This window comes from Elephantulus edwardii, unplaced genomic scaffold, assembly GCF_000299155.1.
Source record: "Elephantulus edwardii isolate Elephantulus edwardi_28Jun2011 unplaced genomic scaffold, EleEdw1.0 scaffold00206, whole genome shotgun sequence".
In the NCBI taxonomy this organism is placed as follows: Eukaryota; Metazoa; Chordata; class Mammalia; order Macroscelidea; family Macroscelididae; genus Elephantulus; species Elephantulus edwardii.
This window is the reverse complement of record NW_006399956.1, coordinates 3,848,084-3,920,172: the sequence shown is the minus strand read 5'-3', so window position 1 is coordinate 3,920,172 and position 72,089 is coordinate 3,848,084.

Below are 72,089 nucleotides of genomic sequence, written 5' to 3'. Positions count from 1 at the left end.
CGACAACACATAACAACAACAACAACAACAACAACAACAATGCCTCAGGACTCCTGAATAATAACATTATAGTGATTCTTATGTGCCAATGAGTTGAGTATGCTCAATAGTGATATGAATGACAGATCTAAACCCTGCCCTATTCTGTGCCAGCCTCATCATCTCTGACTTTCTGCAGCCCATTGCAGCAGTCTCTGTGTCAGTCTAATTAGTTGAATCTTCCTTCCTCTCTTTCACCAGATTTCCACCTTTCCAAGCATGATGTCCCTCTGCAAGGAATACTCCTAATGACAAGTGCAAAGTATGTGAGGCAAAGCTTTGCCATCTGTGCCTTCAAGGAGCATACTGGCTGCACTCTATCAAAAACATATCTGATATTTTGGCAATGCGTAGGATATTTAGTACTCTAACACACATCAATTCTTCTGTCATTCTTATTTATTGGCCAGATCTCAAATGCACAGGAAGTGATTGAAATGACAATAGCCTGAATCAAACATACCCTGTTCTTCAAACTGATGTCATTGCTCCTCAGTAATTTGGAGAGTTTCCTGACTGTACTTTGCCAGTGCAATACATCTCCTGATCGCCTGCTTGTTCAAAGAGTGTTGATGGTGGATCCAGCAAAGAAGAATAAGTTGACAGTTTCAGTCTTTTTCACTGTCATGATGTTGTCTATTGGTCTGATGGTGAGATTCCCCCCCCCTTTGATGTTGAAATGTAATTAATATTGAAGACTGTAGCCATTGATCTTCTGTGGCAAGCACCCTAAGTCCTCCTGCCTTCTAGCAAGCTAGGTTGTGTCATCTGAATAAAGTAGGTTGTTGATGAGTCATCCTTGATGCCATATTTTTTCTGGTTTTCTTCATAGAGTCCAGTTTATCAAATGATTTGCTTGGTATACAGATTGAATAGGTGTAAGGAGAGGATACAACCCTGACATCATCATCATTATTATTATTCCATTATTTTTTATTATTACTATTTCATTATTTTAAACCATTTTAAACCCATACTCTGTGCAACAGATGTTTGATCTAGATATAGGTTTTGCTTAAGCACAATGAAGCCTTCTGGGATTCCGTTCTTCTGAATGTAAGCCATGATTTATTATGATCCACATACTCGGGTGCTTTTGCATGGCCAATAAAGCATGAATAGACATTTTTCTGGTAATCTCTGCTTTCAGTCAGAATCCATTTTACATCAAACATGATCCCTAGTGCTACCTCTAGGTTTCTTCTATACCAAGCCTGAACTTTTGGTGATTCTAGTCAATATACTGTTTTAGTTGTTTTTGGATGATGTTCAGCAATATTTTGCTTGCACTTGGTATTAATGATATTGTTTGATAATTTTCACATTCTATTGCATCACCTTTCTTGGGAATGGAAGCAAATATGAGTCTCTTGAAGTCAGTTGACTACGTAACTTTCTTCCACTGGCACAGACTGGTGAGCATATCCAGGGTTGCATCTATTATTTAAACCTGTCAATTGGTATCTCATTGATTCTTGGGACCTTATTTTTTCCCAGTGCCTTCATTGCAGCTTGAATTTCTTCACTACAACTTGTCTTTGATCATATGGAACTTCTGGAATTATTTCTTTGTTGGTCAGTTCTTTTTGGATAGCTACTCGGTGTAGTCCTTCTATCTTCTTTTAATGCTCCCTGGATCACTCAAGATATTGTCCGTAGCATCTCTAAGTATTGCAGCTTGAGCCTTAAATTTGTATTTCACTTCTTGCAGCTTTGAAATTCCAAACAAGTTCTTCCCTTTTATTCTCTGACTCCAGCTCTCTGCACATTTCTTTATATTACATCTGCTTTGTCTTTTCAAGCTGGCCTCTGAAATCTTCTGTTCAACTCACTTCAGCATCTCTTTGTTTTGACTTCTCGGCATCATAGTGCAATTTTCAGTCTCTTCTGAAATCCATTTTTTTTCTTTCTTTCTCCTCTGGCTTGTAATGACCTTTTACTCTCTTCGTCGATGACATCCTTGATGTCATTACAGAACCCATCTGTTCTTTGATAATTTTTATTCAATGCCTTAAACTTGTTTTTAAGACAATTTTTAAATTCAAGTGGGATAGAATTCAAGTCATATTTTGTTTCTACTGGACTTGTTTGACTTTTCTTACACCTCAGTTGGAACTTGCACAGTCAGCTCTAGACTGGTTTTGACTGCTCTTATTGACCTTCTCCAGTGATTCCTCCCACAGATATAGTCAATCTGATTCCTGTGCAGTCCATCACAAGGTCCAGGTGTAAAGTTGCCAAGTATAATTTTTTTTTAAGAAAGGTGTTTGCTATGAATAAATCATTGCACATACAAAATATAAGCACTCATTTCTGGCCTCATTTCTGTCACCAATCCTACTCTTTCTGACTGTCATTCCTTCTTTATGGTTTCCAAGTTTTGCATCACAGTTACCATTAATGCATCTCTACTGCTTGTTTGGTCAATTTTGGATTGCAAAGTTTGGCAAAAATCATCAATTTCCTCCTGTTTGGCTTTGGTTATTGGTGTGTGTATTTAAATAATATTTTTATTAATCTGTCTTCCTTGTATGTGTATGGATAGTATCCTATCACTCACAACATTATATTTCATGAGAGAACTTTGAATTGTCCTTTTGATGAATGAAATAGAATTATTCTTTTGTTTTTATTCCCTATCATAGTATATTGTGTGATTATCTGATTCAAAGTGGCCAGTGCTAGTCTGTCTCATCTCACTAATGTCTAGAATGTCAGCGTTCATTCATTCCATTTCATTTTTGATATCTCCTAGTTTTCCTACATTCATAATATATACATTCCACATTCCAGTTATTAAAGGATGTTTGCAGCTATTTCTCTTTATTTGATCATAGCTACCAGTTATTGAGTATTCACTGTGTGCCAACCCTTTTCTAAAGGCTTTAAATAGATTAACCTTTTTAACCCTCCTAACAATCCTGTAATATGAAAGCTGAGCCAATAGGAGGAGAATTCATTTACCTAAGGTTGCACAGATTTATTAGTGAAAATCAGATTTCCATCTTCACACAACTCAGTTGCAAACTCTAGCTTCCTTCTGAGTCACCCTTTATCCTCCATGTTCCTTTTCACAAGTCAACTCCAGATCCTGGCTGATGCTAGATGGTTGACTTGGAACAAAAAGGTTAGAGGTTCCAATGCACTCGGAAGTGCCTCAGAAGAGAGATTTGGTAGTATTTTTTCAACAAAAATTATCAGTAATTCAAAACTCTGTGGAGTTTTCTACTCCTTTCTACTGACACAGCTTACTTTTTGTTACCCTTTACACATTCTGCCACCTACCAACCCGGTACCCAAACTACCCTAATTTATTCTCTATGTCAGTGAGGCAGATCTTAATTACTTATGTTTCTTATACATGTTTATTATTTCCACTTTGTGTCTTTGCATTTGTAATTCTGTATAGAATTATTTTCCATTATTCCTTCCATAATTTCAATATGATTTCCATCTATCTATATATTATCTATTTTTCAAAGCCATATTCAGCATCTTTTTTAAAAAACATAAAGTACATGCAAAATATAATTCTGCATTGCTTGTGCATTGATTTTATGCAATTTTGGAATCTCCGATATTCAGTATAATTTCAGACAGTTTTTAAGGCTAGTTCATCCTCTCAATCATTAATAAAAATGTCTTCTGTGTCATTTTCTTTTAGATTATCCTCCAACTTTAATGGTTTAATGGTTTTTGGTGGTTGAGAGCTTATTACTTAATTAATCAACCTGATTTTTCTTCTGTGACTGCCATTGAGTCAGAACTGAGTCCTAACTGACTTTCCAGAGGGTTTCCAAGTTTATATATAAATCGGGTGGGAAGAATTTTCCATTTTACTCCCTTGGAGCTGCTGGTTTATTGAAACCACTGGAGAAGTTTGCATTAACAGTGCAACCCTCAACTATGTCACCAGAGTTCCTTGATTCTTGTTAGATAACTCTAATACTTAGAATGCTTTGCTTTCATAAGTCTTCATTTTTCTCCCTGTAACTTTCAGTCATTTATTTCAACTCTTTCCTTTAACCAGTTCTGTTGATTATAGTTCTATTAAGTGGTATATCACTCATCTGTCAATTTGCTCTACAGAGGTAACTCATAGTTGCTGTGATGCTAAACACTGTACACTGGTGTGTCAAATGGGTTAATGGTTACCCATGGCAGAGAGTGTTCGGTGGAGCTCCCAGAGAAACAGGAGTGGCATCCACTTCCGAAATAACTTGCCTCCAGAAACTATGAATGTGGAGAAACTATGAAAGGTATATAAATGTTCATCTACGACTCAATGGCACGTAACAACGACAGCATTATTTAGTACTGTACTAATTGTATAAATCTCAAAATTTTGTATATTCAGTCAATCTGAAAATCTTGTGTAGTTAAGTGTCATTGTTTATACATATTTATTTCACTTAAGGCTGAGTACAACCCTTAGCACAGATTAAGTATACAGTAACTGATGAACAAGCACTCCATAGCATCATATTAGCAGAAATACATAAAAAATGTAACATATGACCCGTATATATGTAAAATGCCTTCCATTACCCTAACCTTTACGTGCGATAAACATAATACCCACTGGCAGGTGGGATGTGACCATTGAACATTGCAAAGCTCATTTGTGCATTTACCTGTTTCTCTTTCTATACCCACCCCTGTACCCTCCTTCTGCCCTCTCCACACACCTCTAATATATTAAGCGCCACGTTCTTAAGATGCTTAGTACATTGTTTTTATAGTGTTTCCTGACAGGTATTTCAGATACATGGCATTAGATTGTAGTTCATAAAATACATTTTTTAAAAATTTTATTTTATTGTATTATTTTGTGTGTGACTGGTACAGGAGGAGATTGCCCCTCCTTCTCCAGCAGAGCATCTGGTGGATTTGAACCGCATACCTCTGAGATTGCAGTGCAGCTTCTTGCCAATACATTTATTTTTTATTCTCTCATTCCTAGAGTTTGTGGAGGAGTGCACAAGGGTAGGGACTTTGGACTCCATGCCAGGCATCCTGTCTTGACTGCTCATTGTCTGTTTGATCTTAGATAACTTCTTTAGCTACTTAGGACTCTGTTCCCTCTACTCAGAAATGTATGTAATAGTGCCTATTTCATAGAAGCTTGAACATTAATGCAGTAATATATATATATAGAACATATATATCTAGAGTTTAATAAATGTTATTATTTCTAAAAAGCACTCACCTAGTATCTGAAAATTTTGGTAGCCAAGATAATGTTGTAAATAGCTCTAATGATCACCAGAGATAAAATTTACTTTAGCTTATTTTCCCAACTCTAGGGACCTTAACTTTTTTTTCCAAGGGAAATTCTCATGCTTCTTCTTTTTAGTGGAACAGCTAAATCAAGAAGCTTATTATATGAGTGGTTTAAACAAAGAATACTATTTTGACATTGTTATTAACAGTGTTATTATTAGAAAATGGCTAAGTAGACATCATTCTCAACTTGACTTATTTGTAATTACTGAAGAAATTAAAGCTACAAATAATTTTAACACTGTCAAAGAGTTTAACTGTATAAGCCCGTGGTGCTAATATATGACATTTCTTGACACTTAATAATATTTTAAATGCTTTCTTATGCTTTATGTCATTAAAAAAGATAATGTAGAATCTCACATCTAGAATTACTACTGCGTTAAACCATACTGGCTATCAGTTAAGAGTGGTTAAATGCATAAACTTTTGGAAAATATAAAAAATATATTCAGAGTCAGTGTTGTTCAGTGCTGTTGGGCAGTCTCTGACTTGTAGTAACCCGACGTCCAACAGAGTGAGACGCTGTCAGGTCCTGCACCATTGTCACAATCTCGGTCTTCACCAGTTGTATGATACAGGGCACTGTCAACCAACTACTGTAGCAAGTCTGGGGAAAGGGCGAAGTAAAAAGTGGGACTTCATTCTTGTCACTTTAAAAATTTGAATTGTAATGGTAGTTTAACAGAAATAGCAAGTCACTTGGAAGAACTTTATGCTTAAATCACATACAATGACTTAACTCATTACCGTTGAGTCAGAACTAAGTAATAGCTGACTGCCTAGCAGATTTTTAGAGGCTACAAATGGGGTGGAAAAAGATGGCCAATATTTATCTGTTTTTGTTGTTGCTGTTGTGTACCAGAGGTGGAATTGATCCCTTGCTGACCCTCAGGTGGGTTTTCAGAGGCTGTTAATCGCACAGGAGGAGATTGCCCATCCTGCTCCTGTAGAGCGGCAGGTGGCCTTGAACTGCATGCCTTCGGGATTGCATCCCAGCTTCGGCCACCAGAGCTCCCTCATTTTTTTCTACTATATACAAAAGCATGGACTAATGTAAGAATGCATTATAGATGGAAACATTTGGCTTTAGTAAAATGCAAAGCCATAATGTCATACTAGAGAAATTGTAAATGGTCAGTCTAGCAAGTTTGGATATTTTGTTTCTCCAGAGAACTGTCTTGAAATTTTCAGACAACTTAAGCACCTTTTCTGTGCATGAATGAAGCATGGTCCCACTTACTAGGTAGCAGGCCATGACTTTACAGGCAGACAAAGCAAAGCAGACCACTGAAGCCTATGAAAGCACTTCTGCTTCCTTTCACACATCCAAGGGTTAACTCCAAAGTGCTCTATTGTATTCTTGATGGTTGTCTCCACAGAAAGCCCAGTGGGCTCTTTCAAGGGACTCTAAACAATGAGCTCAGCTAGGCTGTTCTGTCTAATTACTCAAAGACAGGGATGCTAAAGAGGAATTAATGACAGTTGACAAGTGCAATTAATAATTATAGCAAAGCCGGGAGTCATGCAGCAGGCAGATGACAATAATGGGGTAACTGTACATGGCAGCTTTCATCAGTTTGTGCTCTGTGCGTGTGTTTAAAGTGAGAGGCTTTGAGCAGGCTTGGCCTCACTTCATGCTGACAGAGGAGAAACTCTAATTCAGTGGCTGTAATGGACAGTCCGTCTTCCTCTCACCCTCCTACCTCCACTTCCCATGGCTTATTACTCTTTCCAACTGGTGGGAGAAAACTCTAGTGTAACTTAAAACTTAACAGGAAAGAGCTACAGTGAGCTTTCGCTATCAGCTGATGACAAAGCTACTTAAAATTCCTGTTGGGCAACTGGAAGGAGAAGGGGCCTGGAAAAGGCAGTCACAGAGTGGGATTTCCATATCAAAGGGCAAGTCTTTGGCTCTGAATGGTAATTAAAATACCCGGATTTCATCTTCATGGTCAAGTCATGAAAGGGGTAAAAATTAGAGAGAAGATTTTTCCCCCCACTCCCTTCAGACTACAGAATGGAAAGAGGTAAATTAAATGAAAGTTGGGCTAAAAGGTGTCTAACACTTCAATCTTTGCATCTAATAGAATCTATGATATTTCTCAAGCATTTATGCAATTCACATCTTTCTTCTGCCCTGATTATGAAGGATATAATGTCTGCTTACATTTATTAGGCACACATCTTGGGCTTCCTGAGTTTGTAAAAGATATCAGTTTTCATTACATCGCCTTGGCGGCTCAGTCATTAGGGAAGCGTTTATACACTTTGAGCAAATACTAACTTCCTTTAAAAATTATGTCTACAGGTAACCAAGAACACATAAATTGACTTATTTAATTCTAGGTATGTGTAGGCATAATTTAACAAAAACTTGCATCTTAAAATGTCACAGATAAGGCTTTTTAAAATTTAGACTCTCTCTTCTTCCCTTGGTTTGCTGGAGGCATTTTACTGTCTCTTCTCCAGTGCATCCATTTCCAAGGTCATTGCGTTGTGGCCTAGTTGCTTTAAATAAAAGTACAGTATTGTCTAGTATTGTACAAAGTCATTACAGGCAGCAAGTAAAAACTGACTCATAGCTGACTTTCCAGCAGATTTACAGAGGCTATAATCCAGCGGGAAGAGATTATAAATTTTTTTCCAACTTGCAATATGTACAGAGTGTTTGGAATTTGTTAAAGAATGATACCTTTTGAGTTTGAGCAAAGGAGGCTGAGATATCTTATCCTCATTTTTAAGTGAGATGTTAAACTTGGACATACCTCTCTATTCATAAAATGCACAGAATTTTTTTTTTTAATTCCCTGAAAGAGGAGGGAACACTAGCCACATTCCAATATAGATAATCACATCCCACCTACCTAATCTTCTGGCTGCTTTAATTGGAAACAGTTCTGTCCTGCTCTCCATCCTACTCCTTCTCATCCTTAAACGGGTTTGTAGCTTCTCTAGCATCTTTTACAAGCTCCTATAGCTCTTCAACTTTCAAGGTTTTCCATTTTGGATTGGAGGTGAAATAAATTATAAGGCCAGGTAAAAGTCAAGTGTTGTAAAAAACAAGACAAAAACACACAAGTGTAGTACTGAATCTCTGGCGGCTTAGGGGTTAGGAGCTGCACTGCCAAACCAATGGCATGTGGTTCAGATCCCCCAGCTGCTCCACGGGTGAAAGGTGGGGAGTCCTACCATGTGATTTACAGCTCCCGAAACCTCGCTGGAGGGTCAGCTATGAATTCATTCTGACTTGACTACATGTAACAGCATCAACCACCACGACAAGATGTAGGCAGCTCTGGTGGCCTAGTCTACAGGGAGTGGTGATGCCAACACAAAGGCCTGCAGCTGTGATGGTATAAGAGGGGCTTTCACCTCCACTACACCTTATAGCCTCCGAAATCCCGCTGGAGGGTCAGCTCTGAGTCAGTTCTGACTGGAGGGCTAGGAGTGAGTGACTGAGTGATTCTCAAATTAGGATGGACCCCATATACTAAGTGGAAAGCTGCTTTATTTTATAAAACAGTTTTATTTTAACATGAGTCAGCTCATGCATTCTCATTTGATAGCTTTTCTATTAGCCTCTCAAAAATTGGGACTTAGGAAGCAAAAAATCTTCTATCTTTTATGCTGTGTATATATTAAAGCCAACCTAAAACAATGCTGGCGACTCTCCATCATGTTTCTGAGGCTGAAATATTTACAAACAGAAGCTGCTCTTGTTTCTTCAGTTGAGAAGCTGACCTTTTGGCAGCTACCTCACCAGAGCTCCTGTAAATATAGGAAACTGTACATAAATCTAGAGTTGTACATAGGAAACTACACATAGATTTAGGACTGTACAGTTTATTGGCTGTATTAAAATTTCAGGAGGTGATTAGAGAAAATATTTAAAAAGATTGACTAGATGAAGAGGTAAATTGAGAAAGATTCACTCGGACTTGCAGTCACCCTTGTTTCCTGGTGGTGCAAGAGTTAGAATGGCAGCTGTCAGAGGACTGTTCTAAGGGGTAAAAGAAGTAACCCAGATGCAGACATTCTATGAAGACATTGACAGAACAATGTCAAGACAGACCAGTCATTCCGGAGTGAGGGAAACCATCAGCATGGTGCTGAAAGTGTTCAAGTGATTCATGGCCAAGGTCATGTGTCAGTTATGCGAGTCAGAAAAGGTGGAACTACAGACCTTTAGCCCATGGTTGGTATATGCACCTAATTTTACATTAGTAAATTCATAAGATTACTTTGGGGATTCTTGCCACCTAGATGTATGGTGGTGGTGGTAGCTATGACATGAGAATAAGCACATGATCAGGCAAAGTTTTTGGCTCTCTCATGGTGAGTGTTTGGTGGAATTCTCAGATTGATTCAGGTTTGGAAGCAGGAGTGGCATCCACTTCCTGAACCATGTGCCTCTGGAAACTCTATGATAGAGAAACATAACAGAGAAATGATGATAGTTATAGAACAAGATTCAGGTCTTTTGTTCATCGGGTCGTTCTGAGTTGTACTCAACTCAGTGGCACTTAACAACAACAACAACATGCAAGTAGAAAGATCCAAAAGTGACTGTTCCCTACTTGAGTCTGCTGGATGGCATAGCATGTGACACGTTGGACTGCTAACCAAAAGGTTGGTCGTTCAAGTCCACAAGGCACGGCACAGAAAGGTTGACAGTCTCTTCCCAGAAACATTAACAGTTTAATAAACCAGATTTGGAGGAGGAGTGTCCACTGTGGGTTTAAATGATCTTGAGGGCAGTGAAGCATTTTTTGGTTTGTTTTGGGCCTGCCTGGGGGTAGTATGTCATCCGCTTTGAGCTGTACACTTTCACAGGGCAGAGCTATTTACTGATGAAATAGAAACTCAAATGGTGTCTGAATCTGTGTAAAGAATAAAACACACACACACACAAAAAATACTGTTGAATATGCCACAGACTGCTAAAACACTGAAACCTGTGGTTCAAAACATGCAACTAGGGTACAGGTTAGAGGCATGGATGCTGAAATTTCATCCTGCATACTTTGAGAATATTGCCAGGAGGTGCCTTCAAAACAAAAACAAAAACAAACAACATTATGCTTGAAAAGATCATGCAAAAAAGAGGAAGACTCTCAATGAGACGGACCGATGCAGTGACTATAACAGTGGACGTGAGCATGAAGATTCAGGATAGGGAATGGCTTAGATCTCTTATTTATGTGGTATCTGTGAGTTGTAGGCTGCTCAACCACACCTTATAACAACAACAAAACAAGAACCAAAATGAAAGAAATTCAAGGTCTGCTACAGATTTCAGCTTCCCATCAGCCAAGTCCTTAACTCTCAATACTTGATACAAGACTCTCTGCTGTTCATTTTTTAAAATTATTTTTAAAAATTATTATTAGTTTTTGTGTGTACCATCAAATCAGATATGATTGGCACAGGAGGAGATTGCCCCTCCTTCTCCAGCAGAACATCTGGTGGATTTGAACCCCATACCTCTGGGACTGCAGTGCAGCTTCTTGCCACCAGGTCACCAGAGCTCCCTTCTACTGTTCATTTTGCCATGCTTTGTTTTATATTTCTCTTTATTACAAAAGCCTGAGATACAGATGAAGAACCAATATGGTTTTCTCCCTTACTTACCTATTCTTAAGTGGGACAGTTATGAATGATGGAGGCCTGCATGGGAATCCTATGACTACTCTTTACCAGGAAATTTGAGTGTTTCCAAGATTTTACGACTTGTCTTTTTTCTTTCTCCTTTGAAAGACAAAATGTCTTGAAATCTTTACTTACAAATAAGTCAGAAGCACATCACTTTTTTTTTTTTTTTACATCGTAGTCCCTTTTGTTTTCTGAGGACTTATAAAATCAGTTCCTCTTAAAATTATTTATATGTTCATTTTCATCATTTTTATGAATTGTGACTATTCTGGGTCCCTCTTTTGTTTGTCCTGTCTTTGCTGTAAAGATGATGAAAATCACAGTTTACTTGAGGAGACTTGAGGAGATGAATAAGAATCAATGGTACCTTTTCCACCCGTTCTAGTTCTCAGCCTCCTAGTTCCATTTTCATGTGTAGATCCTATGCTGATATCAATAATTAATCAATCAAACAGAAAGGAGATCTTAAATCCTTTTCCAATTATTCACGGCCTTACCGAATAAAGAAATAAAGATGCTGCACACATGTTTCTCTGAACATTTCTCTGAGGAGCCTGAACAAGAATTTAAATGGTAATCTCACTCCCAAACAAAAGTTTGTCAGAACTGCTTGCTTCCTTTTTCTTAGCTATGTCTTTGTTCCTTTGTCTCTCTTTTTCTCTTTCTTCTTGTCTTCCCCCCGCCCCTTACCTCAGTGTCTCCATGTATCTTTCTTGTTTCCCAACTCAAGTGCATCATTTTCTGCTATTGTGCTTAAAAAACTTGGCTGCAGGGGCTCTGAAATGAATAAAAATGTAATCCTCACTGTGCCCATTGTGCGCTCTCATTTGTTTTTGCTGTATCGATTTATCAGCGGAGGGAAATTACTTGCTGGAAGAGAGGATGCCAGTCAGAATGACATTTATTTCATAGTACAAGGAGGCTCTCCAGCGTGTTTCCATGTAACCCAGATATTGGAGCTGTAAAAGGGCTTGTAACAAGGTTTAGTGCTATGATTAGATCGTGTGGAGCACCTTGCTTTCATAACAACAGGCACTCTGCAGGAGCTGGGGCCTCGGGTTATGGTCAACCCTTTTCTTTTTTTCCTAAAAACATAGATACAGAATTCAACAATTCCCTCCCCACCTAAACTGTTTCTCTTCCAAAAGCCAAATCTTCAGGCTTATGAGAAAAATAGAGGTATATTTCCCGTAGCCTGGGGCTTTCATAATATCAAATTAAATGCAAAAATAAGATGAAACATTTGCTTATTAATCCCTTTAACTTTTTTGGCTTTTAAACTTTATTTTTGAGAAATTTTTTTCATTTTAATTCACCAAAACGAATCTTGTCATTCAGTGATTGTAAGTTACACTTGCTCAAGGCTAACAATTACCTGTGAAACCAAATACATTCTCCATGTAAAAACTAAGGCAAGTGTGGCAAATTGTAACAGCAACTGCTTTTGACTTCCCTACTAGGGGTAAAATTTCACAGGTCTTTGCAGTTGTTCTTATGAAGCCTACCACTTAAGAAATTAATGTGTTGCATTGTCGCTAATTTTCCAAATGGCTAATATAATTGGATATTTTTCAAAACCATTTTTTTCTTTACAATGAATTAATCTTTTTTCTTTATTTTCTAGGAATAGAAATGTCTTAATTTTTACAAGAGTATATAGGAGATATTTCATCTCCTATCCGTTACTCAGTGTTCAGATTTATGTTAATTTTATAATATTGGCAACAGTGGAAATTTTTGAGATTTGCAGAGTGAAAAACACCAAAGTGTTAAGTGATCATCTCTTATAAAGGAAATTCTACACTTCTTGTCTTAGCAATAATTCTTTTAATAACTGTGTTTGTTATAATGAGGTGCATTGGGCTATGATTCAATATAATGCCTTATTAATTCCTTTTTTAATAACTGAAAATCCCTGTTCACTAAGAAAAAGTTAGAGGATCAGAACTGTTTCTTATTTTTACATTTAAATGTAAAATATACTTTCAGAACCTAGCAGATATGACACTAATTGATTGCTGTTTTAGTTAGTGTAGAAAGTACTTTTAGGAAGCTAATTATCCTATTACTGATTTTTTGTTTTTTGTTCTGTTAGAATTCCACTTTTTTAACTAAGAAAAAAATCCAAATGCTGAATCAGTGACTAAAGGATCTTCCTGCCATTCTCAGTCATACATCTGACATACGTTTAAAGAATACTTCAGGCTTAGGGATTGAATCTTAGTGTTCAATCTTAGGGAATCGAGCTGCTAGCTCCAAGTCTACACATTTCCAGCAGTCCGTCCACAACCAGAGGCTCTCGAGGAAAATAAGTACAGTCCTCTCCTCTTTCGATTTATACTCATAAAAGCCTAATGGAAGGTTGCTGCGAGTCTGAACCAATTACGTGCCAGTGACTTTGTGTTTATTTTCTACTTTTGTTCAATCTTACCATACTTAAGAGAATTAATTAGTCATTTGTTATTGCTGTTGTGTACTGTCGAGTTGGAACCTACCCATAGCTGACCCTCCTTCGGGTTTTCCGAGACTGTAAATTGCATAGGAGGAGCTGTCGTCCAGCCTCCTCCTATGGAGCAGCTGGTGGATTCAAACCATGTTCCTTTGGGCTTGCAGCACGGTTTCTTACCAGTAGGCTGCCATAATTGTGTTACATCTATGAAAATTTAGCTTGCAAATGAGTTTAATTCCCCCACCACCATGTTTTTAAGACTAATAGGAACGACCTATTATTTATTTAGAGAAGTGCTTTGCCCATAATTCTGAAAATCTTAGTAGAAATACATTTTTGGTGAGTCTGTCTCCGCTGTCTCAGGCTGGACCCCACATGACATACAGTTCCCTCCTGAGTGTTCCAACACAGAGTGCTGGCACCACCAAATCCAGGAAATGTAGTCCTGTGTATTGGTTTTCTCTATAGTACTCAGATGTTAAGTTTAACTAAAAGAGATTACAGGAATTAAAGGACAAGTGCCCTAGAATCTGATTTTAAACATTCTGCATGGAAAGGGCCTTCAATGTGAGAGCTAGTGCAAGGTACTCAGAATTGAAGCCTTGCCTGTTAAGTGCCTTTCAATTACAGTTGTTGGGAATGCCCAGAGGAAAGGTAGAGCGTTTAAATTAAACTTATTAGACCTTGGCATATATTCTCTGAATTGGAAATCTATTTGTGTACCATCAATGATAATGCTTAATGAACTCTACTTTGTACCTTTGAATGAGATGGCACCCTAAATTGCTAGGCATAACATTTTAAAAGCTAAACAAAAAAATGGAGTTTTGAAAAACCTAATTGTCCCTGTTATTCTTTGTTGAGCTGTTTGAATTCCAAGATGTTTCAGAACTTCAAAGGGAAATGCTGCTGCCTTTAGATTTTTAACAGAATTCTACAAAGGCTGAACCTTTCAGCAAATCTGTCAGCTTCTCTGTTCCAAGGACAACTGCAGTGTCATTTTCTGTCCCTGCTGGTATTAATGGAAAACCAACCTTTTGACATGTTTAGGCTGTGTCTCAAAGTTCTCTACCTCTCGCTGGGGTAATAAATGTTGAAATCACTACCTGCAAATAATTTTTTGCCCTAACTAAAATTCCTCCAAAAGACCTGCATGGAACAGGTAGCCATAAATTCCAAAACGGTGGCATTTGTAAAATGACATCATGTGCTAGGCCAATAAATTATGCTGGGAAGGATTCTGCTTTCTGAGTTTATATTTTAATGTCTTTTTTTTAACAAAGCAAACTTTACCACCTCAGAAATTAAATTTGTAATACTTGAAGCAACTCTGGGGTTGTTGTTGTTGTTGTTGCTGTTGACTCATAGCAACCCTGTGAACAAAAGGCTTGAAACCCCTCTACAACTACTGGCAATTACCAAAGTTCACAGGATTTCTGGAGGCATGTTATTTACGAAGTGGATGCCATTCCTGCTTCCAAAACTCTGGGGAATTCAGAAGTGGTTTTGAGAATGTTATTGTTGTATGTACTCTCAAGCCAACTACAACTCATGACAAACCTATGAACAACAGCGCTGAACCTTTTCCTGTCCTGAGCCAACGTTGCCATCTCTGACAAATTGGAGCCTTTTGTAATACTGTGTGTCAATCCATCTAGTTGAGGGTCTTTATCTCTTTTGCTGACCCTACATCTTTCCAAGTATGGTGTCCCTTCCCCAAGGGCTGACAACATCCCTAAAATATGTGAGGTGGCGTTTCACCATCTTCACCTCCTGGGAGCACTCGGGTTTGATATTCTCCGGGTTTTTGGAATAGGCCATATTAATAAAATTCTGAGATGGGTGCAGTTCTGTGATTAAATTGTTGTTTCTGAACTTAATGTAGTAGTCTATTATTCACTAAATTTCAAGGTAATGCTTGGTCACGTTAAAGTAGGGATATACCAGCTTCACTATCTTAAGGAGCGGGTTTGAAATACTGCTAAAGCATTTCCTTCCCTTCTGTTTGATATCAACTTGAATAGAAAGGATAGAAAACCGATCAATAATGTTAAGTATAATGGGCCGATACATATTTGCAAGCATTTTCTGTGAAAAGAATCAGAGATACCAGAAGAAAGGTATGTAGCTGGTAAAAAAGATGGGACAGTGGAACATGGTGGCAGTTTCTTAAATCACAGGGATCTTAGATTAAAGTCGCTGGGCATGGGTCCTGCTCTGTTTCAGTGAAGTGGTTTACAGCTGCAATGGTTTCTTGCTGGCTGATCAATGGCAGGTTGGCCTGGGATCTCAGTCTACACTTTGCGATGCCATGTGATTGTGAAGCAACGTATGTGAACTTGCCTGGTTGACAGCTGTCAACTGTAAATGGCCATATGTAATGATGAGTAAAGTTGTTGTCAACTGTCAATAGGCCATATGTAATGATGAGTAAAGTTACAGGGTGCTGTCTCGTTAGATGTAAGATGAAAAGACAGAAACAACACCAAAACTAGTCCCTGAAAGGTCTAAAATAGGTAGAATATTTTTTATGAAATGGAGATTGTACCCATATTTCTATTTCTGTATAGATGTGCAAGCTAAATCCTTCTTATTAACAATATGCACCAAGCCAATAAAAAGTCTTGTTAGCCTTACAAATCAGAGACTAGGCCTGTGTTTATTCAGGGCAACATTCAAGTGGGACAAAATTCAAGACCGTTTTGTCAGCTCTGGTGGCCTAGTGGGCATGGAGTTATGTTGTTAACTAAAGACACCCCCTCTGGTAGTTCAGATCTACCAGCGGCTCTGCCGGAGAAAGATGCTTCTGAATTAATGGCCGTAAGGTTCCTTCCTTCTCTCACGAAGACAGAAATAATTTGTAAGAATAATCATTTATTATCACTGAGACAGTGTGAGAGAGAAGACCTTCAATGAGTTGGATTGACACAATGATAGCAAAAATGGGTTCGAGTGTGGCCAAGAGTGTAGCACAGGATAAGATTCAGATTGTTGTTCATAGGGTCTCAACTTGACAGCTCCTGACAACAATAACTCTGTGCCGGGTAAATTGAGCAACAATTAGGAGGTTCCTGCGTCATGACAAATGCTACAGTCATAACAATGATCTGATCAGTAACATAAGTATGATAGACTGATACATATATTACCAGCCATTCTCTGGCACCTTTTTCACTAAAAGGACGTGTTTTAACCCCTAGCTCCATTAATGATCACTTGTGCATGGTCTCATAGCCTATATCTGAGCTGTCTTTTCTTCTGCCATTTTAACAAAATGATCATCAACACTTCTTTTGTGACTGTCAAATGTTCACCGTGAATACAACATTCTGAGGAACATAAGCAGTCTCTATAAAGTGAGAAGGATGTAAAGACTGAGGAGAACCACAGAGCAGCTTGGCAGAGACAGGAAAGCAAGAGGGTGAGGCTGTGGACCTAAGGGGGCTAAAGATTAAAAAAGAAAAGAAATAGAAAGGAAGCTGCTTTCTTTACCATCCTCCCAATACAGTACAAATTCAGTCTCAACTGTATTTTCTCGGCACTCTAAAGGCTGCAGAAATATCAGCTTGATGAGAGCAGTGGTGTGGGGAAGCCACCCCTGGAGCTTGCTCTCAAAAGACTCTTTCCTTACCTTCTAGTTGGCTCTGATTTATAGCTGACCTGCCATTGCGTGTCCAGCACTGTATGTAAATGAGGTGGGAGGAGATTGTCCATCTTCCCTGCTCAGAGTTGTTGATGAATTTGAACTGCCAGAGGTGCATGGCCTTTGGGTTAGCACAGCTCTCTAGGGAAAGTGCCACCCGATGTGCCTTTAAAGACAAGTTACCACATCCCAAAGAAAGTTCTTCTCTGTCAGCTTCCTGTTCACGTCTAAAATGTAGCTTCTAGAAAGTTCTATTCTTGCTATTCTTTGTTGCCTGAACAGTGAGGTGCAGCACAAATCCTTTTTAGTTCTTTTTTGTGAACAAATTCTTCAGCTCTTCCCGTTGAGGGAATGCTAGAAAGACTTCTACCCCCTTTTTAGGAGACAGTATGAGAAGTGGTTTTACAGAAAATATTGGTCTGTAGTGGTTTTTTCTAACAACAAAACAACAACAACAAAAAACCAAACAGAAACCTGCTATTGGGAAATCTTTATTGCTGTTGTGTCCTAATATGCCCAGTAGACTCCCTTCAACCCCTGTAGCTCTTCCTCAGCATTAGTTTACAGTGCTCTGTGCTTGAGTTACTTTATTGTTTGTTGTTTTTTTGTGCTGTTGTATAGACTCCATTTCATAGCAACCCTAAGTGCAACAGCTCTGAACCCTGCTCTTTCCTGAGCCAATTTGATTGTCTCTGACACAACTACACTCATCACCCCAGCACTGAATCAATCATCTCATTGATGGTCTTCCTCTCTTGAGCTGTCCCTCCACCCTTCCAAGCATGAAAACCTTCTCCAAGGACTGGTTCCTCCTTGAAACATGCCCAAAGTATGCCATATGAATCTTCAAAATCCTCGTTTCCAAGGAGCAGCCTGGTTTTACCCTTTCCAGGACAAACTGGTTTGTTCTCCTAGCAGCTGATGATATTTTCAATACTCTTCTCCAACACCACAGCTCAAAGGCATCAATTCTTCCTCTGTCATCGTTAGTCATTGTTCAGCATAGGAAGTAATTGCGAAAACTGTGGCCTGTATCACGTGCACCTTAGTCTGTAGACTGATGTGACTTCGGTACTTTGGAGAGGTCTCTGACAGTAGTTTTCCCAGTGCAATTTGTCTTTTAATTTCCTGGCTGCTGTTTCGAAAGTGGTGATTATAGAGCCAACCAAGCTGAACCTGTTTAACGATCTCACTCTTTTCTCCATCTATCATGAGGCTGCTGCTAATTGGCCCAGTGGTGAGAACCTTTGTTTTCTTGATGTTGAGCTTCAAATACATATTGAAGGCTGCAGTCCTTGACCTTTTGCTGCAAATGTCTCAGTTCCTCTGTTTTGGCAATCAAAGTTGCCTAACGCTCTTTGTTGATGAGTGTTCTGTCAATCCTGATGCCACATTCTTCTTGGCCATTCTTTATAAGCCTACTACAGTTCAAGCTCTCTCCTGCTTCTGTACCGCAACACACACCCTTCTCTTTGTCTAGAATACTTTCTAACCAATCACACCTCTTGGGAGATTAACTCCTTTCCTGGAATAGATTTCATATAGAGCATAACTTCTTCATGAAATCCATTTCTTCTACCAGTCTAGATATTTTCTTTATTATCCGTTCTCATACTGTGCATCCTTTATTGTCAACTTTTTCTTACTCTTTACTTATACACCTTTGTTTTGTGATTGTTGTTGGTGTTATGGGCCATCGAGTAGGAAACTATCCCTGGCATACATACCCTCCAGTGGATTTTCAGAAGCAGATAATCATTTGGGAAGAAATTGCCCATCCTTCTTGTATGAAACAGATAGTGGATTTGAACACTGTGCCTTCAGGATTGCAGCACAGCTCCTTACCATTTGTTGCATAAATGAGTCCTGCCCTGTCAATGACATCTGCAATGATAGATAACTCTATTACTTGAGGGCTGGTGGATTTTTATTGTTGTTGTTTTCTTTTGTTTCCCTCCTAATACACAGGATCCTCTTTGTCCTCCATTCTGGGGTTTTTTTCTTTTTTTCCTTTGCTAATGAGTGATAGGGATTTAATATTTCTAATTCCTATTTACAACTATATCCTTGCTGTTTATGCATTATAATTGCACAAGATCCTCTTCATTTATCATTTACTTTTAGGTTATGGGTTTTTGGTTTGTTTGGGGTTTTTTTTTTGTTTTATTTTTTAACTTCTAGATAATGCAAAGAGTTATGGCACTTATTTGTTAACTTAAGGAATGGGGGTTGGAGTTTACCCTCAGAAGCCTTGGAAGAAAGGCGTGGAGGTCTATTTCTGAAAGAACAGTTAGTGAAATCCCTCTGGGTATAGTTCTGCTTTGACACTCAGGAGAACCCTATTCGTCAAAACTGGCTCTTGAAAATCTGCTTATGGCCTTTTTACTGTCACTTTATATTTCATATATTCTGTATCACCATCTCTTTGGTAGTATTTGAGGTACAATAATAAATAAATGAAATCAATAAACATCAAACAAGCCTTTACAATAATAATAGTGGTGTTGGGTAATTTAGTCAGCATGTGAAAATGGCTCAAGAGGAATTTGATGAATATTTTTTCTCAATTTATGAGAAATATTTTAAAAATTCCTTTGCCTTTACACCTGTATACTGCTTCTCTTCCAAGAATATTTAAACTTTAAGCATTTTCCAATCATTACTTAATTAGCTGCCAGCATGCCAGTGTTTATAATATGGAGGAACTGAGGCAAAATGAGCCAAAATTTAAGAATTTAAAAAAAAAAAAAAGGAATGTTGATAACATGAGAATGTATTCCTGGGTCTTATTTCCTTATAGTCTCACTCAGGTCGTATGCTGCTAGGTCGATTATCATTGGTGGGAAAGAATGACTTTTGTTTCTTTGAGCACATTTTATAGTTTGAAATATTGAAATTTATTTGACTGAAAATGGCTGATATGACCATCATAAAATATTTTACTTCAAATGCCATTTTATTAATATTTCTGTAAATCATTTGAGAAAGCAATCAGTTATAAATTAATAGGCAAAAGTCCCATCTTTAAGAAAAAAATAGCACTAAAGTTAATAGGGTAACAAAAGATACATGAGAAAACATTATTAATATACAAAGTCAAATAAGATTAAAATCCTAATTTTTAATATATGCACATTATCTCTTCTCTCTCTCTCTCTCTCTCTCTCTCTCTATATATATATATATATATATATATATGATCCTTGATTAAATTTAGCCCAGAATTTGGATAACCATTTAAGCTTAGCTTATGACATCAGTGCTTAGCAGATACACTAATAAACAACCCTCCCCTTCTAATGCGGCAAACAACAACCACACTCACTGCTGTATGTTTCGAAGGCTGTAAGTCTTTCTACGAGATGACTACCTAATTTTTCCTTAATGAAACAGCTGATAGATTTTAACCTTTAGTTTCTGTTAGCAACACTACATATAATGTTCTATGCCACTAGATGTGCTTGGTATGTATACAATTTTACACTGAAGCAAAATTCTGTCTTTCATTAGTAGTGTTTTTCATTGATTAAAAACCAAATAGTTAAAGTGGGTATTTCCTCCTTCATGTGCTTATTCATTAGGTTTGAGTTACATAGTCACACAGATTTTTTTTAATGCCCTATATTATGTGTGTCTTACATTTTTCTCATTTAGTTATCACTTAGCCAATTTTTTTGGTGGTTGTTAGTGCTGGCTAACCTTTGTTGGACCCAACTCATAATTGACCCTCCAGAAGGTTCTCAGAGATGGTAAATCACATGGGAGGAGCCTGCCATCTTTCTCCTATGGAGCCACTGTTGGATTTAAATTGCAGGTCACTGCATTGACAGTGCAACCCTTTACCGCTAGGGCACCAGAGCTTCCTAGTTAGATTTTAGGTCCTTTTAAAATTGAGCTAATTTTTACATTAACAAATTCTAGGTAGAGCCATATAACAGACACATATGAGCATGTGCATATGCACACTCACAGCCCTTCCCACATACCCTTCAAGCTGTTGAAGACTCAGATTTCATTTTCTCATGTGTGTTAAACCATCTTCTATTTGTGGTGACTGTTGTTGTCGTCCTTAGAGTTAGAACCAACCCACAGCTGACCTTCCAGTGGATTTTCAGAGGCAGCAAATCACCTGGGAGATTGCTCTTCCTTCTTCCAGAATAGTTGGTGGATTTGAACCATGTGCCTTAGAGCATAATCTAAGGCCAAGTTAAGGATAGATTGAATTTACATAAGTTTCTTCAGCTCTATGTCAAATAAATAAATTTGTCCAGGTTCTGTCCAGTTTGTGTTACATTTCTTAAACACATTGCCCAGGAAAGATGGGCAGTCTCCTCCCATTATAACTGATTTACAGCATCAGAAGCCCAATAGAAGGTTGCTTTGAGGATCCAGCTCAACAGTAGTGAGTTACATTACACAAGAGTTTTTGAAGTTCAGGAACTAGAGTTACTGATCTGTCGTGGCCTAGTGGATAGGGAGTTGCACTGCCAGCTCAAAGGCACATGGTTCAAAGCCACCGCCTGCTGTACAGGAAAAAAATTAGCAATCTCCTCCTATGTGATTTACAGCTTCCAAAAACTTGACATGAGAAAAACCAGTGTGATTTTTAACTTTCCCTCAAATCACAATAAAACCTAGATACAGAGTAATAACCACAAGGGTGAGTGCTTAACTAGGAGGATTTGACCTAATTAGGATATTTAGGAAAGATATCATGGAAACATGAGTCAAACTCATTATAATAACCCTTCCTAATTATGTAAGTTCTGGTGGTGCAATGGTTGAATGCTATGCTGCTAACTGAAAAGGTAGAAGTGGTTATGGGACACCCCACAGAAAAAGAAGGCAGCTTGCATCTTCAGAAATATGCAAGGCAGCTTCACTCTGTGTTCCAGGTTTAATTAGAGTCAGAAATGTCTTGGTAACAGTGGGTTTGGTTCGGTTTGGTTTATTGATCGCTTACTCTGTCACCAACAGATAAATAAATGTTGTGCATACATCAATGTATCTAATATTCTTGAATATCCTTGGATGATGGCACTGTTATTTGCCTTGCTTTGCAGAAGGAAGGGAGCTTTGGAGGTAAAGTCTATAGGAGCTGCCCATTTGTCCTAAAGGTAGTGCTTCTCTGATGGTTCAACTCCACTAGAGGCTCCAAGGGAGAAAGATGAGCATTCTCATTTGGTGCAATGTACAGGCTCCAGAAACCTGCTGGAGGATCAACCTGAAGTTGGTTCTGACTCAACTGCCATGAGTTCAGTTATTTGAATTGCAGTGGGTCACTAAACAGTGGTAAGATTACATTACAACCCTGGCAGTCAGCTGCAGTGTGGAAATGTTTAGCCCTTCTCTTCCATCCAGCCTTCTTAAAGAGTGACAGGACAGAAGGTCTGTGCAAAGTATGTAGCTTGTACATAACACTAGGGACAACCAGAGGGCGTGCAGTCACAAAGAGAGACTGAAAGGAGGCATGCAGCTAGACAGTGAGAGACATAGCTGCTGCTGCCTCCTCCATTTTTCTAAGCATGCATCTCTAGTCACAATTTTATAACAGTACCATCCCCCAGCTGTCTCTGGACAACAAACCATAGAAACCTACCTCCTGCCATGTAATCTGTTTTGAATCATGGCAAACTTACATTAGGTTCAACGGGCCGTAAATCTTTACGGATAGTTGTTCTTCTTTCTTCTTAGACCTTTCAGTTAGCCCAACCACTAACACACTGTTATGCTTACAGTACTCTTTCACCCTTAAATTGTAGTAGTGGTGTTGTGCCCTATCTAGTCAGAACCAACACATACATCTGGACTTTACCAGATCTACTTTGACTTGTGGCGCCAGGCAGAGGCTGTTTTGTGGAAGCAAAGACAAGGATATGTACAGAAACATATAGGAGGGAGGTTAAAAACATTCAGTATAAGTAATGGGGCAATCTCTTCTTTTCCCTCCTCATCCTCACCCCACTTACAGATGTGGAAAATCACAGTTTGGTATAAAACCAGGCATCTTTATACCAACTTGCCTAAATTTAGATTTTAAATTTTCCAAGCATGATAAAGAGAACTCTGATGGCATCATTTGTAGGGATTTGCACTGTTAACCCAAAGGTGGTGCCTCTTTGGTGGTGTGGGTTCACTGGCAACTTCTAGGGAGAAAAATGGTCACTCTCCTTCTGTGCAATTTACAGCCTCCAAAAACCCACTGAAGGGGCAACTATGGCGCTGTTCTGACTTGTTGACAGAGAAAAGTGACTTTTGAACATAATAGATAGCTAGTCCATTTGCAAATTGGTAAGTAAAGAATGGCTTAGACTTAGATTAAATTTAGACTCATTATGTAAGAGATAATTAGTTCATGTCAAGGGGTATCATGATTATTTTTGTTTAATTAAAAATTAGTATTTCTAGGCTATTGGACATTGGAAGTGCAGTTTGTTAAAGAAATCATTAAATTTACCCTCAGACTTGACTCTGCGGTTGTGTTGAGGGGCTTTAAGTATTATATATATATATATATATATATAACTTCTAAATCTAATTTAAAAGTCTGTAATACCAATATGTGTAGTTAATGAATGCCAAATTCCATTGCTCTTTTGATAAGTTATTAATTAATTAAGCAAGTCTGTAATAGTGCTAGTCTATTAGGCAATATAGGGGTTTAGCCCTCTTTCATGTAGATATTTCTAAACAATACCTAAAGATCAACTCTATTTGGATTGGTTTGTGAAAATAAAGATATTAACCTAGATAATGAAACATTATAGTTAACAAACACAGGATTTGTTAAAAATAATATGCTTCATATTTTACAGTAATTGTTTCAGTGTTTCCTTTTTTCTTCCTTCAATTATTGAAAGAAACAAACTAAACTTGTTATTGAGCATTTCCTACTTTAAACAACTTGGTTTAGTTGAAACAAAGATAAAATAGAAATTACTGTTATTATGGTAATTTGGAATATTATTTATGAATTTGTAATATTAAAATATTTCATACAGGAAACACTATAAATACTATAAAGCAAAGGGAATATTAGACATTCATAAAATGGAACTAGAAAAATACCGGTTTGTTAAAACCTTATAACATGCCTCTAGTAAATGATATATTTATCTAAATAATACAAGTGCATTCTAAAAAGTAGATGAGCTGAAGTTCTGAATTCCCATGTTCTTTATTTTTGCTGTGCTTTTATTGCAGAAGAAAATCTTGCCAGAAATATTCAAGGTAATAAAATTGCAAAGCAAAACAAGTCTCCATAATCATTTTCCCAGAGATAACTACTTCTACAACTTAAAAATATCTTCTTTTTATTCTATGAAATGAGTCATACTCTTACTAATTCCTTATTGATAAATATTGGGTTTGTTTCCTTTATTTGCTTTGGCAAAATGATGCTATAAATGTCTTTTTTCTTTTGTGCATGTGTCTTAGTGTACTTAAGGAATTATTTAGATAGAATATATTATTAGAAGTGAATTTTCTGGGTTAAAATGCATGCACATTTTCAACTTTTACATGTATTGTGAAATTAATCTCAGCAAGTGAACAAATTTACACTGTCACTAACTGTGTGTGAGTCTGAATTTCACCATCCCCCCAGTAATTAGCATTAAGTATGATCTTTTCAAATTGTACCAGTTGTAGAGATGAAACGTAATAACTCATTGCAGCTTTAATTTGAATTACTTTGATTATTAATATAGATACCTGTTTGGAAGAGGACCAGATGACATGAGGAGGAAACAAAATATATTGGTATAGCTCAGTGGGAATAAAGATCAGTTTGTGGTAGAAAGCTGAAAGTGAGTCTTTGATATTAGTTCACTTTTTGTCTTGTGTGTTTTCAAAATGTACTCCTTTTTTTTTTAACTACTTTGCATATCATGACACATACATTGAACTGTGGGCTTCCGTGAGGAATGAGCAGAACTGTAGCAAAACCTTCTTCATAATGAAATTATTTTAATACCTTTCAGGCAAGAAATTAGTTTCATCAAGAAAATTGATTTAATTTAGGAGAGATGCAGCATTTATAACCATAACCAGGTTAGATATATTTCTCCACCCTTATATCAGAAAATAGCTTTGAACCAATATATAGTTCTAAATCAATTAGTTCAGTTTAAGGTTTTCAAATTTTAATGATACTCCTCCCATCTTTATGACATTTTTCTTTGCAAATCTTTGAGGTTTTTCACATAACTTTGTAAAAATACAGAAAGTAACTTTTGGTGTCCCGCTGACTAAGTACAAAGAGAAAGTAGGAGCCTTGAAAGTACTAAATTCTTTCCATTCACAGAGCTGGCTCGTGATAGCGATTTAAATTAATCTTCTAGTTTTGTTTTGTGTTTTTGTGGTTTGTTTTTTTTTTTCCTATTTTCCAAATGCCGAACATGCATAAAACTATGTATAGTAAGAAAACTTATTTTACCCTCGTGGCTTTAATTTCATTTTGGTAGCTGATTAATTGAAATGAATCATCGAGTTCTTACTATATTTTAGAAGACTTAATTGAAGGGAAATCCAGAATATTGCAAATGGTAACTTTGCTGTTTGCCAGACCTGCATGTTTTAGACCCTGACTGTACAATCTTGACTGTCAGCTTAATGAGCTAGAATAATCTGTTGAGAATGAAAGTGAAGTGACTTCTTCCCAGTGTCTTCTCAGAGGTTCCTTTGTTCCTTTAGACACTAAACAAGAAACGAAACTTTGAGCCACGCTGCACAACTTGTGCAGCGGAAGGGGAAATAGTGGATGGTTTTTATTCTTCCTTCAGTTTTATTTTAGATGTTCTGTGCAGGTGTATCTCTGCTCTGATTTAAGAGATCCTTCTAAATTATGACTAGTAACAGAGTGAGAAGTTGTTTTGAATTTTCTCCGAATTTGTTTTTATTTTAAACCAAACATTTTTATATAAATACGTGTTAAAAATGTAATTGGTAGGATATGAACATAGAATTGTTTTTTTTTTAAATCAAATCTGTCAAAGCTTCTTGTGTGTTGAGTGTCTCATTTCTTGAATCCAAACTCTTTTACTCATGTGAGTTTGGATAGACCCAGTGGTATTGGGTTTGATTTTCTTCTATGCTCTTTGTGCACAAAGTGAGACATTATGTTAATGAGGAGAATACTATTTTGGGGTATTTTTATATGCATTTATATATTCTGGTAATTTTGCTTGCATTAAATTGCAAAGTAAATTGGCCTTGTTATAAATAAGGGACATTATGACTCTAAACCTGAAGTTTGTTCCAGTGGCGTCCAGGTATTTTTAGGCGTTCTCCACTTTTCCAATTTTATAGGAACTGAGGGAGAGAATTGAATGCTCGTCTAGTCAGTGTTTCCATTTGGTGGTACCACACATAAACCATTACACTTAGATGAAATCCTACCCTTAAAGGAGAGATTTAGTATCTAACTCAGAGGATTCTTGAGTCACACCACTTGTTTTTAAATCATGTCATTAAGGGGGAAAAAAAGCTTTGCAGTAATACATATTTCAAAGTGAAAATTTACATTGCATATTAATTTTTATGGAGAAAAGGAATGACTCAATAAAAAAGTAGTGCGGTCACCCTAGATAATGCTCAGAGGTGACAGTCACTTGGTGACACAGCATCACTTTACATGGAATTTCCTCTGCTTGCTGGTCAGAGTAAGTGTCCTGAGCTGATACTCAGCTTTGCCATTTATTGTTAGACGTAGTTGGGGATAGAGAGTCCCCCTCCCTGCTGATTTTATGGAAAAAAAAAAGAAAATTTTTTTTAGTTGCCATTGAATCAATTCCGGATAGGAATAGGAATATGGCCAATAAAACAGTAATGTGCAAGATGAGGAATTTTGAAGACTTGCACATGTTTAAGGATTTAATTCTGACATCTAGAAATCTTGGCATTTGACTCTGAGAGGCAGCGTTGCTGAATCCCCATACATCGCGTCTTCTTTCAGAGTAGTGGTTGTTCTTTTAGAAAATGAGCTTTGAGAGGTTTTCTTTTCTTTTTCCCCTCCAGACTGATGCAGTGGATTTTCAACATTGATACTGACGATTGAAGACTGACTAGCAAGATTCTAGCTTAGAACTCAAGATCAGTGTCTTAGGCCAGCCACTAAATAGCAGTGGCCTTGTACTACTATCAGAATTTTCTTTTCTGTCTTATGATTGGCTTATAGCTTGATTATGAAATAAAAAAGATAGCACATTAGATAAAATCAAAGTAAAAGGAATTTTGCCAACAGTTAAATATCGATACAACCATTCCTTGCCGTTTCTATTTTTCAAAATAAATAGGCAGTATATAGGATTTCAGTGTATGTCACAATAAGGGTATCTTTATGGAGTGCCATAACTGTATGTATATAAAAAGATACATACATTTTGCTAAAATTAGCATAAAGCTTCATATCTGGAGCTGCGTATTCCCTCTGAGGCAATGCAGTTTTATTCCTTATGTCGTCTTTGCCCTCATCAGGCATATATACTTGGGATATTGGCTGGTCAAGTTAAATCTGCATTTTAAATAAAAGTGAAGAGATGGCGTAAAAATGAATTGTAGATGTTCCCACCATATATTGGTCCTAGGATAAAACTTTTTCTAGTAGAAGACTTTGTTTTCTTTTCCTTAACACACTGGCTCCCATTTTCTCTTATGGGACTACGTTGGCAGATTAGACATTTCCAAGGGCTTGTTCAGTGTGAAGTTTTTCAGGTGATTTCCGTTTAATGCAGCCAGATAATTGTAGCTCCAGGGCTTGGTTAGGTTGTAAAGCCGCTAATCCAGACAATATTACCCGGTCACATGTTGTGCTTATAGGAGACACCTCTACCTTTAATGGTCTCTTCCCATGCTGGCAGTTTCTCATTTCAGAAGAAGTCATATTAAAGTGAGGCATACTCAGTCAAGATTAGGTCTCAGTAAAAGCTATCATCAGCATATGCAGTTTGGGGCAATAGTGGAAAATCTTCAGTCTTTTCCCAAAGGTCAAATTTTAATTTTTTTTTAATCTTTCTTATCATCTGCAGGAAAACCTAGTCTTTACTTTGAAAGTTGAGTCTTCTTTAGATGAGCAACTGCCATACTCTCAGCATTTATAGTTTTAGCAAGTATTAAAATCATTATGTGCCAGAATTCTCCTTTTCACTTGAGCGTGGTAATTCACTTTCAATGTTTATCCCACTCAGAACCTTTTCTGAACAGCAATTGGGACATAATATTGAATAATAACAATTATTTGGGGCTCTGAAGGTGGTGCCTTTTTTCTCCTCTCCTTGTGCAAAATTTGGTGTTCCTATTGTCAAAATTATATAAACAAATGCTTAGAAATAAAAGGCAGATCTATTCATTTATCCAATATTTGTCATCTCCTGTGACCTACATGTTAATGAACAATTGAGAAATAAAATAACATCGAGAAGAGGCAGTTTATAAGTGAGTAATCATTTCTATTCTGACATTGAATGCTAGAGATGGGCAGGATTTCTACCTTGGAGTACATGTACTAGGCCATGTGAAAATGAGAATGCAGATTCTCTTGTATGTCAGCTAAAGTCCCCAGGTGGTGCTGATGATTATCCTGTTCAGTAGGTGATTCAACCCCGCATAATGGCTGTACAGAAGAGAAGAACTACTTCTAAAAATCAACCATTGAAAGCCTTCTCAAAAAAAGCTCATATTCCTCAGGACAGAACTGACTGATAGCTGACCCTCCAGGGGAATCTTTAGGAGAGGGAAAATCACACAGAAGGCAACTGCCCATCTCTCTCCTGTGAAGGGTCTTGGTGGCTTTGAGGCACCACCTTTGGGTTAACAGTGCAACTCCCTATGAACTGTGATGAGATCCCCTATTCAAAACTCTAGGCAGTGCAATTCTGCACTGACACTCATTGGATCACTGTGACTCTTAATCAACTTGATAGCAACTGCTTACCGACTTGTGTCTGTAGCTAAATAAAAGGTTTTGAAGATTTGAGATACATACGATTTAAAGAGACAGAAAAAGGTATGGCGGTTGAGAGCTCTGCAGTGGATTTCATTAGAGTGCATCACATCACAGTGTTAACATTGTACTCTATAAGGTGTTCAGTACAAAGTGTTGCTCCCTGCAGATAAGACTGATTTTTTACTTCCTCTTCTCTCTTTTTAGGGAGCACTGGTGGCTTAGGGGTTCAAATCCATCGAAGTCTCCACTGGAGAAAGATAGGCAGTCTCCACAAGCAGTGCTATTTACTGCTTCTGGAAAAATTATTGCTGAAGGGTCAGCTTTGAGTTGGTTCTGACACGTTAGTACTCAAGAAAAACCTTCAACTATAATTTTATATATAATTTTTTTTCTGTTTTCTATGCTTTTTCATTTCCTATGTCTGTCTACTCTACCATGAGAAGAAAGGATATATAATTATCAGACATGTTCTGTTTCACTCTAAAAGTTCTCTCTTTTTTTCTTTCTCTGATGATAAGTTGTTCAAAAATTCATGTATTGATAGTAAGTAAACCTATTTATTAGGCTAATTTTTCTAAAATATAATGTAGAAGGATTCTAACAGTAAGAAAATGGATAGTTTCCTCTTACTTTTCAATGTTGCTATCTTACCCAAGAAAGAATGTGTTTCTTCTGGAGTTAGCCAGTGTGAGTAGACTCTTCCCCCTCAGTTATTGTGGTTGAATAGATTTTCCTCTGGTGATGAGGATTATGGATGCCCAGTGGACATGATCAGTGCTATAATTTTTCTATCTTTGGTTATTTTCCTTTGCAGTCTCTAAAGCTGTTGCCATTTTTGGTAGTACAAACATGTATTTGGGGCTGCACAGTCCAACACAGGTGGTTGCGGTGGTGAGAGAAGTGAAGAAAAGAGTGAATGGGAAGACACAGGAAGAGGCAAGAAAGCTTGCAGAAAAACAAACAGGTCTGTCATGGAGAGGGTGAAACCAGGCTGCTCCCTGCCTCCAGATAACATGCCCAAAGTGTGTGAAATGAAGTTGCATCATCCTTGCCTGTAAGGAACACCACAATGGTACTTCTTCCAAGACAGATTTGTGTGTTATATTTAGCAGTCTGTAGTATGTTGAATACTCTTTGGTAATACCAAAAATCAATGGCATTGATTCTTTTTAAGTCCTCTTTATTTATTGTTCACAACTTTCATGTGTAGATGAAACTGTTGAAAATACCATGGCTTGAGTTAGCACCTCACTTTGTTTTTTAAATTGACATATTGTCTCTCTCTCTCTCTTATATATATATATATATTTTTTTTTCCACACACAAACACAAAAAAGGTGAATATTCTTTTAAATATGTAGACTATCTGCCACTCCTCTTCCATTTGTTGTTGAGGAGATTTCTTTTTATTTGATCATGATAATTTTGTTACTTAGGTGGGATCACCTTTTAGCTCAGTTTTTCCTAAGGTATTAATTTCATACTTTAAAAAAACTTTGATTGCCATCAAATTAGAGTGTACTGGTTACTTCTATTTTAAATTTTCAGGAACAGTAAATAGCACAGGAGGAGACCGCCCTCCATTCTCCAGCATCTAGAGATGCTGATGAATTCATACCACCTAAGAGGCAACATCTTTGGGGAACAGCTCAACTTCTGCGAGCTCTGGTACCCAAGATTCCTAATCTTGCACTGTTGTTGTTGTATACCATTGAATCAAAACTGACTCATAGCTGACCTTCCCATGAGTTTTCAGAGCCAGTAAATCATATGGGAAGGTATTGCCCATCATTCTTCCATGGAGCAGCTGGTAGATTCCAACAGCATGCTTTTGCAATTTCAGTGAATCTTCTTACCACCAGGCAAGCAGAGTTCCAAGTAGACTATAATACTTTCTATCTCTTCTAAGTTAAAATCAGCTCAGTGGTACCCAACAACAGGAATGCCAGCAATAGAATGAGCTGCCAAGTGTTACTGAGAAAAGAACTCTAAACTCTTCTTGCATAGCCTCTATGATTATAATAATGTTGTTTTTAAATAACATCAAGTCAGAACTAACACATCATTGACTCTCTAGTTGTAATAAGCTTGAAAAAAATGTTTTCCTAGTCTACAGGAGAAGAATATAGCAAATAATAAAGGGAAAAATAGATGTAGTATGAGGAGTCCTCATAGAGTGAGACATTGCAGGTGGGCAAATACTCAGCAGTGTAACATTTAGATTCCAAGTATTGTACTTGTAATAGATGGTGTCCTTTTGATAGATGTAATGCAAGGTTTCTCATCTGCAGTACTGTTAGCATTTACATTTTGGAGAGGTTTATTCATTTAAAGGAGTTGTTGCCAGGATGTTAGCAGTAATCTTGGCTTCTACCCACTAGATGCCAGTAGTACTAACCTACTTGTAACAACCAACCAAAACCATTTCAGGTATTGCCAAAGATTCCTTGGTGACTAAAACTAACCTCTCATTCCATTTAACAGATCGAATTTTGAAAAGTCAAAATGTAACATTTTTTTAGAAAGTTTTAAGTCTCAATGATTGGAATTTAAGAAATGGTCTTGCTTTTGTGGATTAAGGTTAGTCATTTCAGAAATCCAACTACAAAAAAAGATTTAATTTTCTGTGACACAAGAAAAAGGAATAATTGAATATAACAATTTTCTGAACTATTTCTTCTCAAATTTTGCACTGAAAATTAAAAAGAAAGCAACAACAAACCTAAACATACACAGGTTCTCTTTCATAGCACCTTAGAGTGACAGTTAAAATTATGTACAGATAATTATCTACAGATAAAAGGCTCACCACATGAGAAAGAGTGAGAACATTGACTTTACCTCAGACTCCATGTTTGGATTTGGACATCCAAAATTAGAAATGATTAAAGAGCCCAAGAGTTAAAGAAAGCTTTCTGAAGGACTGTTCTCAATAGCTGGGAAAGTAAATGCTAACTTTTTTCTTTGGAGTATATTTTCTTAAACAAAAGAGTATATTTACCCTTTTTAAACAATAGATTGAATTATATTTCTAATTTTTAGTTATTTAAATAATGATATTAACATGAAATACTAGATTTCTCTTCATATGAAGAGATTGTGTCTATAATTTTATAGACAAGATGTGTGACCCTGAGTCATTCTTTGATAATTTGATCTTGTTAGTACCTATAGAATTCTTGATCCATTCATGACACAGCTCTCATGTTACATCTGTTCATAACTGATGAAATTTGTAAATATTCTTCAGCATGGTTTTCCCAATTAATATCTGGTTAATCATTGACAAAAATTAATATGAGCTCTTTATAGTGACTATACCAAATCAAAGTGGGGAAAAATAGCATAGTTGATAGTTGCATTTTATTGCAGTCTTGGTGAATGCATTGCAAATTTAAAGAATTCTCAAATTTTACCAGTCAGGTATTTCTTTCAAGTGAACACAAATTTTAAAGACTATTTTTGTAGGAAATTGGCTGGATGTCTGCTACTACTTCATATTTAATTCCTCTATTTGCTTATGTGCAGGATGTTTAACTTTGTACTCTGTACTAGTAACACAAATTTAACATTATCCCTCTAACTAGATTTCACAATTTTTTTTAACTTTCTCTTGGAGAGGGATGTCATGCATGGAAGGGTGGAGGGACAGTACAAAAAGAAAAACCCTCAATGACATGGAGTGACTCAGTGGTAGAGGGAGATGAATTGACTCAGTGACAGGGGGTAGGTGTATCGGAGACAGTGAGGTTGGCACAGGGTAGAGCAGGGCTCAGAACTGCTGTACATAGGGTCACCTTGAGTTGCAAGTGATTCAGTGTCACATAACAACAACAACATATGTACCTATAGTTCATTAATATAAATTTTACTTATTATAGAAATATTTTTGGTACATTATATTTTATATTTGTTTTCCTATTGGGTTTGCCTTCATAATTTTAAGCACTATTTATTATTATTTTTATTTTGGATAAAATTTTATTTCTGAACATTTATGTACTTTTCATTTCTATTGATATTATTATATTTTCTGCCATTCTAGGAAGTTTTTCAGCAAACCTCTGTCCCATCCTCTTTGCATTTATTTTAAACATTATTCATTTACTCATTTCTCGTGTGTAATAATTCTTTTAGCTTTTCTTTGCCTGTTGGTTTCACATCTTTGTTATTTATAATGAGGCACGACTTAAGAGGAATGACTGAGATCTGTGCTTTGAAGAAGCATTTTAATTTTTTATTTCTCCAAAACCTTTAGCCTATCCTAAAATTTCAGGTTTAAAAGCTTTAATGGAAAACAAGGGGAGAGGGAAGGGTGGAAAAGGAGGGAGGATATCTAATCACTGGGATGGTGGAAGTTGGTGGGGGCCAAGGAGACAAAAGAGGGGGAGGTTTCATGGAGTCTTGAGGGGTTTTAATAGACGAGGGTAGGTCATAGTTAAGTGTATGAAGTTCAGTGTGTAGGAAGGATTATGTGGAGCACAATGTACATGGATAAAGTGCAGTGTATAAGGGGGTTATATGCAAATCAAAAAATGGAGGGGGTTGGAAAAATGGATAAGGGAACACTGATTATTGTAAATTTACAAAGAATGTAATTCCACTTTCATAGTACTTGATTTGAAGTACTAAAAGGGAAGTATTCTCTGCCTGGGAGATAACATTTGTTAAAAGTAGTATCTGTTTGTGCCTCAGTTCTCATTATCTCAGGGTATATCACAAGTAGCAGAATAGCTGGGTCCTAAGGAATTTCTTTGTTCAGCTTTTTAATTTTTTTTATTTATTGAGATTTTAAAGAAAGTTCATAGAGAACTTGGATCTTCATTGTTGCACATTCTTCCTCCCTGTCCTCCCTTCCCTCCCAGTTCTCTTTTTTCTTTGGAAAAAATAATTCTCTTATTGTTATACAGACACTCCCTCCTCAGTCCAATTTACTGTGCTGCTCTTATTCTGATAATACCTAATTATATATTGCTTTTACACAGTTTTCTCCCAGTTCTGTTTCAATGTCATGTGCATTATTTATCCCCTCCTATTTATGTTTCCCCCCCAACTCGCATGTCAGTCCTATTTTATAACAGTGTCATCATGCAGTATTTGTCTTTTTGTGAATGAGATATTTCACTAAGCATAATGTCCTCCAGGGTCACCCATTTTTTATAATATTTCATTAGTTCTTTGTTTTTTCTGTGCTGTGTAATATTCCATTGTGTGACTATACCACAGCTTCTCTATTCATCTGTTTGTTGATGGCCACTTGGGTTGTTTCCAGATCTTTGCTATTGTGAACAAAGCAGCATTAAACATGGTTGTGCATATATTTGCTTGGGTGGTAGTTCTGGTTTCTTTAAGGGTCTATTTCCAGCAGTGGATATTGAAAAAGTGCCATACTGCCTTCCAGAGTAGTTACACCATTTTACACTCCCGTAAGTATTTCAGTTTTTCCACAACCTTGCCAGCATTTGTTTGCTGTTTGTGTGGAAGTTTGCAATTCTTACTGGCATGAGATGATATCTCATAGCTGTTTTGATTTGCATCTCTCTTAGAATTAGGAATTATGAACATTTCATGTGCTTGTTCACCATCTGAATGTCTTCTTTGATGAAGTGTCTGTTCATATCCTGTGCCCATTTTGCAATTGGATTGTTTACCTATATCTTATTTTGGTGCTCAGTATTTATAAATTCTAGATATAAGTCCTTTATCAGACATGTCATTACCAAATTTTTTCCCCAGTCTGTGGTTTCCCTTTTTACCCTACGGGAGAACTTTTTTAGATGTACATCAGGATTTTAATCTTAGAAGGTCCCATTCATCTATTTTATCCTCTCCTGGTTGTACATTATTTTCAGCTTTATGAGGAAATGCCAAACTGCCTTCCAGAATGGTTGTACAATTTTACAATCCCACCAACACTGTTCCTTTTTTGCCACATGCTCTCCAACATTAATACTTGCTCCTGTTAAACTTTGCCACTGTCAATGGAGTGAGATGATTCCTCATTGTGGTTTTGATTTGCATCTCTTTTATTGCTAGTGATTTTGAGTATCTCTTAATGTGTCTGTTTGCCATTCAGATATCTTTCTCTGTGACAATTCTTTCCATATCTTTTGCCCATTGTGTAATTGGGTTATCAGTCTTTTTCTTATGGAAGTTCGGGATTATTCTGTAAACTTTCATTATGAGATTCTTGTCTGAGAACTAAGGCACAAATGTAGATTTGTATACCAGTGTTCATAGAAGCATTACTCACCATCGCAAGAACATGGAATCGGCTCTTATGTCCAACCATAAAAGAATGGATTGAGAAATTATGGTACAGTCACACATTGGAATACTACACAGCACACAGTAGCAATGATTGTGTAAATTATTTCCTAACTTGGAAGGGACTGGAGAACATTATGTTGAGGAAACTAACTCAGTCCGAAAGGACAAATATTTTATAAAATCATTATTGTAGAATGAGTATAAGAATCCAGGGGTGGGGGAGGTTGGAAGCAAAGGGATGGAGATAAGCAGGGGTAGGGGGGATTAATCATGGAGTTGTACAATTTGATGGGGGAGTGAGGGAAATGGGAAGACTCTGGTCTGAAAAACCATGTATTCAAATTTTGTAAATAACTAGTTTATTGTTGTTGTTGTTGTTATGTGCGATCAAGTTGCCTGTGACTTATAGCAACCCTATGTACAACAGACCTAAACCCTGCTCTATCCAGTGCCAATCTTATTGTCTCCAACACACCAATTCTTTAAGGGTCTTCCTCTCTTGCACGGTCCCACCACTCTACCAATCACCTCTCCAGGGACTGGTCCTGCCTTGCAACATATGTAAAGTATCTCAGATGAAGCATCAGAATCCTTGCTTCCAAGGAGCAGCCTGGTCTCACCTTCTCTAGGACAAACCCTTTTTTTCTTCTAGGACTCTATGGTATATTCAGTTCTCTTCTCCAGCACCCAGCTCAAAGGCATCAATTCTTCTTCTACCATCCAGCTTTATTTATTGTCCAGCTTTCTGGTGTATAGCAAGTAATTGCAAAGGCCTTGGCCTGTATCAGGTGCACCATAGTCTCCAGACTGACATCTTTGCTCTTCAGTACATTGGTGTGGTTTCTGAAAGCAGACTTTCCTAATGCAATTCATCTTTTTATTTCCTGTCTGCTAGTATATTAATAATAATTTTAAAAAATGAAAGTTTAAAAAAAAGTAGTATCTGGTAGTGGGTTTGGGGGATTGGTCAAAGGGGAAGATTAAGTCCCACCTAGTAGCCTGAGGAGATTTACATTTGAATGAGTTTGTGGACCCACATTGGACTTTTTATTGAAGAGATTAACATTCAAAAGTTGGAAAAGCAGGAAAGGAGAGAAGGGTGGTAGAAAGTAAAGGAAAGACCATGTGTTTAAAACTGGAACAAGATTGTTGGCTTATGAGGCAGAGTAAAAATGGTGCCCATCAAAGCTTACTTCTAAGACTTAAGATTGGAGTATACCCACTCATACAGATCACTTGTATCCATAGGAGTAGCATCAGAGGGAATACAGTGGAGAAACAGGGTGTGCTTGGACATGTGGATGAGCAGGGAAGGGTATTTATTGGCTTGAGGAACAGGGAGTTGTGAAGACCCCTGGCTTGTTGACGTGGCCCCTTGTGGGAGTTAGGACTGACACCTTGGGAGATGTGTGGGCTCCAGAGCTTGTAGCTGATGCCTATTTGAACACAGGCACAGATGGCTTGGGATGAGTTGCCAGAATCCAGCCAGATGAAGAAAAATGACCCATGCTGTGAGCTAGGAGAGATTGCTGCAACCAGATGACTTGCTCTGGACTGGACTTGGTTGTGCATGCAGAAGCTCGAAGTTTCCAAGTTGAACGGAGGTTCCTTTAGTAAAAGAGTGATGCTGTTGCTTCAGAGTACTGGTTTGATAGGGATGAGCAAATCAGAAGGTGGCTATCTAAAAGGGAGATACTAGGAAATCAGGCATGATGTAGCTGATTTACTCTCTTTCATAAAAGTAGTTATTAGGAAAGTATAAGGAGGGGAAAATCCCACAATATAAATGAATGAAATAGAATGCAAATAAAATACAATCTATATCCATGAAATATAGGGAATATGAATGATTAAAATATTAATTTAAAAAAGCAAAACCAAACACAAACACATGCTCACACCAACTCTAATGATCACATGAACCAAGTAGAACTGGTGAGGACTGTGTCGAACCCAGGAGTGTGTCTGTCGTGTGAGCAGCTCCTACTTAATGTCAGTAGTTTGCTGCCATGTGGGCCATTTGTGCATAGCATTGTCAGACCTTGCAATTTTTTAATCACTGTAAGATATGTGGTCTAGTGGCAAAAGCTGCTCTTCAATCCAAAAAGCACTGGGTTCCAGGCCGCCAGCTGCTCTGCAGGAGAAAGATGGGCAGTCTCCTCCTGGGTGGTTAACTTCCTCTGAAAACCCACAGGAGGGTCTGCTATGGGTCAGTCCCGACTCTACGGTCAGGAACCAACATGCCCAATATATGAGAGACAAAGCTTCTCCATCTTTCCCCCCAAGGAGAATTGCTGTTGCACTTTTCCCAAGACATATCTATCCCTTTGTTCAGGAGTCCATAGGGTATTCACTGTTCTCCAACACCACAACTCAAAGACGACTTCTTCTGTAATCCTTATTCATTTTCCTGCTCTCAGATGCATAAGTGTTCTGGGATTCCTGTTCTTCTCAATATGAGCCATAGTTTGTCATGGTTCACAGAGTCAAATACCTTTACATATCACAAATCACAAATAGACATTCTTCTTGTACTTTCTACTTTTCAGACAAGTTCCATCTGTCATCAGCAATGATATCCCTGGTGCAATGGTCTCTTCTCAGTCCAGCTCTAACTTCTGGCAGCTCCTTGTCAGTGTACTGTTCTTTTTTTGGATGCTCTTCAGCAATATTTTGCTTGCATGTGATATTTGATAATTTCCACATTCTGTTGTATAACCTTTCCAGGGAATGAGAACAAACATGGATCTCTTCCAGTCAGTTGCCCCAGTAGCTATCGTTCAAATTTTCTGATATATACTGGTAAACATATCCAAGATATATCTGTTAATTGAAACAATTAACACCCCATCAATCCTGGGGCCTCATTTTATGCCAATGCCTTCAGTGCCACTTGAAATTCTTTTGTTACTATTGAATCTTGTTCAATTTTTCAGTGTTGACCAATTATTTTTGATACAGTAGCTCCATGTATTCCTTCCATCTTCTTTTTTAAACAATTATTTTCTGTTTTATTACTGTTTCATTATTTTACATTTAAAAAATCCATACACATTCTGATGCTTCCTGGCTCAATCAAATTTCTGCCTAGAAATCACTAGGTAATCCAAGCCAAGGCTTAAATTTGTTTTAAAGTTCTTTCAGTATGAGAAATGCCGAGTGACCTCTTCCCGTTTTATTCTCAGACTCCAGCTCTCTGCATAGTATTGTATGATAATATTTTGCTTCATCTTCTTGAACTATGATTTGAAATCTTCTGTTCATCACTTTTACTTGAGCATATCTTCCCTTTGTTTTTGGCTTCTCAGTGCTCTGGTGAAATTATCATAATCTTTTCTGACATCCATTTTGGTTTTTCCTCTCTCTCCTTTATTTGTAATGATGTTTTGCTTGTAAGAAAGCACTATGTGCAACCACAATAGAAGTAATTTGGTACTTCCTTATAAAGTTGATCCCGCAATTCTATTTTAGATATATATATTAGAAATTCTATATTTGATATATAAAGAAATAAGAACTGTAACACAAACAAACATATATGCACATCCATGTTCTTTGAAATATAAATTATTATAGCAAAGAGTTGGAAACAATCCAAATATCCATCAGCAGGCAAATGGGTAAAGAAACTATGGTACATTCCCATAATGGAATGTTCCGTTTTACTTTAAAACTATCAAGAATTTGTGAAATACTATACAATATGAATGATTTCTGAAACAAATTATGTTCAATGACATACATGGTCTCCATGTCAGGACCAACTCATAACTGTGCCCAAGTCATTTATAATATGAGAATTATGGCATATGAGGACTAATAGGGGAAAAAAGGAAAGGCTTACATGCATATAAAAATCAATTTTGGAAGGTTAGTAGGGATGAGAAGCAAGGGAGAGAAGAGTGAATATTGATAAATAGAGAAGTTGAGTGAAAAGCAATATATAGTAAAAGTTTTATTAGACATAGTTAATAGTATGGCTGCTGTTGCTGTGTACTGTTGAGTACTGACCCACTGCTCACCCATTGGGACTGACCAACAGCTGACCTCCCAGTGGGTTAGCAGAGGCAGTTAATCACACGGGAGATGACTGTTCATCTTGCTTCCGCATTAACAATATTAATCCATAGTAATTAATGTTATAAAACCAACTGTCTATGAGTAATTGAGTGAGAATTCATTATGATCTGTAAACTTTAAATGAAAAAAGATTATTCTCAATAGCTGAAAAAAACCCACCAAAACCCAAACTGGAAAACACTGTTTATTAAAGTGTTACCACTATGTGGTCCAAAGCTAGTATTTGTTGCTTTTAGGTGCCATTCACTTCACTAGTACTCCAAGTGACCTATGAACAACAAATTACAACCATATTCTATCCTACACCATCTTTATAATCCCTGCCATGGTTCAGCCCCTTGTTACTGTCCTACTCCAAGAAGATCTACTCTTTTTTGCTGATCCTCTACTTTTGCCAGCATGATGTCTTTTTCTAAGGACTGGCTCCTCCTAATACCATATTCAAAGTATATGAGATGAAATGTCACCATTTTTGCCTCTAAGGAGGATCCCCATTGTACTTGATGGAATCCAGCTGCTTCTCAAAGTTATTTCAGGACAGTAAAGACAGGTTTTATATTTACACTTGTGCGTGCACACACACACACGCACGCACACACACACACACACACACACACACACAGCTTTGTCTCACTTACTTTGGGCATATTTTCATAAAAACCTGTCCTTGGAGAGAGACATCATCCTGGGAAAGGTCAGTGAAAGAGAGAAGGACTCTGTAAAATGGATTGACTGGTGATTCCTTTCTGTCCCTGGGGATTTCTTGAGCACTTGTTACTATAATCCTTGGAAGATTCTTCTCTCTTTTAAGGATAAACATATTTATTTTCCAGCCTTTAGAACTAGAATTATGATATATTAGATTTCTGTTGATGTTAAGAAATTATATTTTTACTTTTATGATTATGACTCTGTCTTACTGTTCATTGGTATTTTGAGTTTATTGCTACCTGGAGAGTTCTTGTTAACTTTAAAAGCATTTTAAATTGAAAGATGATTTTTAAAATTGTACTTCAAGGGAGCTCTCGTGGCCTAGTGGCAAGAAGTTGCACTGCAATCCCAGAAGTATGCGGTTCAAATCCACCAGATGCTCTGCTGGAGAAGGAGGGGGCAATCTCCTCCTGTACCAGCCAGATCTGATTTGACGGTACACGTAAAAATAATACAATTTAAAAAAAATTGTACTTCAGTTATCATAAGAATGAAAAGATTAGTCAAACTTACAAAGAATTCTAAAGGATAGTTTACAAGTGTCATATAAATAGAAATAATATTTAACAAAATAGAAATGAAATAATAACCTTACAGTTTTGGATGGGAATACCAGTGATGTGATTCAGGGTGGGTTGCTGTGCTAACTCAAGGGCTGCATGTCTCTGGAGGTTCTACTTCACCAGTGGTGAATTTCTACTTCTGAAGTAGAAGGTGGACAATGTCTTCCCGCTGCAGTTTATAGCCTTGAATTTCAATGTTGGGTCACTCTGAAGGGGAATAAACTCAATAGCAATGAGTGACTTTTGCAATGTGGTAAGCAAAGTTGAAAAACAAAACAGTGCTTGAAAGATAGGATGAAGTTTAACAAGAATGTGATTATAAAGAAAGTGGTTTCGAAAATTGAATCTTTCAAAAAGAGAATTTTGAAATCCCAACAGAATTGGTAGGTCTATTCTGAATTCCTAGGTCCTAAATGTCATTTATTTTGGACCTAAACCTATTTTAGAAACAGCAGAAAACTGTCAAATTGCAAGTAAATGGATGTTTTTTGACTACTTTGACATATGTTATATCGTTCAACTCTCAAAACTACCCTGTGGAATAACCAGGAGAATTATTATCCCCATGGAAACTGAGACCATGAAGAGTAGATCATTTTTCTCAGAGACTCAAAGTTACGGTTAAGATGTCAGAAAGATAATCTTAGATCCTTTGTTTCTAGTCTCTGAATGCCATTCTATTGTATTAACAGTGGTAGGTGGTCTAGTTATATGAACCTTTTAAAGGTGCTGGGGAATAAATACCTAACTCCTTGTGTTCTCACCTGAATGTACTGGCTAGGATTCTTACTAATTGACAATATGTCTTTCACTTAATGATTGTTGTTATTGTTATGTGCCATTGAATCATCTGAAACTCATGGAGACCCTATGCACAGTAGCACTGAACTTTGTCCTATCTTGAACCCATCTCACTGCCTCTAACACACATAACCTCATTACACTAGTTACTGTGCCAATCCATTCACTTTATGGTACTTTTTTTGGTTAGAATTTATAAGCAGCTAATAGCAAATTCTTACCTATATTATCTTTGATTACAGTGTTATCTTCAATTATAGTGTCTTTAGTTTGTTGAGTTATATACTGAAAATTTTTTTCATTACAGTTGAGTTGGTTGTGGAACTTACTAAAATCTGAACAGTTTATATTAAATAGTTGGGAAGTAATGAATGTGGTTACAGGATATAATCTTGGAAGATCTGCATGCCTCATACATTTGCAAAATTTGTGCTGATTTATCTAAACGTGTAACATGCAAACAGAAAAATGTCCCTCGTCACTGAGCTTTAAAAGTAAAATGATTGCAAGATTCATGGTCATTGTCAACTAGAATTCGAACAGAAGGAGTTGAAGTATCAACCACTCTAAATAATAGCTCCCTTCATACTACTAGTCCACCTGCTTCTGCTGGATGCAGGAGAGGCAAGCCTTCCAGTGTGTACATTTTTAATGTTTTCCTTAACAATTGAAGCTTTGCATGTTCTTTCTTTCCTTCCTTCCTTCCTTTTCTTTCTTTTGTGCTTAAAATAAGTGCAGCTTCACATTTTTCAACTTAGAGGCATTGACTGTGCATTGAAGATGTGTAACCGTTACCCATGTCCATTGCTCTTTAGGTAGGGGGCTAAAACTACTAATTTGAATTCTGCAGAAATACTGATTGCAAAATGCTGAGTCTTTCAGCAACCTGGTTTTATTACTTAGTATTTCACTCAGATAGATTTTCTTATAGTTTCTACTTAGATCTTCAAGAAACAAGGAAGAACAACAGGTCATTATCATTCCTGTACAATTTTGCTATTAATACAGCGTTCATAAGTTGTACAGAGAAGGTAGCAGTAGACCTCTTAAAACTGCTGAATTTGAGCTCTGCACCCGGGCAGTTCCTGACATCACAGTCGTGATGGGGATCTGATTTAAGAGGATTTGTTATTCCTTGGACAGCTTTCCCCCCTCCCTTTGTTTTGTTTTGTCGTGTTCTTCCAGTTTGAATCTTGATACTAAAAGTATGGCCTATCAGTTTGCCCTTTTTCATTTATTCTCTCCTGTTCTCTTTCTCTCTCTCTTCCCCCCCCATTTCCCCCCCCCGCCCCATGTCCATCTCTCCTCTGCTAGCCTCACTTCTCCTGGGAGTAAACAGTAGATGTTACTTAGATTAACACTGTGCTCCTGTACAATGAACCTGGTATGCTCTCTGTGCAATTCCCTGGCAGTCATAAATTAATTAAAAGTAGACGGGAGCCAGAGAAAAAGGAAAGTTCACCCCTTTTGTGCCCCCTCCCCCACTCACTTTCTGTTTCTACAAGTAAATAGCTAGTTCCTTTGTTCCTGGCTGCACTATTTCATTTCTGCCATCATTGTCCTCATTGTTCTCTGAAACAGGAGGGGTCTGGGCCAGGAGCAGCAAGGTCTCAGCTAATGACGGGAAGTCTTTAAAGTTTGCGCCGCATTTCATCTTCTCTGTGGGAGTTTTAGGACGCATCCAGTGTTTGATCCCCACCGCGCAACTTTGCTTCTAGTTAATTAACAGATCCCCCATTACACACTCTCATCTACAAGCACATGGGAGGCCTATTGGGAGGTAATTCAAGGCCAATCTGAGTGATGGCAGGAATTAGAGAAATCGGTTGTTTTAGGGCTAATGTTCAGGAATAAAGATGTCCCATTTTAGGGCTCTCATATGAAATTTTTATTTTTTTTCCCCCTTTTACTTTTGTTATATATATAATCTTACTTGGAGTATTCAGGGCAGTTTGAACTTGTAATGTGTTTTTACTGCCTGAAAAGAAAATTGGGGGCAAGAAAGAGAGAATGAATATGAGTATTGTTAGATATAACAATGTTAACAAAAATCTTGTTCTTCCTTTTAGTACTAGGTTTCTTATTCCTGCCCGGTCTCTTAGTGAGGGCTCAACCACCCACAGCAACTTTTCCAGACTCATGAGGCAGAAGAGCGAATCAGGAACATCTCAATAGAGGCTCATTTTCTAGCAGAGGCCAACTTACTGTCTGTTCTATTGTAGATTTTGTTCCAGGCGTGTCAAAGTGATTTACAAATAATAGATAATAGGCTTCAATACTAGAATTGCTACTCTTCTTGGAGACAATGAAATTGGGTCAAGATAGAGCAGGGTTCAGAGCTGTTATATGTAAGTATGAGTAGCAAGAGACTTGATGGCTCATAACAGCGATATCAAATCCTTCTTGTTACCTTGCAGATAAGCATTGCCAAATAAAGTACAGTGCCTTGAAAGTAGGCATTGCCATGAGTTCCAAGCATAGAACATTTGTATTTCAGTCACTCAGCTATACCTAAATACAGGTAGCCCAGCTTTTAAAGAGAATTTGAAAGAGGAATACCTTGATTGATGAATTTTATCCTTCCCCAGTTTCCCCAGCCCTATGAGCAATGACCCCCTTTATCTAATGAATTAGGAGCTACTCCTGCCATGCAATTCTCAGTTCAACACTTGGCAATGAGAATCAAACCGGGGCTATTTAGTGCAGCAGTAAATGGCCCACCGCATTAGCCCCCTGGCATGCGGAGCTATTAGGTTGTTTTACTGTTGTTAAAGTTACATTTGTTAGGTGGAGTTGCTGCCCTTCCACACAAACTCAGCGGTGCCTGAGCCAGTGGAGGCAGCACGTGTACAGAACGTGTGGCATCTGAGCCTCAAATGTCCAGGCTAAGGGCTGCACTGCAGATAACAGCACCAGTCACTGCCTGTACCACTGAGCAAGGGATTATTATTATAAAAAAACAACAACAACCCAAACCAACAACAAACAGAGACCACTGGACAATCATGGTTTGTGTTTTTGGTTTGTTGTTGTTGTTGTTAGCTTTGCTGTGATTAAACTAATTACATGAGCTCGATTAACCATTAATTTATAGCAGTTCTTAGCTGAAACAGTAATTGTCAGAGTGCCATCGAGAAGGAAGGCCAGGGGTGAGAGGCACTGAATAAGCTGGAGTGACACACCATAGGCCGCCAGCCAGTGACACACACACACACACACACACACACACACCAGGGCTGAGCAGGGTCTGGAAAGAATCAAAAGATTACCAAGGAAAAGAATGAAGGAGAAATATTCCGGGCATTTCAGCTGTGTGTGCGTGCACACGCATGCACAAGTGCGAGAGAGAAGATATTTCTGCAAAGAAAGGAAAATGCCAGTACTATATAGCTCCATGCAGCCAGCTTGCAGGGTTGAGTTGGCATTTGGTAACTTGGTAGCGGCTGCCAGTGTGTGTGTGGTGGGAGAAGAGGGAATAGACAACAAGAAAAACACATAGAGCTTAAAAAAAGATGTAAAATGATTCACTTCATGCCATATGGACAAAAATGTTGTCACAAAAATAAGGCCAAAAAATAGTGCCAGGTTAGACTTTTAGTTCAAAAACATATGTATAATCATCCCCATGAACATGAATTTTAATTAGTATTTTGATAGAGAGAAACCAGATATTTTTTTAACCTGCTCTGTTCTTGTTTTCTGTTCCTCTCCCAGTTTTAGCCTCCATTAAACATTCATATACTGTATGTTTTGTGTCTGTATGAGGAAAATGCCTTATCTCTGGATTGGTGGGAATGCAAACATCTTGGTTTTCTGTGGCATACAAAATATCTCCCCAGTGGAGCTTGCAAGCAGAAACTTATCACTGGGAAAATCTCGAGTTCTCTGAGACCCAGGCACACCAGGGAAGGAAGCCATATGCCTCTTCCCTTTGTCAGTGGAGGCATCTGCACTGAATCGGTTCCCCAGACCAACTCCTTACACCCCTCCAGCACCTTTATTTCTACAGCTCATCTCTCTGGGCTGCCTTTGATAACTGAAATTGGTCTAGTATGTACACACACACACACATCATTCTGTGACAGGGTAGTTTTGAGGGCAAAAGTGATAAAACTGTGACCACAGAGACTTTTTAAAATGAATTGTGCCATTTTTTTAGACAGAAAATCTCTAATGAATGCTCACATGTTATTTATTATACTTCACTTTCATCTGAAAAAGATTTGAGATGACGACACTCATCAGAAGACTCATCTATCCTTAGGAAAGCTCTTCCTTAACCTAAGTGAGGTACTTCGAGTAATGCTTTACATGTGATAATAAAACAATGATATAGCAAAATGCATTATTAGCAATTATTTTGCTGTTTAGAAAGCTAGCTAAACCTAAGCCTTCAAAAATGTGCAGGAGAGTGAGATTGTTCTATTAAAATAGTACAAGTGAATAAAAAACCTTTCATTAAAAATGAGTCAATCTTGGCATAAAAGCATTAATCTATTTCAGATTCTTTGTTGAAATCGCTAAACTTTCTTCTGAGTATTAGCAATGCTTCAGTCTGTCCTAAGAAGGAAGGTAAAAATTAACATGGAAAAGGTAAATTTTATCCTTTTTTATGGGTTCCTTTAAGGTTTTCTCAGAGTTTTATGTTTGCAGAAATGTTAACACAGCATGCATAGAACTCCCCCACCTCTTCCCTTTTCTCTCTCTGTGCCCTGAAGAATTTTGGGCCCTTCAGTCAATGATTTCTGCTTCCAAGGCATTTGCTGAATACATGCTTGGTGGTGCAGTGATTTTTCTTACTTTCTAGCCTCTGCCTTTTCCTTAAAATCTTTACATAGCCTTTCTCTAAATGTTTCTGCAACAGAGGAGAATGTGCTATTGGACATAAAGTGCCTACAAGCCACAAACCAAGCCTTAATGCAGGACAGTTTTGCAGGGATGGCTTAAAAATGGCTTACTATTATCTGTGCACTGGCACCTTCTCAGAAGAGCAGAATAAAAGCAAGTGCTAAATCATGTGTCTGACTTCAAAATTCAAAAGCAGACTATCTGTTGTTGTTGTTATGTGCTGTTGAGTCACTTGCAACTCACAGTGACCCTATGTACAACAACCCTGAAACTTGCTCTATTCTGTGCCAATTTTACGGTTTCCGACATACCTACTCTCATTACCCCAGTCACTGAATTACTCCATCTCATCAGTGGTCTCTCTCTCTCTTTCTCTGTCCCTCCACCCTTCCAGGCATGATGTCCCTCTCCTAGGACTGGTTCCTCCTTTCAGCATGCCCAGAATATGTCAGGTGAAGCCTCAGAATCCTTGCCTACAAGGAGCAGGATTGCTTCAACCTCTCTCTAAGATGAACCTGCTTATTTTTCTGGAAGTTAATTTCATATTCAACACTCTTCTCTGTAGGCCAGTAACCATACCTCAGACATTTATGTCATACTCTGTTAGGTTTCCATATTCATTAATTCATCAATTACTTCTTCAAAGATCAAAGAATTATTGTTCCTTGCTACAAAGATGTCTGTATACAGGAGATTATTTTTTCAAGTTTTGAATTTTTAGGTTAGGTAAGGGGCTACAAATGTCTTGGGAAATGATAATGCATTTAAAAAAGCCTGAAATGTACTTCCTTTACCTAATGTCAGTAATAAAAGCTTTTTCATAATTGCCATATACACATAGAACTATAATGAAGCGTTAGGGTAAGTCCAGGCTCTTATGGAAACTTTAAAGGCTACCTAGACTTTCCAGTCCTGCTGCTCCCATGTTAGAAATATTTAGGTGCTGACACTGCTAAAGTTGACTAAGTTAACCTCATTATCTACCAATGGCATTTTGAGAATCATGCTAGGAGTCTTAAAATATTTATGCAGGTTATTAATTATAACATTATTTGCAACTGAAAAATATTGGAAGAATCTAAATGTTCATCCATAGGAGACTTGTTGAATGAATTAAGTGCATGCATACAGTGATCTATCATAGTTATTAAAAAAAATAATGAGGACAATTTCTCCACACACATATGGAGATAATTCCAGATTGTATTAAGTGAAAATAAAAAGCAAACATCAAAGGGTATATACAGTGTGCTACCTTTCGCATAAGAAAGAAGGTCAAATAAGAATAACTGCATATATTTGCTTATTTTTTTCTAAAAGAAATACAGAAAAGATAACGCAGAGTTTCTATACATAGTTATGTTAACGGAGCTGTGAGTGTATGAATGGAAGGAATTAGATGGAATGTTAATATTTTTCAGAATATAATATATAATTTTTACTTTTGTTCCGTGTAAATATTAGAGATAGATAGATAGATATCATCGATCCTAATAGGGTCCTAACAACCCTATCAACAACAGACTGGAATCCTATCCTATCCTATCCTATCCTATCCTATCCTATCCTATCCTATCCTATGCAAGCTTCCTCATCTCTGATAAATTCAATCCCATTGCTACAGTTACTGTGTCAATCTATTTCATAAGAAACCTTCCTCCTTTTCACTGACCCTCCACCTTATTAATAGGACTATTTTTCTAATATGTACCCCAATAAATAAACCCAAAATGGACAAAATTGAAGATTTGTACTGATTTTGCAGGCTCGAGTTAACCAAACATGCAATCAAGATGTGTTAATAATTATTGGTGACCGGAAGGCCAAGATTGGAAACAATGTTAAAGGAATGCCAGTAGGAAAGTACGTACTTGATGACAGAAATGAGGTTGGAGATAAAATGACTGAATTTTGTATATTCAATGATTATTTATAACAAATACCTTTTAAAAAACATACAGGGAAGCTTTACACATGGGCCTTATCTGGTGGACTGCACAGGTATCAGGTTGAGTATATCTATGGAAAGAATTGCTGGTGAACCACAATATCAGTCAAAACCAGACCACATGGTGGCTGTGGAACAGACCATCAATTAATTGCTCATGTACAAATTCACACTGAAGCTGTAGAAAAGTGTAAACAAGTCCTTGAGAAGAAAATAATGGCCTTGACTCTACCGTACTTGAATTAAGAATAATCTCAAGAATATGGTTGAGGCATTGAACAGTAATGATTGAAGACCAGAGAAACTGTGGGATGAAATCAAGGATATAAATCATGTTTCTATGTACCACTGAGTCAGGACTGACTCATAGCTGACCCTATAGCAGGATTTCAGAGACAGTAAGTCACCTGTGAGGACCTAGCTGGTGTTTCTCCCAAAGAGCAACTGGTATATTTGAACCACGGACCACTAACTGTTATCCACAAAGAGAGCAAAAGGTCATGAAAAAGAAGACAAAGAAGAAACCAGAATGGGTGTCAAATGATACCATACAAATTTCAGTACAGCATTGAGAAGCTAAAACAAAAGGAAGAATTAATGAAGTAAAAGAACTGAATAGAAGATTTCAAAAGGCAGCTGGAGAAGACAAAGCAATATATTATAATGAAGTGTGCAAAGAGTTGGAGTCGGAGAATAAAAAGGATGAGCTTAGCATATCTTATAGTACACAATCTGAAAAACAAATTTAAGCCTCTGTGTTAAAGGATGCTATGGAAAATATGTTGAATGATCCAAGAAGCATTGAAAGAATTTGGAGGGGATACATCGAGTCCCTGTACCAAAAGGAAATAGTCAACACTGAAAAATTTCAGTATGTACAATACGAACCAGAGCTAATATAATAAAGGAAGACATTGAAGCTGCATTGGAGACATTGGTGAAAAAGTAAGGCCCCAGGAATTGATGGCATACCAATTGACATGTTTAAACTAGCAGATGCAACCCTGGATGTGCTTACCAGTCTATGTCAGGAAATTAAGAAGACAGCTGCTGGGCACACTGACTAGAAGAGATCCATATTTATTCCCATTCTCAAGCTAGGTGATCATTAGAATGTGGAAATTATAGAACAATATATTTAGAACCACATGCAAGCAAAACATTATTAAAGATCATCTAATAATTGTGAGAAGTATACATTGACAGAGAATTGCCAGAAGTTCAAGCTAGATTTAGAAGAGGCCATAGCACCAGGAATATCATTGTGAATGTCAAATGGATCGTGGCTGAAAGCAAAGAACACAGAAGAATGTCCGTTTGTGTTTAATTGACTAAGCAAAGGCATTGCAGAACACTTGTGTTTATGCCAAATCTATACCTATATCAAGAAGCTCTTGTCTGTGCAAAGCAAGGAAATAAACACTTCATGGTTGAAAATCAGGAAAGGTGTGTGCCAGGGATATGTACCTTTCTCCATACCTATTCAGTCTTGGAGTTTAACTTCATAAACATAAATGATATTAATTATAGAACAGAGCTCATATCTTTTGTTCATAGGGTCACTATGAAATCGACTTGATGATACTTAACAACTGCTAAGTTAGAGTGTTGCTGTATTTGGAGGAATATTCTACTTTGTACATCATTCCTTGTCAGTTTGTTGTACTAGGTAATCTGAGTTGGCTATGATACTGAATCTGTGCCATTGGAGTATCAAATACCATAAGGGTTTACCTATGTCAACAGTATTTGATGGAGCTTCCAGTTGTAGGACAGGTTTGGAAGCAGGAATAACATCCATTTCCTAAACTACATGCCTATGAAAATTCTATGAACTTGGAGAAACTGAGAGAAAGGCATTAGGTCTTTTGTTCATGGAGTCATGAGCTATGAGTCATGCTCAACTCTGTGGCAATCAACAACAATAACATTCAGTCTTGGAAGCAAGCATGTATTGATTATTTAAATGATTTTAAGGAAATGAAACGTAATTTTAGAAAGGAGAAAAAATACTACAAGAATTGTTAGCACAGAAGCAGAAGTGGCTTAAAAGTACTAAAGTTTTAAAACTTTATTTCTTCTGCCTTGAATGACTCAATCAAGCAGCTCCTTCTTGCTTTTGTACAAGACAGTATGAAGATACAAATCACTTGAAAATTTTTGTGTTGAACCTTGGACTTTTTTGTTTTGCTGGCAAAGCTCTGATGTAGGTGAATGTATAGAGTTGTATAGTGTCATCCGTGTTTTTAGTGTTTTAAATCCTGGGAGTGCTGTTGAGGGAATAAAGGAATAATTAAATAAAATAATTAAGTAAAATTAAAAATTAAGTTAAATAATCAAATTAAATAATTAAATAAAAGGAATAATAATTACATTTAAAAAAAAAACACCTCTTCATTGGTTGTACATTCAGTTTAACAACAACAACAAAATTGTTGGCCCTACCATGCGTCTATCACTTGAGAAATTCCCATACCCAGTGGCATTCTAATTAAATAGGTAAAAGTCATGAAATGTCACACAGGGCAAAGAGTCTGAGAAATTTGGCATGCTCATTGGGATGAAGTCAGGTGACGAGAATGGAAGGATGCTATGTATAGAGCGAGCGCACTTTATGTCTCTAATGAAAATGAAAGGAATATATTAAACATAAATAGTTTCTGTTAAGAGTTTTAATTTTGAGGTATGTCAATAATGAGAATATTAGATAAAATTGTATCATTGCACATTTCAATGTTTTTCACTATCCAGTGACAGTATGAGGGGGGAAATGAAGTGGCAACGTCAATTCTCCACATCAAAATCTATGAAATATAAGTATTCCTAGCCAAAGAAAGCAAGATATGGTATTTTTTTTAAATGTGGATATATAGAATAAATATGCAACCCTTCTGATAATGTTGGCTGATGAAATGAAATTCACCAACTGTAATGCTGGCACAGAGAGACACACATAGTGCCTGTGAGTGTGTGTGCACACACCCTCTCACACACACACATCCCCTCTGTATAGATCCTTAATCATTTACTATCTTATTTACATTTCATTTGCTAGAGTAAATTCTATCATTTGAACTTTAAAAAATATATTTCAAAATTACTTAGGCAAAAATAAGGAATAATGTGATTGGTTTTCAAATAGCTTATTACCATTCAAATACTCTGTAGAGAAATTATATTAGGGAGGAAAAAACCCTCAACTGTTTCTGCTTCCGAAACATTTCTAAATGGAGACTTGGCTCTAAGTAATCAAAATTGCTTTAGTGTACAGAGCGGCATTAAAAGCCTTGTCCACTAATTGAGTGAAGCGCTGCTACTGAAGCAGGCTTGTCCCCTCATTAGATGATCTTGCAAGGCACTGTTTGTCATCCTGTGTTGGCGTTCTCAATCTAATAGTACTGCTGGCTCAAATTAATTGTAATTCATTATGACACACTATGTCCTGCCAATGAAACAACAATGTCAAGCAGTGGTTGCCTCCACCTACCACTGCTGCTGCTTCATTTCATTCCTCTCCTCTGTTCTTCAAGCCACCACCTTTGCATGAGCCTTTTACCGTGTTTAAGTAACTGAACTGAAGAAATGTCTTTAGCTCTTCTCCCCAAATGATAAAGAAATAAGAATATCTGACAATCCCTAAGAGCAGGCTGGAAAATGGTATCATAGTATAATAGAATAAAAACCCAAATGTCTATGTACATGTGTGCTTGCAAGGACTTATTTTGTAACGTAAGTACTTCATTTCTGTCTACTTCTAGCTATAGGGAAGACTGATCTACAGCATTCAAAAAAGTGATCCAAATCCAAAAATAATGTAATTTGTATCACTATATTGTTTTGGTTACTGAACACATATTGAGGAAAAGGAAATGTTTCTGTGATGAGCACGGCTAATCAGAAGTTGACTTATGTAATTTAGAGCAGGCAGAATGTTAACTTTGGATACAGGTTTTAGCAGTTATGCGATTGGCCAGTCTCGTCAAGGAACTCTAATGGTATGTTTATATTAACCCATTCATTGTGTTGGTCAAATAATTTGTACTGTCTGTGGAGGAAGTGAATGATTCAGCTATACCCTGAAAGTATGTCCGAGTCTGGATACAGCTTTTACACTGAGACCTTCTCTAACGCCTGACTGTAGAAAACTTTACATATATTGACTCGTTGGATCCGCAGCAGTGGAAGTGGCAGTGCTCAGTCCGTGTGAGGTAGAGGACAGTTGTATCACCCACTGTTTTCCCAAGGCTGAACCTAATCTCACTGTGGGATGCTGATTCCAACTAATATTAGTATAGGGCGATTTCAACAATCTTAAAATCCTACCTGCCTAAATATCCTTTGTTGAAATTCTACAATTAGATTCCTCTTTTTGGATTAAAACGAAACAAATTCTTAATATACTTCTTTTACTTAAACAAGTTATAGATTACTATTTATTATCATTAGTCTTTATTTGCCCAGTGTTTGTTTCTGGTAACCCTATTCCCCTCAAAGTAAATGCCTTCTAACAAAAAGCCCATCTAGTGCCCACTACTCCTTTTCCAACAAAGATACTTGGATAAAAATATGGATATATGTGCTTTCATGTCATAGTTCTTAGCATGAAGTGGCTGAATGGCTGCTTTCTTTTTTGAAGATGTATCACCTTTACTTTTTATAATCAGAGCTGATGGTAACTCCATTTCTCTTAGTTCATTTCAAACACCTGGGAGTTGATGCTTGGTTTTCACTCATAAATCTGTCCACTCCATCAAGTCTCGTTTGCAAAAAGAACAGATTTATTTCAAATTCACCACTGCAAAACCAATCTATAACAAATCTGACTCAGTAATACAGTTAGTACTACACCTTACGAGGTGAGGATGGCAGGACTTCATCTCATGTACCTTAGACATGTGATAAGAAGAACCAGTTCCTAGAAAAGGAGATAATGCACAGTAAAGTAGAGGCTTGGTGAAAAAGAAGGCACATCACACTAAGATAGAGTCACATAATAGCTGCAAAAAATGGGTGAAGCCTAGCAAAGATTGTGAGGATGGTGCAGAAACAGGCAGTTTTCTTCCCTTGTGTATAGAGTTGGAATGGGCTCAGTGGCCCTAAAACAACATCCACAACAATTCTGGTCCAAGATAATCATAAACTATTGCCTAGAAAAGTAAAACTGATTCTGCTTTTAGTTCCTTTGGTTTGTTTTTATAATTTCTCTAGAAATAATGAGTGTCGTTTCACACCAGGCTGTTAGTGAGCAAATATTAGAAGTTAATATGTTATTAGTCTACCATATACTGGATCCTTCATCAAAAAATAGAGTAGGCCACACAAAACACTATAGCAACTCCGCTGAGAAATGCTTGTTGTTGTTGGAAGCCTTTGTCTCAACTCTGATTCTTAGCAACCTTACTGACAAAAGTTTGAAAGCTTACCCTATTTTGCACCATCTTTATAATCTCCGCCATGCTTAAACTCACTGCTGCAGTCACTGCCAGTGCATATCATTGAAGACATTCCTCTCTTTTTCTGACGTTCCACTTTTCCAAGCAAAATCATCAGATTTTGTTTGTTGAGTCTCCTCTCCCCAACTCTCCTCAGAACAAGCCCAAATTGTACTAATCTTGCCTACAAGGAACTTCCTGGTTTTTCTTCCTCCAAACTGAATTTGTTTACGTGTGTTCAACTTTTCACTTTTCACCTGTACCATAATTCAGAAGCAACAATTTTGAATCTATCAAAACTTAAGCCACAGATACCTTTCTTTTGTTCAGATTCCTCCAATGGCTTCTCATTGTACTTGGAAAAGATGCCAATGTCTTACAGTTACCTACATGATCCTATACAATTTGCTACTATCCCACCAATTTGCTTGATTTTATTTCATATTTTTCCCTCACTCCCTTCATTACAGCTATGTTAGCTATGCCAGCACCTTACTTCCTGTGCCCGAAAAGTTCTTTCTCCCAATTATACAGCTTATAAAGAACCCTGGTGGAATAGTATATTGTAACTATGCTAAGTGAAAGACCAACTGTTAGAATCTAACAGCTGCTTTAAGGAAGAAAGATAGGAAATTTTCTCCCCTAAAAATACACAACTTTGGAAACCTGATGGAGGGTCACTGTTAGTTGAATTGACACAATAACAGCAGGTTTTTAGGTCTCACATTTCTTGTGGTAGCTAAGCCACCTTATCCCAAGGGATAAACTGGGAGAGGCCCTCAGGATAATGTAGCCTGTAGCCTTTGAGAATTCCCTCAAATGCACTTCTAGGAAAAGTAAAGCCTAAACAGATAAAATTAGAAAACTTAATTTTATGTCACTAAAATGTAATCTTTTAAGTATATATTTCCTTGTTCATTTATCTAGTTTTAGTTGGCAGTTATGATTCCCTTTTATAAGTCATTCTTAAATAGAGGCTTCTAAAATTTCTAAGAAATCTGTGATTTCAAACTTTTAACAAAATATTCTAAACATTCTTCATAACTTGGATGAAAATATTTTTCCACACTAGCAACTCTGACGAAGTAAAAATAATACTTGAGTTTTATTCTAATAGAGGCTAATTTAAAAGTAGAATATCATCCTACTACTTTATGGTATTTTTTAACCTTGGCATGATTGTTATGTTTTCCGTAAAAGAATAATTTTTCAAATGTGAAATGTCTTTTTGTATTTACTTAACATGGTTAGGTATTAAAAGACAGATTTTTGTTCTTTCCTTTCTAAACATGAGAATAATCTTTATAAAGATAGGAATAAATCTCAGTTAATTTTTGTGTGTATGTTTTATAGTATATACTTTTTGGAAACAAACTTATTGAAACACATTTACATATGATAAAATCCACTAATTTATACTGAATAATTCAATGCTTTTTAAAAAATTAATTCACAGAATTCTGCAAATATTACAATATTCTTATTTTAGAACATTTTCATCCCTTTAAAGAAACTGTATTCATTAGCAGTTTTCCTCCTTTGTCTCCCTATTACTCTTCTCTCTTACATCTCTAGGCATTCACTAATCAACTGTATATCTTTAAAAATTATTTTCCTAATCTGGTTATTTGATTTTTATTTTATTATTATTACTATTTTTTTAATCTGACTGAAAATTTACAAAGAATATTTTTTCATAACATTGTGATTATAATTTCAGTAGACCATTAAAAACATTTTACTCTATAACAGTTACACTGATGAATAGAATTTATTAAACTTAATTAATGAAAATGCCTTCTCAAACCCCTATGATTATGTCATCCCTCTCATTATGTTACCTTTCCATTCACCCAAGTATTTGTTCATTAGTTTTACTCTCTATCTTTCTAGCCCCGGTTACTGTCTTATGCCACAGTATTTCTTTAGTGGCTGACTTATTTTGCTTAGACTTATGTCCTCTAGATACATTCAGGTTATGCAGTGTTCTGTGAATTCTCTTGCTTTTTCGTATTGCGTGGTACTACATTGTTGTGAAAGAACCATCATTTTTCTATCCACTTATTTGCTAATGACCATTTTGACTGCTTCTGTTTTCTAATGCAATTCATGCTGTAGTGATTGTGAATATGCATATATCTTGGTAGCAGTTCTGTTTTGAGGAGATGTACACTGTCATCCACGTTCATTGTCCCACTCTCAGATCCAAGCAAGTGACTGAAACAGCCATGGCCTGAAAATTAGTCTTCAAACTGACATCATTGGTCTTCAGTATTTTAGAGACATCCTTGTCAGATGCAGTACACATCAAGTACACAGATGGTACAAAGGGTGTTGATTGTTGATCCATACAGAATGAAATCATTGGCAACTTTGATCCTTGCCCATCAATCAAAATGTTTCTTATTGCCCCTTTGGTGAGGACCTTTGTTTTTTTGATGTTTAGATGTAATCCATACCTATAATGTTGTTGTTGTTGTTGTTATTGTTGTTAAGGGCCGTCAAGACGCAGGTGATTCATAGGGATCCTCTGAAGGAGAGTCCTCAATGCTTGGGTGTCTTTCATCCTCTCTCCAGGTTTGTAGGGTTTCCAGAGGCAAGCTATTATGGAAGTGGATGCCACTCCTCCTTCCAAGCCAAGCTTGTTTTAATCAGGGGGCTCCACCCCACTCTTTTTGATTTTCTGCAGCAATTGTTTCAAAAACGCCTCATGTTTGGCATGCACAGTTGTGTCCTCTATTTAACACAGGTCGTCGATGAGTCTTCCTCTTATCTTGAAGCTGTATTCGTCTTCATAAAATCTGTTGTTGTTGTTGTTGTTGTTATGTGCCATCAAGTCACCTGCGGCTCATAGAGACCCTGTGTACATTAGCTCTTACCCTGCCTTATCCTGAGACCATCTATCTCTGACAGACTTAATCCCATTTCTACAGTCACTGAGTCAATCCATCTCTCCTGGGTTTTCCTCTTCTGCACTGTCCCTCCACGCTTCAAAGCATTATGTCCCTCTTGAAGGACTAGTCCCATACTCAATGTATGGGAGAAGAAATAACATACTTACTCCCAAAATCCTTGCTTCCAGGGAACAGCCTGGTTTCACCCTTTCCTGGACAGACCTGTTTATTCTCCTGGAAGTCCATGGTATGTTCAACACTTCCCTAGCACCAGTATCAATCCTTCTTCTATCGTCCTTAGTTATTGTCCAGCTCTCAAATGCATAGCAAGTAACTGTGAAGATCACTTGACCTGGATCAGGCACACCTACTCTCCAAACTGACATCGTTGCTCTACAGGATTCTATAGAGAAGTCCCTGATAGCAGACTTTCCCAGTGTAATTAATCATTTGATTTCCTGACTACTGGTGCCAAGAGTATTGATGGTGGAACCAAGCAAGTTGAAGTTATTAACAATCTAAATATCTTCCCTGCCTATCATGAAGCTGCCAATTGGCCCAGTGGTGAGAATCTTTGTCTTGTTGATTACAGTCCTTGACCTTCTTCAGCAAACATCTCATGTCCTTCTCAGTTTCAGCAAGCAAGATTGTGTCATCTATATAATGTAGGATGTTGGTGAATTTTCCTTAAATCCTGATGCTACACCCCTCCTCATGAAGTCCAGCCACTGGAATGATCTGTTTTGCATAGAGAAAATGTATGGAGATAGGACACATCCTGGACGCACACATTTCCTAATCCTGAACCATGTACTGTTTCCCTGCTCTGTTCTTACTACTTCTCCTAGCTTCACTGATTTGCTCAATATACAGATTGAATAAACATGGAGAAAGGATACATTCCTAACACACATTCTTCTTTATATTAAATCATAGAGTGATTGATTACTTGTCCATCAGACAACAGCTTCTTGGTATATTTATAGATTTTGCATGAACATAATTAAGTGTTCTGGAATTCCAGTCTTTTAATAATAGTCATTGTTTGTTCTGATCAACTCAAATACCTTTGCATAGTCAATAAACCACAAATAGAAGTTCTTATAGTACTCTCTTTTTTTTTCAGTGAAGGTGCATCTGACATCAGCACTGATATCTGTGGTAAAACAATCTCTTCTAGATTTAGCTTGAACTTCTGGCAGTTCCCTGTTAATGCACTTTTCTCACCTTTTTTATGATCTTCAGCAATATTTTTCTTACATGTGATATCAATTATATGATTGTTTGGGTGGTATGTGCCATGAACTGACCCAAAGTTGACCCTCTGGAGGGATTTTTTTTAGTTAGTACGTCACATAGGAGGAGATTTCCCATCCTTCTCTCTGGTAAATTCAAACTGGCTCACTTTGGGTTTGCAGTGCAGCTCCTTGGAGTAGGCTATCAAAGCTCCCAATTAATGATACAGTTCTATAATTTCCAAATTATATTGCATCAGTTTTTTTGGGATTGGGAACAATTATGCTCTTTTGTGGCTAATAAACCAGTCATCTCCTCCAAATTTCCTGCACAGATTGTTGGACACATCCAGGGTTGCAACTTTTAGTTGAAACTTGTCAATTGGTATCCCACTGATAAAACCTAGAGTTTTATTTTTTTTGCCAACGCCTTTAATGCAGCTTGGCATTCTTACTTTATTATCAATGGCTTTTGTTTATATTGCACTTTAAAAAAATTATTGTCAACCAATTCTTTTGGATACAGTGACTCAGTGTATCCTTTCCATCTTCTTTTGATGCTTCCTGGAATTTCAAGATTTTACCCATAATATCTCTTAGTGTTGCAACCTGAGGCTGTAATTTGTTTTTCAGCTCTTAAGCATGAGAAATTCTGAACAAATTCTTCCTTTATTTTCTTCCTCTCTCACTAGATTTTTGGATATTTTATTACAATGTTTTGCTTTGCCTTCTTGTGCTGCCCTTTGAAATCTTCATTCAGTTCTTTTGGCATCTGCATCCTTTTGCTTTGGTTTCTCAATGCTCTAAACAATTTTCATAGTGTCTTCACCTATGCATTTTGATTTTTTTCTTTCTGCTCTACTCTTCTCCAGCATCAAGAGTTAAAGACATTTATTATTTTTCTGCCATTCTTACTTATTTCCCCACTTTTATATACATAGGAAGTAATTGAAAAGAACATGGCTTGAATCAAGTGCATGTTTGTCTTTAAAGTGACATCATTACTGTGGTGTGACATCATTACTCTGTAGCACTTAAAGAGTTCATTCACAGCAGATTTCCTTAATGCAGGAATCATTTGATTTCTTGGTTCTATTACAATGGATGTTGATTGTGAATCTAAATAAAATGAAGTCACTAATAACTTCAGTCATTTCTCTATTAACATGATATTGCCTGTTGGTCCAGAGATGAGGACTTTTGTTTTCTTTATGTTGAGATGTAATCCATATTGAAGGCTTTGATATTCTGCAGCAAGCATTCCAAGCCCTCCTCAGCGAGCGAAGTGGCATCATCTCTGTAATGTAGTCTGTTAGTAAGTATTCCTCCACCTAATGTCACACTCTGCTTAGTAGAGTTAGTTTCTAGAATGATTTGCTTAAAAACAAGTTAAACAGGTAAGGAGAACAGATACAACCATGACGCATACTTTTCCTGATTTTAAGCTATGTAATATTCCTTTCTTATGCTTGTAAAGTAGCTTTCTGTTCTGTATTCAGGTTTTGTGTGAACAAAGTGTTCTGGGATTCTCAATGTTTTCCATAATCTCTTATAATCCATACAATCCAATGCCTTTGCATAGTTGATTAAAAAAACATCTGAGCACAAATGGAGACTTGTACACACTGTTCATAGCAGTGTTATTCACCATTGAAAGAACACGGAAACAGCCTAAATGTTCAACCACAGTCACCTGGATTGAGTAATTACGGTACATTCATGTGATGGAATACTATGCAGCATGCAGAAGCAATGATTTTGTAAATCACTGCCTTACTTTGGAGGAACTGGAGAGCATTATGCTGAGTCAACGGACTCAGTTCCATAAGGACAAATACTGTATAAGACCATAATTAATGTGTGTGAGGATCCAAGGGTTGGGGAAGGTAGTAGCTGAGAAGTGAAGATGGATGTGAGGGGTCACACAGTCTGATGCAGGGGGACTGGGTAATGGGAATGATCCAGTATGAAAAACAATGTATATGGACTTTGTAAGCAAACCAGTATAAAAAAAATTAAAAAATTAAACATCTTTTGTTATTCTGACATCAATAATGATAGTTCTCATGTTAAGATCTCTACTGACAACAGTTTGAATTTTTGGGCAGTTATATTTTAGTCATTTTAATCAATCTTCAACAATCTTATTTAATCTTGTTTAAATATGATGTTCTGTTAAGTTACATTGTTTGGGAACCAGACAAAATACTGATTTCTTCCAGTAAGTTTGTTAGGTATCTGTCTTTCAAATGTCTACCCATGATCAGTGAATACTTCCATGATCACATTTGTCTCTTAAAACATGTCAATTAGTTTTCCATTAGTTCCTAAAGACTTATTTTTATCAAAGTCTTCAGTGTAGCTTGAACTTCTCCCTTAATTACCATCAACTCTTTATCATCTACTACTGGAAATGTTTCAGGGTTGACTACTTATTTTCAGTGCAAAGACTTTGTATATTCCTTTCTTTTTGATATGTATCATTCAGGATTTTGTCCATTGAATCCTTTAGTATTTCAACTCAAGGCTTTAGTTTGTCTTTCAGTTCTTTCAGCATGAGAAAAACTGAGTGTGTTCTTTTCTTCCCTTTTGATTTTCTAACTCCAACTCCTTGCACATTTCATTATAATGCTTTGCTTTGTCTTTTAGAACTGCCCTTTCAAATCTTCTTTTCATCTTTTACTTCAGTATTTCCCCCCCTTTGTTCTATCCTCTCCATGTTGAGTTTTGATTTGAGATGAAATTCTTTAATGTGTAAGATTTCATTTTAAGACACCTAATTGTCTGATGTATCCTGTACTTTAGTGGGTTTTCCCCCATTTATTTTTAATAGTTTTTATGCCATATGTTAAAGTTCCTAATTTACCCTGAGTTTTCTTGCATGATCTTTCAATTTCATGTTTTACAGGTAGGTTCTGGATCCGTGTTTAGTTAGTTTTTGTATATGGTGTGTGATAGGGATCATTTTTCAATAATTTGAACATAAATATTAATATGGATATTTATTTTAAGATGAAAGAATATTTTTCTTTTTCATAGGTGGTTGATTTCTTTCACTTAATGTGATTTTTATCAGGGTTCATCCATGTTGTAGAATTTAGCATTGTAATATCTGAATGGTACTTCCATTCTTTAGATGTTTCATATTCTTATTTACGTATTCATCTCTTGGTGTCCTTTTAGTCTTTACCATTTTGTGACTAATGTTGTTATTTGCCATTGAGTTGACTGTGAGCCTTGGTGACCTTTTGTACAACAGCTCTGAACCCTGCTCTATCTTATGCCAACCTTATAGTCTCTGACACACATACCCTTATTTCTCCAGTCACTGAATCAATCCATCTCATCAAGGGTCTTCCTCTCTTCCACTGTCCCTCCACCTTTCCAAGCAAAATGTCCCCCTTTTAGGACTGGTCACTCCTTGCAACATGCCAGAAGTATGTTGGACAAAGCTTCAGAATTCTTGCCTCCAAGGAGCAGCCTGGTTTCACCCTCTCTAAGACAAACCTATTTGTTCTCCTAGCAGTCCATAGCATATTTAAGACTCTTCTTCTCCAGCACCATAGCTCAAAGTCATCAACTCTCCTTCTATCATGACCAATAGAAACATTCCTTTTATTAATACTGATCTACAAATGTTTGTGTAAACATATATTTTCATTTATTTTGAGTATCAGGGTGTCAGAACCCTTGAAAATTGAAAACCCTTTTTTCAGCCGTTGTATTGGTCCTTATTTGGGGTATAGTCTCCAACTACCTTAACTACAGACTGATTTTGTAAATCATTGAAAGCTGTGAGACTAATATAAGAGAGCACTTCCCACACTAAAAAAATTTACCAATGATGGTGGTAGAGAAACTGTGAAGACACTGTAAAGGACAGTGGTGGAGAGAGTGTGAAGGGAGTGTGGTACGGCTTTGAAAAGTCTATTGCAAGGTGTAAGCAGAGGAACCCTGGATATAAAGGCCGATAAACCCTCTAGTTAAAGGCTTTGCTGGCTAGGTGATTGAAGGAAAAGCTGACTTCTTCTAACTGCTTTGAGATAAAGTTTGCTGGATGATTGAGGATACTAGAAGCTCCTTGCATTTGTGCTCGTAAACTGAACCTGGACTTTCAGTAATTGAGGAATTATGTCTTGCTGTTAATCTGGTTTAGGACTGCTGAACTAAACCTAGACTTGCATTGATTAGGTTATATTCTTTACCTTTCCCACTCCCCAGCCTATTTCCCTAATAAATCCCACAACTGTTAGTAAAATCTGTGAGTCAAGTTCAACAAGTTATTGGATCAAATGATTGGTAAAAATAAGTGCAGGAGCATGTGGGGTGCAAGTCTGCTCTTGTAACTATTTATATGGTGTGATGAATATTACTGATGGGGATAGTTAACCTTTTATAAGCAGGTAGAAGTCTGACTTAGCCATTCCCACACTGTGTCTGCTCCTTCACAAGTGTAGAGTTTGTAATATGGTGGCTCTATTTTAACCTTTGTAGAAACTATTTTTTCAAATCAACTTTGCCTTTAAATTCCCATCATCTCTTAGGGATCCAGTTCCTAAGAAGTTTTAGTGTATTTGCTGTTTTCTGTCTTGCAATAGAAATAGGGCCTCGTTTCATTTTGGTTTGTATTTTTCTTGTTGTTAAGGAGTTTTTACATCTTCCCACATACTTAAAGAATATTTATCTTTTTATTGGTGAAAAACCTGTTCAGAACTTCTGCCCATTTAAAAAAATTAGAATATAGACTTTAGTTAGAATTCCTTTATTTTCTAAATATAAAGTCTTTATCACATCTGTAATTTACAAATATTTTATGAATTTTTTAGTTATTTTTTTGTGTCTAATGATGTTCATTGGAGATTTTCTTTATTCTAATTTTTCTTTTTTGTTGTTTTTGCCTTTTGTGTCTTTAAGTGTTGTATTAGAGAAACTGTTGCCTAATTCAAGATCACTAAGATTTGCTTTTAAATATTCAAATAATTTTATTGCTCTATTCTCAACATTTAATTAAGTCTATGCTTCATCTTAAGCTAATGTTTATATGTGGTGTGAATTAAGGACTGACTTCTCAATTGAGTCAACACCATTGTTGTTGTTGTTGTTATGTGCCGTCGAGTTGCCTGCGTCTCATAGTGACCCTATGTACAACGGTCCTAAACTCTGCTCTGTCCTGTGCCAATAGCACCGTCTCTGACACTCCCATCCCAATTATCCCAGTCACTGAATCAATCCACCTCATAGAGGGCCTTCCTCTCCTGCGCTCTCCCTCAACCCTCTCAAGCATGATGTACCTCTCCAAGGACCAGTCTCTCCTCACAACATGTCTAAAGTATGTTAGACGGAGCCTCGGGATCCTTGCCTCCAAGGAGCCACCCGGTTTAACCCTCTCCAGGACAAATCTGTTTGTTTTCCTAGCAGTCCATGGTATTCTCAATACTCTTCTCCAGCACCACAGCTCAAAGGCATCAATTCTTCTATCCTCCCTGGTCATTGTCCAACTCTCTGATGCATAACAAGTGATTGGGAAGACCATAGCCTGTATCAGACGCACCTTAGTCTCCAGAGAGACACCATTGCTCTTCAGTACTTTGGAGAGGTCCCTAACAGCAGACTTTCCCATGGCAATGCGCCTTTTCATTTCCTGGCTGCTGGTGCCAAGACTGTTGACTATGGAGCCAAGCAAACTAAAGCTATGTACAATCTCAATCTCTTCACTATCCATCCTGATGCTGCCAATTGGTCCAGTGGTGAGAATCTTTGTCTTCTTGACATTGAGCCTCAATCCATATTGTAGGCTGCAGTCCTTGACATTCTGCAGCAGGCGCTTCAGGTCCTCTTCAGTTTCAGCAAGCAGGGTTGTGTCATCCTCATAACGCAGGTTGTTGATAAATTGTCCACCCATCTTGACCCCACATTTCTCCTCATAGAGCCCAGCCTCCCGGATAATCTGTTCTGCATATAGGTTGAAAAGGTATGGATATAGGATGCATCCCTGGCGTACGCCCTTCCCAATTTTGAACCATGCAGTGTTCCCTCGCTCTTAGGAAGAAGGATTGGCCATCCACTTCTGAAATAGCAGGCCTCTAAAAACCCTATGTAAAAAGTCAACACCATATATTGAAAAAAATTCTTTTTCTCCAATGAAATATCAATTACTCTGGTAAATATCACTTGTATATAATTTTATGGACCCATTTCTGTACTCGCAATTATATTCCATCAATCTATATATTTTTCATCATGCCAGAGCCACAGTGTCTTGATCACTTGGCTTTATAATAAGGTATATATTTTTTTAAATTTCCCCCCTATTTTGTGTCCCTTGTATTTCCCTATGTAAATTAAGATCAGCTGGGCTAATTTGCGTCAAATTAAATGTTCAGTTTTATAAGATTATAAATCAGCATGTGAATTTGATGAATGTCAATATTTTTACATTTAAAAATATTAAATTATATTGTAAAAATGATTTTTATCTATTGAAAGAAATAAAATTATATTTAAAATCACCATAGTAGTATACACACATACTCTTTAATATATAATTTAAATTTTTATGTTACTGAGCAATTAGTTCTCCAGAATAACAGGTTCCAAATTCTGCATTTCAGCTGCTGTTATCTCTTGCACTGTTATTTATAAAAGTTTGGTTTTTGGCTGCTCATTCATTTTTCATACTTAGTTATTAACTGGCACAATTTTATGAGTTGACATTGTGTTATATTCATGAATCTGATCTCTCTACTATTATTGCATAGGTATATATATTTGTTGTTGTTGTTATGTGCCATCGAGTCGTTTCTGACTCATAGCGACCCTATGCACAACAGCTCTAAACCCTGCCCTATCCTGCGCCAACCGCACCGCCTCCGACACACCCATCCCGATTACCCCAGTCACCAAATCATATATATATATATATATATATATATATATATATATATATGTATAAATATTTATTATTGCAGTGAAGTTACTTAATACAAAATTTTGTATTAAAAATTTGTGTTTACTTAATGTAATTTAATATATTTTTTAAAATCTAGGTGTTTTGTTCAGTTTACAACATCATTCATGTGCTGTTTACTTATTTCTTTTTAGCATTTCAAGAAATAGTTCATATCAAGTATAACAGGCGTGGGCAAAGTGAGAAACTCAGCAGGTAAGGATTGTTTTCTTAGCATTTACTGATTATGCTTTGTTATCATCAGGTGTGTACATTTTTTAAATGCCTTGCTTTTTATCTTTTTCTTGTACATGCTTATTTTGGACTATTTTAATTGAAAGTGATAACTAAAATTTTTGTTCAAAAGGTCAGTTTTCACATTCTACAGTTAGGATTTCTACATGAAAAAGAAAAAAAAAATCAAGAATAGAAGGAAATTTCTTCCCTAATGTTGTATTTAGGAACCTGAGTATCTATTATCCTTTTTCTAACTTGTGAAAAATGGAACACTCTAGTAAAAATCAGAATACATGCCTTCTAGAAGAGGTTTGGGAATGTACCTTCAAGGGGTACATTCAAGGGGTCTGAGCTTCAGTTAATCTGCCTTCTTAATAACCCCCCACTTGCTTCTCCCACCAGATGAAGCACATTTCTATTGTTATCTGTAAGGTTCATTGACATTTGGTAACACTTAAGAAAATTAAGTCTTCAGTAGAAATTTATTAACAAATTGCCACCTGCATTAGAAATTATTGCGATTGTGACAATGAGAAGATAAGGAATATCATTTCATATAAATATTACAAATGGAAAATGTCAAGATGTTTATGAAGCAAACATTTTAGTGAAATGTAGCAAAGAATTGATTCTAAAATTAGTATCCGTATAATATTTTAATTCAAAACAACTATTGACAAAAGAATTTATGTGAATGGAAATTCCTTTACAAGCGTCAGATGGCTAAGTTCTTCTAATTGTTCAAACCACTTTACGACTATTTTTGATGTATTTCAACTAATACTGAAAATATTTTTCAAAATAATAACAGTTCTCTCGCTTAATCATTCGCTACTGTATTACTTGGAAAATATTTTCTGAAAGTACTTTTTCTTTGGAAATTATCTTTTTTAGTTATAATACTCTCTGATTAAAGAGAAAAATAAGATTTTCATTTTATTTTTTTTTCCTTTTTGAAGAATGGGGGCATGTTTTCCTCCATTTTGCCAACATAACTAAAATTATTGTTAATTTTGTGCTGATTTAGATCCCTTTTTGTTATAAACAATACATGAAATACATCTCATGTGAGTTCCACTTCCTCAACTTGTGCTTAAAGCACACTTTTTCTGGCTATTCCAGAGATTCTTATGTTTGCATTTTCAATATTCCCTCTTAATTGAAACATACTTCACTTAATCATGGTCACATCTCTCAGCTTAAAAATAAATAAACCAACAAAAAAATTATGCTTGACCTACCTCATTTACCACCTCCTCTGTCTTCATATATAGATTCATCCACTGTCTCCATCTACTCTCTTTAGATTCAGTCTTTCAACTCTTAACCTGCTGTTTCCTTTTCTTTCCCCTCCTCTCTAACCCCTGCAAGCCTCTTCTACGTCTGTACTGTCAAGAATTGCCAGGTCATCAATGTTTCCAGCACACAGAGACTACAAAATATATATTTTTTAATCTCTCATTTAATTAGGGCTTTAAGCTCTCTTAACTGTTTAAGTGACCCTTCCTAACTCTCCTCCACCCTTTTAAATGACAGATTCTCTTCCCTTTGCTTTTCATGAGGAATAAGGCTGCCTTGTTGTTTACTGCATCCCTAGTAAGGCTTTCAAAGTATGCTGCTGATAATTTGCACTGAGCATATTTAGTTTGGAAGTCCAGGATAAAATATTTATCATGTGCACTATAAATGTATGAAGGCTGAAAAGAGGTACAAAGTGGCATTCTGTGAAGGTTCAGATAACTTTATAGACCAGGTAGTATTTGCACCAGGCCATAAAAGGTGTCTTTGATATTGACAGGCAAAAATATTGGACAGTGTTAGGATGTCAAGTGTGTATAAATGTATGTATGTGTGAGTGTAGGGGTGTGGGGGCCCTAATGTCTTAAGTATCCAAGATTGGGTCAGTGTGGGTACAGCATAGGATGCATAAAAGGGCAATAGCTTGGAAATCCAAAGTCTCTGTAAATTTTCATTGAAATGAATAAATTAAAAAAGAATAATATTAAAAATAAAAGGGCAATAGCTATTGTTAAGGTGAATTAGGATCTTATCACAGGATAGATCTAATATTAAGTGGTCTCTTAATTCAGCAGGACTTGAGAAACTGAAAATTTTGTGTATGTGGAGAAAGTGTGTGTGTGCACATGAGTATGTCTCTGTATTAGGGTTGTGCCTTACATTATTGAATGTAGTTGTAGTGTGAAGTTGATTAGCGTTTGAGAGGCTGCAAGAAGATAAGAGATTAGTGCAATCAAGTAAGATCGGTCAAGACAGCAAGACTAAGATGATGATGGCTGGGACAGAAAGAAGCAGAAATTTAATCATAAAGTCAGTAGGAGTCAGTCATTTCCCAGAGAGTGTTATGCTTGTTACTGTTATGTAACATTGAGTATAAATTGACCCAAAGCTGAACCTCTAGTGGGTTTTCATAGTTAATTGCACTAGAGGAGATTGCCCATCTATCTCCTGTGGAACAGCTGTTGGAATTGAACCGTGTGCCTTTGGGTTGGCATTCCTTACCTCTAACTCACTATGCAGCCAGAGATCCTAGAGGAGTAAGAGGTGGGTATCAACCTGGCAAGACTGCTGTCAATACCATGGCATTCACAGATATAGGAAATCAGAAACATTGTATTCATTTATTTGCTCACATACTTCCTTTGGTGAGAAGGGCAGAAATTGTTTTGATATCCTCACATTTGGTGTGTTGAGATATTGAGGATATATTTTGTACATGATTTCTAGAAGGTCTCAAAGTAGTTGACAGAGAAACTGTATGGCCAAAACTTCATGATGATACTTGTCAACTTAGTGAGGTAAAAGCAAGTTCAGAAATAACACACCTCAATCAGACCCTAGATGTGTGAATGATACGAACAGTTTTTAAGAAGGTCACATAGACTAGCGGAAACTGAAGTTTATATTGTACTTCTGTTGTTCAACAGGCTGCATATGTAACAGTCCTGAAATATGCTTTTACTTGTTTGTTAATTCTTTTATTTATGTTTATTTGCACAGACCTCCAAATTCTGGCCTTGTTGACTCACTGGAGTCTATCCCATTCCTTGAGTACTATTACAGTGTTTTGGGTTTATTTTTGTTTTGTTTTTTTGTTTGTTTAGAAGTTTTTTTATTAGTTGCAAGAGTCCCTAGCTTCCTGTCAATCATAATAATTTAAAACTTCTTAATCTTTTAGAACTTATCCCTTTTTTATACTTCTCACATTGAAGATTTGGTTTGGTTTCATGGAATTTTCTATTAATTAATAGTGGTTTTAACTTGCCACACTATTCGTACTATTCAGAGGCTGATTTCTTTTTGATCCAGTTGTGGCTAGTTATGGAATAATACACCCACATGTCAAACTAAGTCTCTCCTTCAAGTTGGTTGGCATAGCTATTTATAAGTAGACAGTGAAGGCTGATTTTATTGTAAAGGACTATGAAAGCCATTAACTATACTGATTTCATACAGATCTATGTAGTGAACTATTTCATGAATGGCTTAAATCATCCTATTTTGTTATTGTTATGTACTGTCGAGTAGCTTGCAACTCATAGCGACCCTATGTTCAACAGCTCTGTACCCTTCTCTATTGTGTACCAATCTTACTGTCTCTGACACACCTACCCCTATTACCCCAGTCACTGAATCAATCCATCTTATTGAGAGTCTTCCTCTCTTGCACTGTTCCTCCACCCTTCCAAGCATGACGTCCCTTTCCAAGGACTGATCCCACCTTGCAGAACGACCAAAGTATGTCAAACAGAGCTTCATAATCCTTGCCTCCAAGGAGCAGCCAGATTTCACCCTCTCCAGGATGAACCTGTTTGTTCTCCTAGCAGTCCATGTTCCTATTTAGCAGTGGTTAGATAAACTGATGTTGCTGAGATCTGCCAGACATAACTATTATCGTGTGACTACTAAGAAGTTTTTGGACTGAAGTTCTGGTTAGACGAGAGGAGCCCCATCACTGCGTGCTGAGTGAGTGCTTGCCTGGGGTGTCCCCAGGAAACGGAGCGGACACAGGTGTTCAACACAGTTGCTTACTGCTTTCCATTCAAGAAGGATAGGGTTCTTAGTGCTGCTGGTTTAAAGCACTCAGCATATTTGGCAAGCAGTCAGCTCTGGCTGTGGATTTCCCTGGGGAAAATAAAAGCCACAGGGAAGTCATCAGTGTGACCTTCTGCTGGGTAGTTGGCACACGGTTGCGCCACAGGAAGGCTTTCAGTTGTCATTTTCTGAACGGGTAGATATCAGGTGCTGATGGAGGCTCCCCATTCAAGGTGGGAGGTGCTGAGGGGGGAAAAAAAATAACAGAAGCTTACCAAATGATCCCCAGTCATGAAGCTTAATGCCAGCGGATCTGCTGATAAAAGGAATTTTTAGAGGGGGTAGAGAGGAAGGTTGTAGGGTTTCTTTGGTTCTGTAAGCACAATTATAAGCTTTTCTCTTTAAGTCTGACCCATCATATTGAAATGCTGTCACTAGTATCATTAGCAAGTAAAGTGTTGATAACATAGTCAAATGCACAGCAGAGTTCTGGCTCTTAAGTGTCTGGACTGACTCCCAATATTAGGAATAGGAGTCAAACTGCCATCACTTTTCCTGTGCTAACAGACGCCCTGCCATTAGCAGTCTGAAGGCAATTTTAATAAAATACATAGCCCTGCTGAGTCGGTCTCAAAAGATAAATAAGCAAAGCAGAAAAGAAGCTTTTGTTTAAAAGTAATTATTCAAACTATGCATTACAGGTAAATTTCTTTTACCAGTGAAGAAAATGCTATCAGAATTTCAGTAATGATTTGGCAGTACTTATCTAAATAATGTGATATTGTCATTTCGAAGAGCTAAAACATCTTTTCCCCCCACTCATATACAAAATGAGGCTAAATTGGATCCAGGTATCATGTGTATGTGTTTTCCAGTTTAGATTACATTTTGGGCTGAACAGTATTGTTTTTTTGGACAGAATTATGGAAACAGAGTTCTAGGGACTACAGACTTGACTTCCAAATACAGATTAGAACAGGAGGGCAAAGAACATCTTTTATTTTTCCTTTGCTGTCAGATGGGAAATCACATTTCAGCCTTTTAGAAACTCTTTTAAATAGGATGCTTGTATATAAAGCACAGTCACAAGGGAGTAATAAATGTGCACATGTATCAGAGGAGCCCAGGCTTTGTTTGCCAGAAAGGTAAAAACCTCAGGAAGCTTATTAAAAGTCTATTTGCAAACCATTAAATCCTACTTCTTTTTTTTTCTTCTTTTCATTTTAAGCAGTGACAGTAACATTAGATTCTTAAGTTAAGACTGCGTTAACTCTGGCCTTAACATGGCAGAGTATAAGCATGACTATATAAATGTGATACAAGAGCCACTAGGGAGATGTCTTACGTCCTCTGCTCAACACCAGGAGCAAAGTAGCATGTACTTAGAATAAGGGAGACTTTGGTTCAAATCCCATGTCTTTCTTTTTTCTTTTTATACGTTAAGATGTTTGTTGTTGTGGGTTCCTCTTGTCAAGAAGGTCCCCATCTTGTGGCCTCCGGCACCTACCTCATGCACCATGGGTATCTTACTGCCAGCTTCTGTATCATCCTATAATTGGTTATAACTGATGACTTTAAAAATTGCCTTCTTCACATTTCTGTTTTCTCATCTATAAAATGGGAAGGAGATAATGAGTAAAAGAAATGATATATATAAAATCTTTGGGATAGTATTGACATAATCATTCAGGAAGCATTAGCTATTATGCTCTAACTTTTAACAAAAATTTCATCAGAGAAACTTATATGTCAGAAATTGCTGGGATTCAGGATAAATATGTTGATTGATACTCTGTGTTCATTTCATAACCCAGAGTCTCACGGAAGATAGATATTTAAACAGATCATTTGAGTACTATGTGCCATTTGTTTCAGTACTGAGTTGGAACTTGGAGATATAAAGGAAGCAGTGTTTAATCTTAGCTAGGGGAAAATTACTGTAAAATCTTCTTGATCTTTTAAACTTTCAAGAAGAAAATGCACATATGTATATTTTCATCCTGAGCTGTTAATGATCAAAACCAGTGGATTTTTTTCTTTGCCAGAAACATTTTACTGAGCTCCCATTTCTTGTTTTCATTTATGCAAACATCCTCCTAATTATTAGCACCATAGTTAGATGATATCTAAAAAACTGAGTGGGTACACATAAATTAACCACTCACCACTGGTTGGCAGCTCTGCTGAAATTATAGAGCAGGTTGGGGAGTGTGTAAAAACATCTAGGACTTTTTTTAAAAAAATACAATGTAAATAGAAAAAAATACTGGTGTGAGCTTTTGGAAGGGATTTGGAAAAATCTAACAAAACTACAATTACACTTAATTTTATCTAGAAAACTTACTTCTGGCCTTTACTAGGAATATATATGTTTAACAGTCTAAAAAAACAGGGCATTGTTTACATTTTCAAGTATTAAGAGCTGGTGATAAAGGATCTAAATACGTCCACATGAGAAAGTTGTTGAATATAGAGCAGGATATTCACATTTAGAATACTATACAATCATGAAAAAGATAGGTGAATATACAGTTATTCACAGCCTTTCTTGTTAAGTGAAAACTGTCATCTAAGAAAGAAATACACATAGAGAGAGAGAGAGAGAGAAAGAAAGACAGAGAAAGAGAGAGAAAGAAATATAAGACTAAAGTAGAAACTTTTTAAATTAATGACTTATAGAGGATTGAAACCAAGTGTACCTTCAGAGATATGGATGAATACAAGAGATTAAAGGGAAAATAACAAATCTGAATTCCCCTTTTTAAGGTATTTTTTAATACAGTTCTAATTCTTAAACCGTTAGTGTTTTTACAATGGAATACTATGCAGCATTGAAAAACAAGGAACTCATGTAATATTATTCAAAGTGGGTGACCCTGGAGGACATTATGCTGAGTGAAATATCTGAGTCACAAAGGGACAAATACTGCATGGTGCCACTGTTGTAAGAATGGGTCTGACATCAGGGTGGGGGTATGACAGAAAAAACTGGATAAATTATGTATATTGTATTGAAACAGATGAGGGAAAGAACAGATTAGAAGTGATATATGATTGA